A 53743-nucleotide genomic window follows, 5' to 3' on the forward strand; every position below is an offset into this window, starting at 1 on the left:
AAGTGACAACTCGACCACAGAACAGGCAAGAGTGGGCAGTCCTTGCAGGGATGCAAGAAAAAAAAAAAAAAAAAAAAAAGAAAGACGGTTACCCCCAAAATGGAAACACTGAGTGGGAAACCCGCTGGCTGGAGCTGTGCAGGACAGGCCCTGGCCACGCAGAGGCAGGCGGCGGCACGCGGAGCAGCGGAAGCAGAAACCCACTGAGGTGGCGGCACCCGCCTCCGCCACCCCGGGCGGGTACGCAGTGCCCAAAAGCGGGTGCTCATCAGCCACAGGGGCACTAACAGAGGCACTTCAATCGCGCCCGATGCCGTGGGGCACTGCTCCCAGCCCTGTGGCAGCTGCGGCGGCCGCGCCAGGGCCCACCGCGCCTCGACGGGATGCGCGTCCCGCCGGCGGGGGCACAGGGAACAGCGCCCCCCGGCGGCCGGGCGGGGAGGTGCCCCGCTTAGCCTCCCCCTCCTCCCGCCACCCCCGCTGCCAATAAGAGGAGGGCGCCCTTGTGACTGACAGCCGCTATGCCCAGTGAGGAGGGGCGCGGCGGGGAGGCGGTGCCCTAGAAATGGCCGGCGGCTGCGGTAGGGAAGCGGGTGGGCATTGTGTTAGGGGCGGGGTCGGTTACGTGCGCCGGATACTGCATCCCGCCGCGGCCCCGCTGAGGAGGAGCCCTGGGAAGCGGTGCCGCCGCCGGCCGGTGCCGCCGCGGGCTCCAAGGGGCAGACGGGAGGCGACCGGAGCCATGTTGGGCAGCGGGGCCAAGGCGGCCAAGCCCTCCTTCGTGTCCTACATCAGCCCGGAGGTGCGGGGCGGGCGCGGCGGCGGCCCATGAGGGGGCCGCGGGAGGTGTGGGCTGTGGAGAGGCGGGCGGAGGGGCTGCCGGGCTGCCGCAGCCCCGTCCCGCAGGGTGGCGGGGAGCCCTCCGCGGGCCCGGCCGGGGGGTCTCGTCAGGGCGGCGGGAGCCGCCGTGCGTGGCCGACCCGGGCGGCGGAGCGGGGGCGGGGAGTGGGGCGGGCTCCTCCCGTGCCGCCGTCCCCCTCGGCCCTCTCTCGGGTTTCGCAGCGGGAGCTCTCCGCGGGGAGCTGTGGGGAGCTTCCCGGTGGGACGGGGATCGGGGCTGGTGCGGGTGCAGTGCGGCGCGCCGCGCCGGGGGTTGCGTGTCTGGTGCCGCGAAGGTGCTTCCCCGAGAACGAGGGGGAAGCTTCTTGCTAGCTGCTTCTCGAGAAAATGCTTCAAAAAATGCAATCGGCTGGTCAGTTTTAAGCTGGTTATTTTTCTGGTGGTTTCCCTTGAATTGTTTTTGTAAGCAGTGAGCAGATGTCAGGCTGTCGTTGTGACTCCTCAGCTTGTGAGGTGGGACTTTCCGAACCTGTTTTTCTTAACGTTCCTTAACGTTCCTTAACATCCCTCCCAATGTGTCCCTGTCTCTGCAAGCTCCTTGTTTTCAGTTCTGTCGCTGTGAAGCCCTGGGTCTCTCCCTTTCCTTAACAGCTCAATGTCGGCTCTTGGCTGTGCGTATCTTTCGTATTGTTCTTCCTGTTGTCCTTTCACTTATTTATTGAAACTTATTTTGGCAGTTTGATTAAAGTGGCTTTAGACTCAATTTACTCAGGTCATGTTGTTAACAGATGGTATTAGATCAGTATTATTATTAAGTATTCCTTCATTCTTATTCCTGGTAAACAGCTGTTTTCTAGGAAGACCAGTCTTCATGAAAACTAGCCATTTGTGGGCTTGTTTTTTTTTTCTCCTCCATAGTTCTTTGTAATCTGTGTCAAACTGGTTCTTAATTGTTCAAGTCTCTTGAGAGCTTCTTAAGGAAGAAATTTTTGTCTGTCCTGTTTATTAGTACAGAGGCTGTCACTGATAGGACCTTGGAGAATCTGCTGGTTTTATTTTTCACTAAATCTGTAATAACAATGCAATTATTACGGCTTAACTCATCTGTGCTGTTTAACACTTATGTCCTTATTTTGTGGTAGCAACTTTGGGTTTATGTGTTGTTCAGCCCTGGTGACTTGTAGTTTCATCAGTTTACTTTAAAAGCTTTCCGTCTTCCATGTACTTCCCAGTGAAAATGGATGTAAATGATCGGTACAAATATTTCTGGAGTCAGCAAATATATCTCTGTGTGAAGTCAGTCTTTCACCTTAGGAAAGTATGTTGTACAAATACACAAAAAAGTGTGTGCTCAAGGAACTGAATTTTGCAAAGGTAAGAACTTCACTTGTTGGACATACTGGAAGACACCTCACTGTTTAAACAAGCGTGCTGGATGATCAGAGCTTGCGGGGGAAAAATGGCCAGTGGGAAGAAGTACAAGTCAAATAGATGTAGTGCAGTAAGATACCAAATAGTAGAGTATTTTAGCTTGATTATAACTACAGTAATGTAACTCTTCAAGTGTGATCCTGATGGCTTCAGGAAGAATAATGAAGGTATTTAATACTGGAAGATGAAGCTATTAACGAAATATCCTGATGCACTTGAGCTTGCAGACATTCACTTTATTTATTCGTGCTGCTTTTAACTATCTCCTTGATGCACTTAAGTTTAAGAATTTTGTGGGCTCTTGCAGCAGAAGCTTTGAAATACAGGCCTGACTTCTGCCATAGAATTGGTGTCTCTTTCACAGCTTCAAAAGCTCAGTGAAACTGAGGTCAAGATTCCAGTAGCAAGTAAAGCAAGTTTTAACTCTTTGCTCTGTTGGGTATTGCTCTCTTTTCGACAGCCTGTGATTGCCCTAATGGGATGGTTACATAGGAAGCTGAAGACTTCAGTGGTTTTTATGAGGATTAAAAATAAAACTTTAGGTATGTGATGAAACCTGTGAGGCTAATTGGGGATCTGGAAAAAAACATGTTGATTAGATATCCTAAAATAAACAGAAGTGAGCATGTCTCAAGGAACTGTATTCTGTATGTACGTAGGAAAAGTAACTTTTGGAACACAGATTTCCTGTACCTCTTAACTTTCATGTAGCTGAGTTTTAAAATTGGGGCTAGACTGATAGAACAGTGGAAATACTTCAATCTCTCTTATGTGGAAAATAGTTTGGTCAACTGGGAACTTTCCTTTCATCAAGATAGCATAAGTGCCATACAAGGGCAGACTAATAGCCTGTCTCTTTCAGTAGCAGATGCTTGGGGAATAGTATAGGCAACAGGTATGTTTAGTATCAAGCTTCCTCTGGTAGAACCTATCAAAAGATTGGAAAGAGCAGTTCAGGGACTTCATGAGCTTCACGTTGCATCTAGATAGCATTTGAGTTAATGATGATGGACCTGTCTCTGAACTTATGGAGCCTTGCCTTGAATCTCTTTACTTCTGACTTGCAACAGGAGTTTTCTGTCAACCATTACGCAATACAGAGCAATATAGTAGTGTTATGCTGTAGTCCTCTTTGCTTGCAGTCTCCAGACTCAATGGGCTTGTCCTTGTTCGCTTGCAAAGTTGTTTGAGACCTAAAGCTGCTGCTTCTAGGCTAGGGGAGCCCTGCAGTAAGAAAATGCAACAGGCAGAGCGGAGATTTGTTCCAGCTGCAGGTTGCTTAATCCACCCTCAAATACCTGAAGGACACGGTAGGTAATTTCAGAAAAATAAAATGAAGCTGGCTTTAAACTGCTTTGGGGGTTTGTTTGGTTATGAAAAGAAACAGGAACTCTATTCATGTTAATATATAGCAAGATAGAAGTAAGGAGTGAACAGAAAATGCTGTTTATTAAAGGAACAGAAGTTATTTCCGCTGTGAAACCTCAGAATGTCTGGAAAAGTGGTGTTTTTGACATATGACTAAATATAACCTAGTTATGCTCTGCTGTATGGAGCCACGGATCAATCAATGGTCTGTTGACAGTGAGACCGTAGGATGTTGATATTAGTGACACACTTCCCCTCAGGACAGACTTGGCTACCCTGCAGGAAGTGGGGTGAATACTAGGGTATAAAGTCAATGTTTTGACATGTCTGATCATAGACTAGGAATAATTTGTCTGTGGAGACATAGAAACAAGAACCAGTGAATTAATTCATGATTTTTAATTCTAATATTTCAAAACGGAAAGCATTTACAAGACTAACAAGCTGGATCATATTTTCCTTAAAAATCTTAATTTGAACAAAAAAGTAGATATTAAACTTGATTTGAAGCTTAATGTTACTTTTTGTGCATGTATTCTTAAAAGTTAAATCATGTATGTTAATGCTTGTAGGATATTCTTCTGTTAGCCCTTAAACTTTAAAAGTGTTTGTTCTGCTTCATCCTACTTGTCCCTGAAATCTGGAGTACACCTCAGGCTGCTGAGCTATGAGAGTAACTTTCATATCTGTTGCACATCTGTTGTATCTTGTCTCTCAAATCATGCATAGCTGTTAGCTCATAACCACTATGAATACTTGTTGCTTGTAAATCTTGGTACAATGTTGTGTGCTCTGTAGTGGTTGCTTTTAAAATAGTATGGCGCTGCTTCTAAATTGGAGGGATGGAATTGAAAGGTGGCATAAGGAATATCAGTTACCAAAGCGGACAGCTGGGCTCTGCGCTGACGTGGGGGAAGCTGGGTGTTGAAGTCAGAGGAGATGGATGGGACAATGTAAGGAAAGAGGAAAGGATAAAAGATGAAAAGGACGTGGAAAACATGCGCTATGATCTAATGGGTTATTGGATAATGGAGCTGTGAAAGGAAGGAAAACAAGCATTTAGAGATTATTTTCAGCACTATTATTAAAGTGTAGCAAGAATCTCCTGGATTGTATGGCATACAACACAGGATTAGGTTTGTTGGACCAAGAAATAGTCTTTCAGAAAATACCAAGTGTGTATTGTGGTTCATTTCTGAATACAAAGTATGTATATGCCAAGCATGTGCACAGATGTTTCATTGAATGAAATACCAGTTGGGACTGTTAGACATAAGTTTGATTTACTTTATTTAGGTATACTGTATTCACTTGTTGGAGCACTGCAACTAACTTGCAAATATTTCAGTATACAGTTTGACTTTTACAACTAATAAAGATAATTGTATAGTTCAGAAATCTGTCTCAGCCCTCCGTTAGTGTTTAAGTGAAGTATAAATAAGTAAGAAAAAATGGATTTTCACAGCTAGCCTCACCATGATGTAGAGCTTTCTTGTGGAGAGCTTTCTTGTGGAAAACTAGATAATAGCATTAGAATATCCTGTGTTCTCACAGCACTACTATTTGCTATCAGCCTTGAAAGAATGTATGTTTCAGCCAGTGCTTTTGAAACCCTAGAAGTGAAAACTTCATTCCTTGAATCTAATAAACAATGTTTTTCCTGGTATGTTTACTAAAAATATTGTTTTCCATTGTTGGAATTAACCTCTTGCACAAATATTTGGCCATGGATAAATAGAAACATCACTGTGGGGTAAGGTAGGTTCAGAGCTTACAGCATATAATTTGCAGCAGCAGACTGTATGCACAGTCTCCACTGAGAGCAGTAAGCAACATCCAATGTCAGTAGGCCTGTATACATATTTTGCTATACTGATTAAAACAAAGTAATCTTTTTTTTTTTTTTTTTTTTTGACAAGATCAGAGTAATCTGGATGCTAGCATACGGGAAGTGGTTTTCACTTTTTACTCATTTTCAGTCGTTTACCTCCCTGTGGAGTGGGAGGTGAGGAATTGCTCTCAGTTGTGGTGAGTTTCTAGGACAAAGAACAGGAATCATTTCGGATCCCTCTCCTGCCCTAACTGTTAGGACCCTGTTAATACAGCATAATTGCTACTTGATCTTACTGCCTTTGCTTGATGTTGCCTCACACGTGGTGGCTCTTTTATGCTTCAGCACTTGGGAAAGAGGTATCTTTCCAGGCAGACTTGGGGAATATATTTTTAGCCCCTTTACCTTTTTTTAGGGTAGAGAGATGAATGTAGTCCCTGGGTATTGCAAACTGTGCGTTTGTTCCCTATATTTCTTTAAAATCCAAGAAGAAGGGGTGAGCCTTTCTTTAAGAAAAACAGGTTCTCTATTGTGTTGTCTCCCCCCTATTGAAGCAGAGAATCTTCAAAGAGCATGGTGTCTCCACTCCCTGGCACTACATGGTTTCATAGAGCTGTCAGCTGAAGTCAGTTTGAACTAACAAGAGAATATGTTTTAATTTAGTACAGTGTGACATGTCGGCCTGCAGTTTTGATATGGTTTGGTACTCTCTACTGTTATAATTGATGATTTTGGGGTGTTGCTGTATTGCCTACCACTGATAACCTGGAAAAAGGAATGTAGCACAAGGTAAGATGGGAAACATCTCTGAGTAAGAAGTGTCTAAAACTTTGTTTCTGTCATTTCTGAGGCAATCCAAAGTGAATTTTCTTTATTTGCGTGGTGTCCTATGGGTATCTGCCCTTAGCTGTTGCTGGTAGTAGGGTTTCCTGTTTTGGATCTTGAGTAAGAAGTGCCAAGATGCTGCTTGGGGCATTCTGAACGGGGAAGGTACAGATGAAATATCTATCTACAGATGAATATCTATCTAGAGGTGTGTGTGGCTTTCAGCGGTGTTATATGGAAATTGCTTGCATGCTTAACTTCCACAAATGGTGAGAGGGTGAAGTTTCCTGAGGTCTGTGTGGATGTAGTAGCTTGTGGAAAGGGAGAGACTTGCTTCAGCTGCTTCCCTTTCTTTTGTTTCTGTGCTCATCTGACCTGTTGATGAGCCAGTTCTCCTAACAATAGGCAGTAACAACAAAACCAAATGTAGCACAAGTACAGACCTTCCAGCTGATCTTATGAACTCACTGTGTAGTCAGACAAACCCAGAGATAAAAGGAGTGGGTGGGTGAGTATGAACTGTATGACTGATTAAAGGGGTGTTGAGAAGCATGCATTTTAGTGTCAGCAGGCTCTCAAGTTAGTCCTAAGATCTGTGTTGCCCCAAAACTGAAATCCATTAGAAAAATAAAGTTGAAACAGAGTGGAGATATTAGTTAAATTATGCATTCCTACACAATTTGCACTGACTCATGGTGAATTAACAACTTTTCTTCATAGGGATCTTTGTCTTCTCTCTTAAAAGAGCAAATATAAAATCTGACATTAGCAGAATTTAATGTATTTTAATATCCACCCTTGGCAAATGAGTGCAACAGCTTGGATTCTTCAGCAATGTTCATGGCTTGCATTCTAGCTATCCCCAGTGCATATATATGAAAACTGTCTTTAAAGTATTTGTAATTTTATTACGTGAATATAAATGTTGACTTTCAAATAGAACTCTCTTGGAGGCTCAGCTCTTGGAAGCTGTTGTATGTTATAGGAATTCTGCCTATAGTAAGCACTTCAATGTTTGTGGGTTTTTGTCAATGAAGAGTGAAAATGGATTTCACAAGCCGATCTCAGTGTCTGACTGAGGTCTCTATTCTGCTGTGTTGCCATTTAATTAAAATTCTAATTCCTTTCAGAAGTTAACCGGTTTAACTTGTAACCAAAACCCAAACCACTTCTCCAAAATTGTTTGCCTCTATGATGCCTGTTATAAAAGATTCATTGCATTTTAACAAATGGATATAAGTTCAAAGAACTTCTTTGGTTTCAAATATTTTTACATTTTTTTTATTTTTGCTCAGGTCTTATCTGCCAACATTAGCATAAACTGGTACTCAAAGCAATAAGTATGCATGTTCAAGCAGTGTGTATACATCAACAGTAGGTATTACGTGCCTTCTGATATCTCCCCAAGTAAAAGGTACTGGGAAAACACCTAGTGAGTATAGTACTTTACTGTTCTGGAGCAGTGATTGTTGGCATATAATTTGTGAGTAAACAGTGTTGCATTTAGTTGCACCCATATTGTGATAGTAGAAGGCATAGCTGTAAAGGCACTAGTAAACCCAAAGTTTAGCTTAGGGCTACCAGTGGTGAAGAGACAACACTGGGAAAACATGTATGTATTTCTTCTCTGAATGCAGCAGTGTTCAGTTTGAGCCGTGTTTGCATAGTAATTTATTTAGCTGACAAGCATGAACTTTGATTAAATTTACTTGTACAGCATCCAGACTTCGGCGTCAAAGGTGGCAAATTGTGTTTTGTTTTCTGCATTAGCTGCCAGCTGTAGTTACAGATTTCTTTCTTCACACCATAACCACTTCATTTTATAACCTCTCTTCAACCTGTTTTGAATATCTCTGCTGTTCTCATGACATGGTTTCCTGGTCAATTTAGTTTTTGCTGTGCGGCCTTCAAGCTTTGTTTTGGGTCTTCTGAGTGTTGAGAGCAAGTGTTTATATGAGTGGCAAAGGGGGATTATTTTTATGCTCTCAGGGCCTTTTGTTTCTCTGTATTTAATCCGGAAAAACTGTTACTGCTTATGTCTCCTTTTGATTGCTTGCCTTGATTTGCAATATCTGACTTTGGATACTGGTGGCAAACTAAAATTAGCTTGCTTACTGCTGTAGCCCCAGGGAGGTTTCCAGTTAACTAATAGTTTTCCAGAAAGACTCCAATGCATTCGAAGTGACTTGGAGAGGAAGTTCTGAACTGGCTGAGCAGGAAGGGTGTAGCATGTCCTCTAGTTTAATAGTCTTTCGGCTGGAGATTTTAGCCCAACTATCAGTGCCTCAAGGCTAGAATAAATGATACCGAGAGTTTAATAGGTTTGTTTTCTGCTATTTGGGTCCAAACTAAAGGATATCCTGTGACTGGTTTTACCTCTTGGCTCTGAGATTCTGAAACCCCTTTCCCTACAATCTTGGTAGTACTGTTTAAGTAATTTCTGTACTTTGATTGCAATAATACATGTAAGAAAATAAAAAACAGATAATGAAGGATGAGGCTTGAAAATTTGTGAAGGGTACATTAGAAACAAATAGTAAGTCGTACATGGAAAAACTTATGAATGAACTTTGGGAGATGGTGTTGTAATACTAAGGTTATGCTTATTCATTTGCATGTGCTAACAACTTAAAATGTATTGGTAATGCTTTATTTCTGTCTGTTACTTATATAAATAATGCGTTTCCTGTTGTGTTCACAATTGCATGTAACACACTGGGTGTCAAACTACTCACTTAATTACTTAGCTAGTAAACTACTGACCTTTAGAGGAAGGAGCACATTGCAAACTCATTCTCCTTAATTTAAGAGGTTTTTGTCTTAATTTTAATTTGCTTATTCACTAAAATGTGAGGAATTTAAGAGGAAGAGTGCTGTTTTTTACAGTATGCGTTCAAGATACGATCTTTGCAAAGTAATAATTACTCTTTCTTTCTTTAGGAAATACACATAAAGGAACCCATAGAAAAGGAAATAAACCCTCGCTTATTGCCAGGTAACTGTTGTATATGGTATTATTAGAATTGAATAATAAAAAATTAATAATGTAAACAGTCTTTAAATATTCCCATGTCTGTGCAGCAACACTTATGACATCAGTGTCCCAAGTAGTAAAACAGAGGTTTTGGTGTAACAACCCACAGAGGTTGAAATGTTCTAAATATCTGTACTATCTGCAATATCTGTACTATCTACTATTTTTATAAATTACAATATCTTCAGGTAAGGTGCCAGTGGAGAACTGTCTATACTTTGGTTTGCCCTGCTGCTTAAAAGATAAAGTTAGGTGTTTTTTTGTTTGTTTGGGAACTGAAGACCAAGAACTAGTGGAAACTTACTTTCTAGTTGCTTTGCTTCTGCTATGAGTTACTTAGGCCTGTTGATGCCTCATTCACTGTTAAGATTTTTTTTTTTAATTTGCAACTTTCTTTTTTAAAAATACTCTCCAAGATCAGAAGATGACACTACTAAGATAAAATACAAGTAAAAGCTTAAAATAAACTGGTATTGTTCTGTTGGGTTTTCTGCACTTTATAGGAAAGACCAAGAGTCTGGCTGATTATACCTATTAAAACCTGGTTTTACTTTCTTAAACTTGACATTCAGTTCCTGCTAATTTTGAGATTAGAACTTCATTGACCATTATTTATGCAAATTTGTGTTTGAGAACTTGAAAATAGCCCTGGAACCTGTAAAACAAGCAAACTTCTCCAGTCAAAGCAATGAAAGATGAGCTAAGATGAACTTGTAATAATCAACTCAAACATTTCAGCGTCCTTAGAGTTTAGCAATAAGGAAAATTGAAACTGTTTTAAACTTGTTTATTGACTTTAACCACTCTGCTGTGGGCTTTGGTGGGATTTTTTTTTTTAGTACACGCTTGTGTGGTTGCTCTCTGCAACTCCAGGCATTGTTGTCATGTAGGCCATGATACAGTTCTGTACTTCTGGTTACAGAACTCCTAAATGTGTGCAGCTGAACAGTGTTCAGTCCATCTTCAGTAACATTAGTAACCTGAAAGTCTTGCAATGTACTGATTACAGGAGCTGTCTCTTAGTCTTTTTGTATAACAGTGATGAAGTGTCTTCAGGCGTACAGTTACGAGAAACTGTCATGAAGTTAATGCTAAGTTTAAGATAACAGTTAAAATAAGTCAATTATAAAGGTCAGCTATGTTGCAAGTCAGTGTTTCTTTTATACAGGTGAACTGCTGCTTTGTGAGGCAAGCACGGTATACAAATATGTACAAGAAGATGGGTCAAATCGTGGCACCTACGGGAAACTCGTATGCACCAACTTCAAGATTGCTTTCCTTGACGATGATTCTGCTTCAGATGATAATGTAGGAAGACAAGTCTTCTAATTATGACCAAACAGGCTCTGAAGACATATACTGTATTTGACTAAATAATTGTATCTTTCCCTTAAATAAGGATACAGAAAAAAATGTGTATATATAAAATGTTTTAATGGCTGCAGACTAATTTTAATCAGTCTGTATTTGCATGATCTTTGTAGATCCTTCTTCAAGCTCTAATAACTATGTAAAAATGGTGCAAGCCTGTATGTGCACACTTACATTAGACATAGTTTATAACTCTTTATATCTTGTGAGTTAGTAATTTTGTGAAGCTTAAGTTAAAAGAATGAATTGTTTTGAAAATTAAATCAACAGTGTATTTAAACCTGATTTCTGGCTGCTTATCTAGTAGCAATTGCAAGAGTGCGAATGTCAAACATACTTCTAATGTTGTATAACATCTGTCTGATTTTGGGCTACATCTGCAGAACCACTTCAGGGCTGCAGAAGACTGAGTAAGCTGATATTCAGTGGAAATGATCTAGATAATTGTTTGTGTTTCTCAGTAAAGCTCTGAATTATTCCATTCAGAGTCAAGTGTTGACTGTAAAGATTTAAAAACCTGGTACCATTGAGTTTGCAACATTAAAAAAGCTAAGAAGTCCCCAAATCTTAGAAAGTAGTTGAATCGTGTTTCCTCTGTTTTAGATGCTCAAATTGAGCTGTCAAAGGGGAATGGTAATGCCACGCCTTTTTTGATATGCTAAGCATCTGAAGCAGTGTGGTCCATTTAGGTGATTAAAGTGAAGTAGGGCCTGGTATATCACTATCGAGTGCAAGGTGAACTTGACAGTGAAGAAGAATGAGAATATGATTTGACACATGTTGATTGTACTTGGATGCTTCTTGAGGTAAAATTTCAGGGAGTTTAAATGTTAAACTAAGGCTTCTGCAGCCAAATATGGATTTTTTGGACCTTCTGGAATTAATTTGGGCAAAGCTGCAGAGCCCTTTCCACAGATCACATAAGATTTATGCTAAAGTTGGTAGTGACCATGCTAATTTTTTGTTCTGTCACTAACTTAAAATCTTGGGTTTATAGCGTGCCAAGTCAATTATATTTCTTTTAACAAAAGGTCAGTATTATCCACCTGATTTCATAGTAGTGCAGACCTGAAAATAACTTGGCTGAGGTTAACTATTCACAGCTGTTTTATTGTAAAATGTAATTTGCTGATGTAGTGTACATCAGCCTTCTGGTAATAATATTTAACATAACAATGTTTAATTGAGACATCACTGATATGTCATTTTTAACTCTGAACTTGATGAAGTGATTTGGCGCTCCCTTCACATTTATCATTCAAATTTGGCAAAAGAGTAGATAAGAGAATTGAGTGGTGTGTGTCTTCATTTTACCTAGTGATAAATCTGGCTGTTGTTAGAATATTCTTGGGATACTTGTTCTTTTAAGACTTTTTATTTCCTGCCAGGTTCCCATAGCAAGGAAACATGTCATAAAAGGGCTTGAATTACATCAAGTTACTGTATTTCCTGTTTACTACAATGATTCTAGTTAGAAAAGTGACTCAATAGAAATGCATGCTTTGAAGCTATTTGAAAAGTAAAAACTCTTATCTACAGTTCAAGCATGGCTGAGACTTAAACTGGATCTGCAGTTTATGAACTATGCCTCTGTAACCTGCGTCTATATTTTAATAACCGTGCTTCAGTGTTCTGCCTTACACAGCTTATAAGAATAAGAAGTAATGCTGATATTAAAATATGTACTGAATATATCTTTTACTTGTGAGAACGTGCTACTGCTTGGTAGTATGAGATTTCTAAGAATTTTTTTCACATTTTAGGAGCTGCAACTTAAGAATAAGATTGTAGGAGAAAATGACATAACCCTGCAGTGTGTAGATCAAATCTATGGAGGTAGGTCAGCTTTCTCCTCTTCATTTAACATGCCTCACACTTTTAAGTTTCGTATAGTGCTGGTGCTTTTCATTTGTGCACGTACCTCCTTTTTAGAAAACTGATAGAGTTGGAAAATAGGACTGGGTAGTCTGGAAAAAACAGCTGCAGTTATATTTAATGATGAAATGGCAGATAAGAGATCTGTCAGGATCCAGTCTTATCCCTCAGGCTTATCAAAGCTACATTTTGATTAATTATCTTGCTGGGACAGACAAAACAATTCCTTCAAAATGCCATGATTCAAAGCAAAGAAGAGTGTACTGTGAAAAGTCTGTGGTTAAGATTGGTGCACAAGGACCTTCCAATTATCAACTATTTCTGTAAATATGGAGGTATTCACTTCATTTGAGCAATAGTACTGCAGAGCAGTACAGGTACCAAATTCCCAAACTATACATTTTGTTTGTGTAAGGGAACTTTGTTTTATGATATTTGATGCCTTCAGAGTATCAAAGGAGATGGAAAACAGGGTTTTAATCTACAAGTAAATCGGTGAATGTTTTGCAGTAGGGCTTACAGGTATGCCTGTATTGCTAAAAAAAGGTAAACAAGAATGGGGCTAGTAATTTCTAAGTAGGGGGGAAGGCTTTATTGAGAAGCCTGACTTTGGACTAGTGTTAGAGTATTCAGAGTATTTATGAATGGTGGTTTGGGTTTGTGAAGGAGTGGACTAGGGGGAGACTGGGGGAAGCTGTGTATAAGACACTTAGTTTTACATACAATGGCCTAGCTGGCAGCACTTGAAGTTGTGGAGTGATACATCCTCAAACAGAAGTGAACAAAGGCCTCTCTTGGGGATTTTATGCTGGTTAAAAAAAAATTATATTTTTTTAGGAACTTAAAATTATCTCAGTTGTTTGGGGACTTTCCTTTGGGCAAAACTACTAAATTATTTTCTTTATGCATCTCAGGACTTTGAACTTGCTATGCAGTCAGAATGTGAACAGAAATAATCGCTGAGCAGCTGACTTGCTGCAAGTTTGGTTTCTACCTTGCAGGAAGTAGTTTGAGTGGGTTTAAAAAATAATTTTAGTGTATTAGCACAAGAGCTTGCCAGTCTGTGTCATAGGATGCTTGTTTTGACTTGCTAAAACTTGGGCTTGAATTAGTTTCTTGAATTTCAAAAAGTCAAGCAGGGATAGCTTTATCAACTGATGGCAAAGTTCTTTCTGATATTTACTTAGACTTTTTAATTTTGCAGTTTATGATGAGAAAAAGAAACTTCTAACTGGACAACTGAGAAAATACCCAGAGAAGCTAATTATCTACTGTAAAGACCTTAGAGTATTTCATTTCTGCCTGAGATACACGAAAGAAGAGGAAGTGAAAAGGGTAAGTATAGTAACTTAGTTTGTTTTTCTGTTTTAACCTTAGTATTGGGTGTTCAGCTGTGGGGATGAGGGAAGGATGACATTCACCCTGAGAGATCCCTTAAACTTGAAGTGTTTTCTGATCTTTCCCAATTGAGAGAGAAGGTAAAAGAGTTTGATTTCTAGCTAACTTTACTCATTAAACATCGTTATGTGTAAGAGTTAAAAAGATCAGATGCACTGATGTTTTGAAGAAAACTGGAGATTGAGAGTACTACATTAAATGAGCTTCAGCTCAGGCAAATTTGTAAAGCTTCTTTATTTGTGATATTACGTTCTAGAAATCAGCCTTTTTCATACAAAAGCAGTTACTTTCATAGAATTGTAGAATAGTTAGAGTTGGAAGAGACCTTAAAGATTATCTAGTTCCAACTCCCCTGCTATGGGCAGGGACACTTCCCACTAGACCAGGTTGCTCAAAGCCCCATCCATCCTGGCCTTGAACACCTCCAGGGATGGCTTATCTGCAGCTTCTCTGGGCAATCTGTTCCAGTGTCTCACCACCCTCAGTGTAAAGAACTTCTTCCTAATATCTAATCTGAATCTAAACTGAAAGAGGGTAGAACTGTTAACCCCTTGTCCTGTCACTACATGCCCTGATGAAGTGTCCCTTCTCATCTTTCTTGTAGGCCCCCTTTAAGTACTGGAAGGCTGCTATAAGTTCTCCCCAGAGCCTTATCTTTTCCAGGGTGTGCAACCCCAGCAGTCTCAACCTGTCCTCATAGCAGAGGTGCTCCAACCTTCTGGTCATCTTTGGCCCTCATCTAGACCTGCTCCAACAGGTTCATGTCTTTCCTGTGCTGAGTACTGCAGAGCTGGATGCAGTACTCCAGGTGGGGTCTCACCAGAGCATAGTAGAGAGGAAGAATCACCTCCCTTGACCTGCTGGCCACGCTGCTTTTGATGCAGCCCAGGATGCGGTTGGTTTTCTGGGCTGTGAGTGCACATTGCTGGCTCACATTGAGTTTCTCATCTACCAACACCCCCAAGACCTTCTCCCCAGGGCTGCTCTCAACCCATTCTCCACCCAGCCTGTATTTTTGCTTGGGGTTGCCCCAACCCACATGCAGGACCTTGCACTTAGCCTTGTGAACTTCATGAGGTGTGGACGGGCCCACCTATGCAGCCCGTCCAGGTCTTGCTGGATAGCATTCCTTCCCTCCAGCATGTCAACTGCCACACAGCTTGGTGTCATCACTCAGCAAACTTGCTGAGGGTGCACTCAATCCCACTGTCCATGTTGCCAACAAAGATATTAAACAGCACCGGTCCCAGTACTGAGCCCTGAGGAACACCACTTGTCTCCACTTGGACATGAAGCTGTTGACGGCAACTCTTTGAGTGCAGCCATCCAGCCAGTTCCTTATCCACCGAGTGGCCCATGTGTCAAATATATGTCCCTCCAATGTAAAGACAAGGATATCGTGTGGGACAGTGTCAAATGCTCTGCACAAGTCCAGGTAGATGGTATCAGCTGCTCTTCCCTTATTCACCAACGCTGTAAGTCCATTGTAGGAGGCCGCCAAATTTGTCAGACACAATTTGCCCTTAGTGAAGTCATGTTGGCTGTCACCAATCACCTCCTTATTTTCCATGTGTCTTAGCAGAGTTTCCAAGATGATCTGCTCCATGATCTTGCTAGGCACACAGGTGAGACTGACTGGCCTGTAGTTCCCCGAGTCTTCCTTTTTGTTCCCCTTTTTAAAAATGGGGGTTATGTTTCCCCTTTCCCAGTCAGTAGGAACTTCACTGGACTGCCACGACTCTTTAAATATGATGGATAGTGGCTTAGCAACTTCATCTGCCAGTTCTTGCAGGACCTGCAGATTAATCTCATCAGGTCCCATGGACTTGTGCACCTTCAGGTTTCTTAGATGGTCTCGAACCTGGTCTTCTCCTATGGTGGGCAGTTTTTCATTCTCCTGGTCCCTGCCTTTGCCTTCTGCAACTTGGGTGATGTGGCTAAAGCACTTGCCAGTGAAGACCAAGGCGAAAAAGTCTGAGCATCTCAGCCTTTTCCATGTCCCAGCTGACCAGGTGTCCTGTTTTCTTCCAAAGAGGGCCCACATTTTCCCCAGTCTTCCTCTTGTCACCGACATAGCTATTGAAGCTTTTCTTGTTGCCCTTGCTGTCCCTTGCCAGATTTAACTCTACCTGGGTTTTAGCTCTCCTAACCTGATCCCTGTCTGCTTGGACAATTTCTCTGTATTCTTCCCAGGCTATGTGTCCTTGCTTCCACCCTCTGTAGGCTTCCTTTTTCTGTTTGAGTTTCTTTAGGAGTTCCTTGTTCATCCATGCAGGCCGCCTGGCGTTTTTGCCTGACTTCCTCCTTGTTGTCTATCCCTGCCCTCCCTTTAATCCTGACCCATAAGCTCTCAGTTGGTTCCTCATCCATCCCCAGGTGGAGCTCCATGCACTCCAGCTGGTCATTGACATAGAGGGTGACGCCCCCTCTTTGTCTCCCCTGCCTGTCCTTACTGAAGAGGCTGTATCCTTCCATTCCAACACTCATGTCACAGGAGCCATCCCATCACATCTCCATGATGCCAATAAGATCATAGCTCTGCAGGCATGTGTGCATTTCAAACTCCTTTTGTTTATTCCCTGGGGCTATGTGCATTTGCATAGAGGCATTTAAGTTGCCCCCCCAATAGCGTTCTGATAACCTGAGCTCTTTTGTGTCATGATTTAACCCCAGCTGGCAGCTAGAACCACTCAGCTGCTTGCTCACTCCCCCCAGTTGTGATGGGGGAGAGAATCGGAAGAGTAAAAGTGAGGAAAAACTCGTGGGTTGAGATAAAGATAGTTTAGTATGTAGAGCAAAAGCAGTGCACACAAGCAAAGCAAAACAAGAAATTAATTCACTGCTTCCCATCAGCGGGCAGGTGTTCAGCCATCCCCAGGAAAGCAGGGCTTCATCACCCATAACAGTTGCTTGGGAAGACAAAAGCCATCACTCTGAATGTGTCCCCCTTCCTTCTTTCCCCAGCTTTATATATTGAGCGTGATGTCATATGGCATGGAATATTCTTTTGGTCAGTTTGGGTCAGCTGTCCTAGCTGTGTACCCTCCCAGCTTCTTGTGCACTCCCAGCCTGCTCACTGGTGGGGTGGTGTGAGGAGCAGAAAAGGCCACAACTGTCTAGCAACAACCAAAACCACCAGTGCGCTGTCAAAAGTTTCTCATCCTAAATCCAAAACATAGCACTATACCAGCTGTTAGTAAGAGAGTTAATTCTATCCCAGCTGAAGCCACGACATTTTCACAGGTTAATCTGAACTCAGAACTAGGAGTCTACTACATTTATTTTAATAATAAGAGTCATTCTTGAAGTTGAACATGTATAGTACTTCTCATTAAGTCAAGTAGGTGTAGGATCTTGCAGACAATGGAGAAAGCTTTATAAAAGTCAGTTTTCAGTTGTTGGGGATAGAACCTGTTGAACAGTTTTGTTTAAAAGATGGGAGGGAGTGGTGAAAAATCATCTTTTTTTTACACTGAAGGTCTTCGTCTGTGTTTGGGTGTTAACTTTTTGGTCCTTTCCTAGATCGTCAGTGGTATAGTTCATCATAGCCAGACTCCTAAGCTGCTTAAACGCTTGTTTCTGTTCTCTTATGCATCAGCTGCCCCAAACAATACAGGTAAATGTTTTTCTATTTTTAGTTTGTATTTGTTGCGTACTGTTAGTTCCTTAAGCAGTCTGGGACACTTAGTGGCTGAGTTTGTGCTCAGCTTATAACCCTGCCCTGTTGGCAGATAGCCTGAGAAAATTCATTATTCTGTTGTTACATGTTGTTAGACTGGTTGCTAAAAATCCCTTAATTGTCTACTATTGGTTTCTGTGTCCTTCAATGTAGTTGCACAGAAATTTTCCAAGCAAAAGTACCATCACTGGATTGAAAACTTACTCTGATCACAGTATGTGGAAATGTTTTTCATGTGCTTCTGACCAGAGTGCTCTCATCTAGAAAATATTTTGCGTATTTTGTCAATGCGTTTTTTCTGTACTATTGCAGTGAACCAAACTTCCTGCTCTTAATTATTAAATTATTACATTTTCAGTGGCATCTGACAGAAAGCATTTCCCTTTTTGCTCTTATTTGCAAGCGATCTGCTTCTCCTAGGCAACTGCAAAAAAAAAAAAAGCATAGGTTTGCATAGAAAGATTCCAGTAGACATCTGACTTCCTCTTATAGCTAACTTACTACATAATCTTCCCACTTGATCAAACTTGGCTGAATAATGCAGTAAGCTGCAAAATTCAAGATAAAATGTTGTCAGTGCACTTTCTGCCATTTCACAGTTTAGACTTCAGCTGCGGTAATAGCACTGTTTTGAATTAGGAACCTGATTCTTGGTGCACCAGGAATGCCCATTTGTTTCACAGAGGAAAGTTTTGATGTACCCAAGGTATTAATTGGACACTTATCAAAATACGTCAAGGAATTACAGAATCATTGAGGTTAGAAGAAAGGTCTGGTGATCATCCAGTCATGTTCCTGTCCATCTTTCCCCCTTCAGAGTAGGGTTAACTACAAAAGCTTACCAGAGTCATGTTCAATTGGGTTTTAAATATCTCCAAGGATTGAGACTCCACAACCTCTCTGGACATGCTGTTTCATTATTTGGCTGTCCTCATAGTGAAAAAGTTTATTATGTTTAAATGGGATTTGCTGTAGTTCAGCTTGTGCGCGCTGCGTTTTGTCATGTCACTGGATACTACTGAGTCTATATCCATCATCTTTACTCACCTCCCCTGCTGCTGCCACCAGTCAGGTGTTTATACACACTGGAAAGATTTCTTGCCCCTCTGAACCCCTGCCAAGCCTTCTCCTTCTCTAGGTTGAACTATCCCACCTCTCAGTCTCTCCTCATATCAGGTGCTTCAAGCCCTTTTATGATGTTAATGGGCCTTCACTGGACTTGGTCCAGCAGGCCCTTGCCTCTCTTGTACTGGGGAGCCCAGTACTGGATGCTGCACTCCAGGCACGCCCTCACCAGTGCTGAGCTGAGTACAACAATCAGCTCATTCAACCTGTAGGCAATGGTTTTCCTAACGCAGCCCAAGAATACGTCAGCTGCCTTTGCTGAAAAGGCACGTTGCTCACTCAGGTAGTTTCTGCACACTTCGTCTGTAACTGGTGTTCAGTTTGAACTACGAACATCAGAAAGACTGTGAGCTTTTCCAGGTAGAGGCTAAGCAAATGTGGGAGAAGTAACTTTATAGCAACTTTGAAGTGTTGTGCCAGAATTGTTTCGTATTTTAATAACTATCTTCAACAATAGATGCCTAGGTCTCATTCTTTATGAAGTTGTTACAGGACAAACCAAGTAGACTTTAGAAATTGGCATTTATGCCACTTATGGTCTGATACTTAAAATCTTAACTCATCCCTTAGAGCTCATGAATAATGTTCTGTTTCCAGCTGTAAATTTTATCTAACTTATCTTCTTACAGTGGAGAATTTCAATTTGCTATTGTATCTTTGGTGGTAATTCTAGCTCTGTTCAGTATTTCAGTGTTAGCTGATGTTGCAGGAGACTTAATACTGTTGCTGAGGTGGCTTAATAGAAATACAGGAAACGTTCTCGGTTGAAATGATCAAGACTGAACTGCTGTAATCAATATTCTGCTTTTATCAAGTACTTGAAATGTCCTATTCATTGCAAAACACCTATCCATGGTGAAAGAAAAACTTCAAATGAAACGCAATATCTGAATTGCGGAAAGGCTTTTGATATGACTGTGAATTCTACATTTAGGTCTTTATTATTAGATGCCAGTCAGCTGCATTAATATACAGTGGTGTTTGCTGCATAGCATCTTGGGTTTGAGGCTGGACGTGAGGACAGCATCAACTATGAAGACGTTCTGTAAGAACTGATTAGTTTCTGTAAGAGAAACTACTCCTGAAGTTATTAGTTAAAGCAGTATTTGACAGAAGATGTATTTTTAAAGGTCAGACAGAAGCGGTGTTGTACGAAGACATTTCATCTTTGACTCTAGGCGTTCTGTACACAAGAGGTTTTGCTTGCTTACCTTAATGAAAACTAACTACTTGATTTAGAAATGCCTTCATGTTAGAATTCCTGATACTCTGCAGAGTTAACATAATTGATGTCTGACAGATGGAAGAAACCAAACTGTGATGTTTGATACTCTTGAGGACTGGCGTGATGAGTTGGAGAGGACCAAAGGGAATGTGAAATACAAAGCAGTGGCTGTAAATGAAGGCTACAGAGTCTCTGAAAAGTAAGCTTGCCCTCGTTAATAGTGAACTTTGGATATATATCTCATGAAGATTTGCAAAAAACAGTGCTACCTTTGCTGAGCGTTATACAGTTGTTTAGGGTTTTCCTAGGATCTGGTTTCTATTTTGGTTTATGGGATAGTTTGATTTGGGATTGCAGGGAGTTGTCTTACATGATCCCTGCTCAAGCAGGGCTAACTTCAACATTAAATCAGGCTACTCAGGACCATGGTCAGTTAAGCTTTGAATGTCTCTAGGGGTGGAGAATACCACCTTAAAATGGAATAGAAAATTGGTAGCTCTGGTACGTATGCTTTTGTCATACTTAGTAATTAGGAAGACATTTTCTCAGTTCTGTAACTCTACTCTGGTGAAATTTCAAGTTACATGCAGTTGAGATTTTCTGTTTTAGTTGGGGGGCTGTGTGAGGAAAGAGTAACTGGTTTAAACTGGAAGTTAAGTTGCATTGCCTTTATTGGAAAGTTAGAGATGTACACTTCTACCAGTTTAGCTAAGTAGTATCTATTGACGAACCCTTTAGAATGTGCGCAAGGCTTTGTGTACTACTGTTGTTTAATAGTCAAATCCTGGAAGGTTTCACAGACCTTGGAAACAAATATCAATTTTTTAAACAAGTCTTAACTACTTATTCTAGAACTCTGTCTTGAGAGACCCAGACTGAGCTTAAGTACTTATCTTTGTTGCTTCTGTGGGTCTTGAACATAAATAGTATTGGCTTATACTGGAAATTCGTGATGTATTAAGTGATATTCTTGAATTGTGATGTGAACTGCTTACAGGGCATAGAAATAGAACTAGTTATCTAATAGTACAAGGGTATATTTTGAAACAACGGAAAGTGGGAGAACCAAGATGGTCTTAACGATCGATCTTAGATATTACAATTAAATGTAGGACTTAACTGAAGCCTTGGAAAGGTAGGGGTATGTTGCAGTGAAAATAAGGAGCATCTCAAGATTGGAACAAAATACCTTATCCAGCTGAAAATAAAGGGAGGGTGTTGAGGACAATATAATCATCTAGTAGGAAAGATTATTGTAGCTGCAAGAGTGAAAATGTAATTAGTTTGTGGGCTAGAACACTCACCATCATTACAAGGAGCTTGGAGATTGTTCTTTGTTCAGTTTTTAAGTGCAAGAAACTCTTTTTCTGTTATCTTAGGCTGCCTTTGTATTTTGTTGTTCCCATATGCATTTCTGAAGAGAATATCTTGAAGTATGAAGGCAGAGGCATTCCTGTAAGTATATATGCATGGTTGAGGGTAAGACATCTTATTGAGAAGGCATAATTTCAATGAGCACTTCAGATGTTACTGCATATGATTTTTAGGACTTGTTTTCAATAGCTTACACTTACACCGAGTGATCTATAGAAGGGGAAATAGATGCTGGAAGGAGAGGTGCTCAAAGTATTTTGTATTCCCTTTAAACAGTGTAAAGCAAAATGGGAGGTCACAGCCCCTATTTATTTATATCAGATGTCTAATGTCCTGTAGTCTTTGTATAATAGTAGTCTGTTTATCCAACAGCCTGTTTTTCATGAGACTGAGTACTGACATATCTAGCTGGGCAGGATGTAGGGCTTGAAATGCTATTTGGGTATTGAAGCGAAGACCATGAATGTGCAGATATAGTTGAATACCTTCAGTTGCCTAGCTTGGTTACTGTGTAAGTAGTATGGCTGTGATGATGCAGCATTTCTACAAAGCTAAGTAGCCGTGCTGAAAAACTAGTTCTACCAGTCTCAACAGACAACAAAGTTAAATATACTGTTTTGCGCCCTGTAGCAAGCTGGATTTGGCTTCCTACCTCATACCTGAGTTTAAGAACCAGTAACATAGAGTAGGTGAAAACAGGGAGTGAAGTAACCTCATTTATGAGGCCTTAGCTTAGTTGCTGCATATCTATCAGGTTTGCCAAGGAAAACCATGTTTACTTCATGCTCTTAAATTAATCAGTCTATGGAGAAGATAGTGCTGTACTGTCCAGCCCAAATTGTCCTTTCAGATAGTGAAGTTCAAAATAGTTTGGTTCACTTTTTCTCAGATAGTCAACCAGACAAATTACAGTGGCTGTTACACAGAAACAGAAGTGATTTGGGTTTAATTATTTTTTTTAAAAATTGCATCTTGCATTGTTCAGAGGCCTTGTAGAACTCTTATAATTATTTCCAAATCCTTTTTGGGAAGCTACTGTCGTAATAGCTTGACTATATTAAACCAGTTTGAGATGGCAGTGAAAGGGCAATATAGTCACTTTTTCCACTCTTGTGAGGTTTCTGCATGCTCCTGAAGTTCACCTCTTGGCTACTGTAAATTGGTAGCAGAACTTTAGCTTCCTGATTTGACTGTGTAATATTACTGATGAAAATGATTCTGACTTCCAGTTTCAAAGTGAATTTAAAGATCAGCTTGAAAGCTTCAAGCAGTAGGTGTAAGTCAAGAAATTATGCTTAAAGGAAAGTAAGGGGCTTTGAGGACTGACTTGCTACAAGGAATACCTGTTAACTATGGAATCTGATGTAGTTGTGGAGTTCTTGTTTAATAACTCATTTCATGTGCCTAGATGATCCTTTATGCATAGGTCACATGGAAAGGCATGGCAGTGTATCTATTGTGAGTTATCTTAAGGCTGAAATGTAAGAAGACACTACTGTATCTGTGTGGAGAAACAGATGGCTAATATATATGTTACAAGAGCCATCTTGCTGTGGCATATCTTCCAGTGTAATTTGGCCATAGACACTTTGATCATTTTTTTTACCTATAAGCATAGTTGAGAAAGTAATGTTCTGATATATGCCTTTATAAAGCTTAACTTAAAATTTGCAAGTGATAACACAGTGTACTGAGGCATGTAGTTTTGGTGCAGATGTAGAAGTTTGCTTCTACTGATGGGTTCGTTGAATACACCAAGAATTTAATAAAGCACAGCATAGAGAAATTTCTTGTAATCACTCAGTCACTTAAGCAAATACTTCATATAGGACAGCTTACCAATTTTTATTACCTGGTAAATGTCTTTCTGCAGATTTGGTGTTGGTCTTGCCATAACGGTGCTGCTCTTCTCAAAATGTCTGCATTTCCCAAAGAACAAGATGACAGCACTTCACAAACGCAAAAAGCCTTCTTGGATGGGTCAGTAATAGCTATTCTGTCCACAACACTTTGCTTGGTATGGACCTTGCTTCTCTTTTTCCATATATGCTATATCTTTAAGCTTGCACGCATCAGGAAACAAGTTCTAGACTTAAAAGTAGTTTTCTGTAGTGGAATGGGTTTAAGCCTTTGGCCGAACAGCACTGGTCAGTTGTACAGGACTGTAACATCACTGAAGGCTTATTTGTGGACGTACATGTGTTTATATATATTTCTTAGATGAATCTCTGCACACAAACTGTCGCTTGTTATTAGATAAAGCAGCACCAAAGCCTGTAGGTCTTAAGTACAGTTAAAGTATCATTAGCTGATGGGCTTGATTGTGTTTGCAAGAAAGAGAAGTCTAGACTCCATCTCTAAACATGAATTTGCAAGCTGAGTTTTAAATCTCTCTGAACTTTGCTGTCTTATCTGAACTAGATTCATGTTTAAAGTAACTTTTTCTAAAGTGAACTTAAATGACTGAGACGATCTAGCAGTTTGCTACTGCTACTTTCAGGTGTGATGGCAGACAGCACTCTGTTTCGGCTGAGGTAGTGAGTTCAATTAGCTCAGCAGTCTGAAAAATGCCAGAGTTAACATAGCGGAAGAGCACAGCTGCCTGCTGAGAGTTACAGCAAGGACTTGTTGCGCTTTTTTTAACCTGCTGGGTGTCCTGGAACTTCTCTCTTAGCAACAAGCTATTCTATCAGGCTAGTATATACAACTGTACTGCTTCACCACAAGCTCCTTTTCTCCTCGTAGACAGAGAATCTGTTGATCATACAGAACTAACAGAAAATAGCTTGATTAGTCTCTTAAAACCTCTTTAGTTATTAAAATTAATTATACTTGTATGGGAAAGGCTTTTGACCCTTCCTGCAGATTCTCTAACGTTTCTCTCCTGAAATGGGGAAGTTTACATGACTTACAGCTCTTTTTAATGCTATTTCATAATGTGAAAGTAAGTAAAACTAGCAGTAAGCTGTAACAAGGTATCAGCTTATATTTTGATCTCTTGTCTGGGGCCATCTGGACTTGGGGCAGTATTGGTGGTTTTCTTTGCTCTAGAGTGCTGGTGGTTAAGCACTAATATTTAAAAATACATCTACAAACTGTCCATAAGGGTGTGTTAACATGTAACATTGCAACAGTAGTCTGAACTCAAGCACACAGCAGATGTTTACAATTAACAGCTGCTTTTATTGAAAAAGCTGTTTAGTATTGTAACTGACAAATAATTGCTTTCCCACAGTTCTCTTATCTGATGCCTCTTCCAGTAGGTCTAGTAACCTGCATTTCTGATGTGGACTCCTGTAGTTCTGGCTTAAAGCAGGCTTCTGTGCTACGACTTACAGGAAACAATGTACTCTCTCCCATCTGGGCAAGTGCCTGCCTGCAAGGCTTCACTTCTGAAATACGAGCTAGAGCAGCTTTTCTCAAATCTTGACAATAAAAAGTCAGCATGACAACAGAGGTATTTACTAAGCTGATGTTCATCAGGGCTCTGGAGCCTGAATGAGAGAGGACGTCTAGGTCCAAACCAAACCTTCATCTGTCTTGGTATTTTTTCCTCTAGGGAAAAAAATTAGCAGATATGTAGGGAAGTACAAGGCAGGAATACTGTCTTGTTTGAGTCCAAATTGTTTCTTTTTCCACTTGTGTTTCATTAGCGGACCTGGCAGCTGGGTATCAGAATATAATTTGGTTGGTAAAAGACAAGAAAAACTGTCTGCTGGGAGGTTTGGGTATTTCTATCCGTCTCTTCTTTCTAGATTCACCTCTAAATAGTCTGCTAGTAAAGTAGTTTTGGTGTGCCTAGTCAATACTTAAAGAAGCAGTAGTAAGAATCAAGTAATGCTTGTAATATTCATAACTGCACAAATATGCACAGATATAATTTTAATGGTGTAACAATTAAGAGCAGCAAAACTTGTCATAAGCTTGTAGGCAAGTTTCTAGCCAGTACTTAAATGCATGGAGGCCACTAGCTTTCCAGGATGTATATCTTTTGGTCTTACAGCTGTTTCCCAAACCATGCCTATTAACTTTGCCTTCAGTGATAATAGTTGGTGCATTATTTGACTTGTGAAGCAGAAGGCTTTAATATCTTGATTTGATTTAGAATCTATAAGACAATTAGCAAAGCTCCCTATGAACTCCTGAAGACGGATGACTTGTCAAGCAGCCTTCCATCTCTGCAAGATATCCAGACTGCATACACAAGATTTAAACAGCTGTTTTTGATAGGTAAGTCAAACTTTAGTCTCTTGTCTTTGAAGTGACTGAGATGCTAAGCATAACAATGCTGGTTTGTGTCTCGTGAATGCAATCCGTATCTTGATTGGTGTCTTGCTTTTGACAGTGGTTAAAAGCAGACTTTTAAGTATGTAACTGGAGACTGTGCTTATGATTGGCATGTTAATGGAGACTTCTAGTTCTTAGACTTACTACCTCTTGCTAAGCAGTCGCAGTATCTGAAAATGATTAAAGAGAGTGACTATAGAGTTTAAATGCTAGTTGGAATACACTAGGGATTTTTCAGTCTTCTGTGGTCCATTGAAATGGAATGTTACATGTTAACCTCTTAAGCCTTTGTGCTACGTCCAGAGTTGAGGTTAAATGCGTATTAATTTTTGCCCTACCTTTTCTTACAAACTAATCATCTCAGAACATATGAAGTGTGAGCTTGCTTTAAAATGCTGTCTCTGGCTGTAGGTCTAAACATGACTACTGTAAATAGTAAGTCCACTTAAAGGAGTAAAAAGGGGAGCCATGTGAAAGTATAATCTAGGCTTTCATACTTTTTTCTGGGACTCCTTAACTATTTTGCTGTCATGAAGCAGTACTTTGACCTCACCTCTCCGCACAAAGAAGGCTCCACACCACTTTGCAACTGTGCAATGTGCCATTGGGCCATTTTGGATAGTGGATCTTCTGCAAGATAATGAGGGTAAAATGTTGCAATAACCTCTGTCTGGTGTGCTGAACGCTGGAGCTGTGGCTATTGATGTTGGACATAACTTATCATTGTTGAGGAATTGTATATTTGCAGCGTAGCCTACAAACAGTATCTAAGTCCTGTTGATATTATACATGGAATTTAGCTGGTAAATTGATACTGATTGCAAAATAGTATGAAAGGTTCCTGGTAAATACATAGTAAAAATATCAGTGACACTCTGAAGAGAAGTCCAAGACATACGAGGTATTTGCCAGAGTTTCACGTGGAGGATTTTATCTGGAACACACTAGAGCTAAAAATAACTGCCTATATTTTAGTGTAGTTTCTGGTAACTTACCTTCCTGTAGAAAAAAAAAAAAAGCCAAAGCTTGAATTTAAGTCATTTAACATCTCTCAGGAAATACTGTATATTTCAATAGTGTAATTGTATCACTGTCTTAGATTACTTGAAGTAAAAGTGAGTATGTTAAAACTGAATTCCAGTAAGTGTTTTTGTCTTACAGCTTTTTATATAAGCTTTGTTAGTAGACTATAGCTTGCTGGATATAGCAGTGTGTGCTAGCAGTCTGAGAAAACAATTCAGGTAACTTTTTGCAGAAGTATTAAGATCTTATAGGAATTGACTACATTACTACTACTTTTCAAAGTCTGAACACATTAACCATTATTTTTGTTCTATATGTGCCTAGTTAATTTGATTTAAGTAACTTCATTGAACTGAATTTTAGGAGAGCAAACTTCAAGCTGTTCAAGGAGTTAGTTAATAGGATCCCCTGGGAAACTGCCCTCAAGGACAAGGAAGCAGCACAAAGCTGGCAGATCTTTAAGGACACTTTCCATAGAGCACAAGAGCTCGTAAGAGTTTAATGACTTTGTGGTATTGCAACTTGCCTCACAGTTTCTTAGCTGTTCCCTTTTTGATGTATTTTAATGCCCCTTCAGTTGCAGTGAAAACTGTTTAAAACCTTTTTCAGGTAGTCTGATGTTACACAAATTTGTGTAACCTCCTAAAACCTCTTTGTTTTTCTGGCTGTAATGCTGGTGACTGTCAAAATCCAGCCTCCTTACGTTAAGCTTTATATAGATCATGCTTTAGAGTCAAGGCAACTGGAACTTGGAAAAACCTCTGATTAAACTTCTTTTCCTTTCCCATTTTTTCAACAGATTTATTTACTTCCTTTAGTTGCTGTGAACCTACATCATACATTTTCTAAAAGCCTATGGTCCTATAAAACTTAACTGGTGTTTGCAGGACTACTTCACTTTCTCATTTATTTATAGGGTGTTGACTTTAACAGTGATTAGAATTTACCATGTATTGGTATTCCTTAGTATTGGTTGTTTTATAACAGTTCATAACTGAAGAGTAATACAATGGATGGCTGTTAATTAGCATAGTGCATATGTGAGCAAACTAACTTTTGGTTTTGGTGTTTTTGCAGATAACAGTACTGACTTCTGGGCAACAGATGTGAAATGGTTTTCATTACTGGAGAGCACAAACTGGCTAGAGATAATCAGGTTTGTTATATCTGTAACTTTCTGGGTTTCAAATTGTTAAATACTTTTGTAGTGGGTTTTTTAGGTAGTTTCTTGAAATACGATGACATTCTTCACCTCCAGTAGGAAAGGAAATTGAGACAGACTTATGGTCCCATTTATATATCTTATTTCTACAACGTGAGGCAGTATTTTTACAGTGCAGGCTTGTAGAAGAATCCTATTTATTTCTTGCATGAAATCTGTTCCGTGTCTCTGACTAGCCTTGCCGTTCTTCTCTGTACTCTCTACTTCTGTAATATCCTTTAGGACGGGATGAACTGCAGTATTCAAGATGTTAGCCCACCAAAGATTTATAAAATGACAGTTGTTCTCAGTTTTGTCCCCTTCCTCTCCTGATTGTTCCTCAAGTTCTTTTTTCTTCTCTCAGCAGTCCACAGTGAGTAAGTGTTGGAATGGTGTTGGCTCACTTAAGGCTTGTTATAGTGGAATGTTGAGGGGTTTTATTTGTTTTCAGTGTTATTTTGTGCTAGCTCTATTGTCTGCCAGTTTATTCTGTGATCAGCTCGTTACTGTGAAGTGCTTCTTCAGTCTTCTGCATTCAGCTAGAGTTCTTTATAGTCCTAATAACAATCCATAAATATTGATAGTTATTAATTCCTTAATCCAGAATTTAAATGTATGTTGAAATGAGAAGTTCTAGTGAAGATCATATGTTGAGAAATGCACTGACATAACCAAGATCACAAGTAGCTTAAAGTAAATGCCAGCTCAAGCTCCTACCCTTATGTTGTTTTGAGTCTGGTCATGTCCATACTTCGATCCAGTTGCTTCCTGGGTCAGCCTGTTCTTGGCTCTTGCAGTTAGTAGGAATGCCTTCTCAGCTATTCTGGATTCTAAAACAAAGAATCTGACAACTCCACACTTATGAAATAAACTGTCAGCTTCTATTAGTGACCTAAGCAGTTGCAAGAATCCTAATTTGTGTGCATATTTTTGCTGAAAATAACCAACTTTATGAAGAGTTAGGTCTAGAAACCTATTACATTACAACTGGTTTAATGTGATCTTTAATTCCACTCAGTCTTCCTTGTGTAATGATAATATAAAAAATAAATTTGTCTACATGTTTACAAGATCTGATTGCTGATCCTTCCCTCTGCCTCTTAAAACCAGATTATGGGAGAAATGTAGTATGTAGTAGATTACAACATAAGTGGTGATTTTGACTCTTTCCAGGACAAAGATCTGGCTTTTCACAACTGTAATACTTTAGCGTGTGTGTGATGGCTGCTATTGATTCAGAATAAATCATGGTATTACAGTTGTCCAAAGATAACAACTGGAAATGCATGACCAATAGCCAAATAAAGATAGCTCTTGAAAGTTTGCTCTTGAGGCTAAACAGTTCTTCATTTACACAAGTTGAGCATGGTTTTTGTTGTTTTAAAGGATTAGTCAAGTTTCAGTAGTATGACAGTCTAACCTCTTTTAGGGGAAATTAATGTAAGAAACTTAATTGTGAAAATGCCATGAAAACGTTCACTTATCTTTTCCTGTACCACAACAGGCGAGTCTTGAAGAAAGCAATAGAAGTTGCTGAATGTCTGGAAAGACAGCACACAAATGTTCTCCTTATAGGTAAAAATTTAATGAGATTATCCTATATATTTTTTAAAATTTCTCTTGCATTTATGTAGATTTAGCTTAAGCGGCACATTTATAATTATGATAGAGGCTGCTGAATCTCATGCACCATTCAAAGTACGAGACATCTAAACCTCTCACACTCCTGGAAATGCTACCTGTAGTTAGAAGAACATGGTAAGCATAGTTCCAGACTAAAAGAAATGTTGTGAGTGAGAAAGCTGCTGATAAATTGTCAGGAAATTCATGCTAAGTCTTGTTTATGCATTCCTGTTTCCTAACTTAGTCTTTTTAAAGGTCTGCTAGACCTTTTGCTGTACTTCACGGGGGTGGAGGGACACACCTACACAAAGAACATGGAGCATGAAAACTTCCTAAAAGGATGGGTTTATGTTCTGGATACACACTCAATACTATGTAGTCTTTGTTAAAAATACATGAAAGAATACACTTATTGTACACATCTTGAGCAGTTTGTTATCCTAGGTCGAGTGAAGTAATCATATGGAAAACCAAATTCAGTGTTGACCACGAAGTTGGTTTTGGATTAGTAATTTAGTTGTTTTTTTCCCCTCACACACTGCCATTTGAGAAACCTAGCATGGGGAAGAGGTGTTTCAAGAAGGCACCTGTAGGGTGAACAGTGCATGTTGCATGAGGAGGCAGTTTCACACCTTGTGTAAAGATGCATGCAGCATAGGAAGGGTAAGGGCAGATAGCTGGCATGGTAGCATAGGGCAGGAGGGGCAGTATGTCCATTGTGGGAGACTGAAGAGCGTAGGCATCAAAGTTATAGTAGTAAAAGCTTGGGGTTTGTAGGTTTTGTCGGCAAAGTGTTATCCTTGTGTAAGTGTGCAAGAAACCTTAGAGTTTTGCAAAAGGAGGTATTGGAAACATGGATTAACTTCTCTCTGATGGTATAACACTTGCAAGAAATAGTGTGTTCTCTGATCTTGAAATACAATTTTGTTTATATGAAGCTAGCAATACTTTGCTTTCTTAACCAAGTTTTAGGAATGGCTTTGCGGACAATGTGGTTTCTGTTCTTTTCTGTAGAAGACAGTGCTACTGATCTGTGCTGTGTAATCTCTACTCTGGTTCAAGTGATGATGGATTCATACAGCAGAACAAAGACAGGGTTTCAGAGCCTTATTCAGAAGGAGTGGGTAACTGGAGGACATGGGTTTTTGGACCGTTGTAACCACTTACATAAAAGTGACAAGGAAGAGGTATGATTTTTTTAATTATTTCCCTTACTTACTATTTAAAAGTTTACTCAGAATAAGGAGGCATTTAGATGTCAGTCTAGAAGTTGCAATTACTCTGAAGATCTTTAATTTTGTTTTGTTTTATGGGTTGATGTTTTGTACAGTGTCACTATTTTTGCTGTTTAGTTATAAAGATTCTGCTGAACTCTAAAGAGAACAAATGTAAAATTTCCCATTCAATCTTGAAGTCTTTTGAAAGACATGTGCCTTATGTTCTTTTAGACTGTGCTAAATGGTAGTAGTGTCCATAGAAATAAATCAAGTGAATTGCCTGTTCTTGTCACATCTAGAGTTTAACTTTATGCTGTCTTGCTAAATGTCACATTCTCACTTCTCCATTTTTATTTATATTTTGGGAATAGATCAGATTGCTATACAGAATGGAAATCATAGGTATAAACTGACTGATCAAGAATTGGTATAAACTAGTTTTGCTTTTCCGACCTTAAAAGGCTGTGTAGCAGCAACTTTCATAGCAGGTTAATATGTGCAAATGCAGGTTAGAAAGCGTTCATCTATTTAGTCAACAATTGGCCAAAGGTAGCTCAGATGATACTTTTCAGAGTTCAGCCAAAGTTAGGTGCAGCAGTTCTGTAGTAAACCAGATTGCTTTCCTTAAGATTTGTATTTGGAGACACTAAATTCTATAAAATAAATAGTCTGCATGGTAGAACATATTTTTTTTCTGAAATGGGTGCAATATTTTCTTTTTTTTTTTTAGGCTCCTGTTTTTCTGCTCCTGCTAAACTGTGTTTGGCAGTTGGTACAACAGTATCCTCCAGCATTTGAGTTCACAGAAACTTACTTAACCGTCTTGTCAGACAGCCTCTATGTGCCTATTTTTAGCACTTTCTTCTTCAACTCACAACATCAGAAAGACACTAATACGGTAAGGGTTTCTTATTTTGTGGATGCAGTGTGTTGGAGAACAGGTTTGACCAACAAGCAGGTAAGACTCAGGGGAAAAAAATTCCCTAGCTGCACGTTTTTCCATACTTAATTTGAAGGGTGGTGCCTTGAAGGGTGAATGCAACTTGTGGTGTAAAGAGCCAAGTTTAGAACTTAAGAGTTTATGATGACAAAAATAAAGTAACTTGGGAATATATTACTTTTAATGTTAGGCTATAGGTTCATGTTTATTGCTCTTCAATGAAAATGGAGCTCCTTAACCTAAGAGGAATGTCATGCTGTCCTGCAGAATAAGTTATCAACAAAATTCTTGTACGCTATATTCTGTTGTATTCCAAAATCAGCACTTCCTGAATGTTGATGTACATTTGGTTCATGCTTTTCTTTAGCCTAAGAAGCCTGAAGCAAGGCTGCACAGAGTCTAAAAAAAAAAAAAGTGAAGATCCCTGTCTTGCATATAAATAAAGCATCGATCATTAAAGTTAAACTGGTAGCACTGCATAAATGCTGTTAACTCTTGAAGTTTGGAGAGGTTTGTTCCACAATCCCAACACGCCCCCGTGTTTGACAAATTCAAGTGTCTATCTGCTTAACAGTTTTCAAAACTTTTTTTTCTCAGATTAAATAATCTTATTTTCAACTGGGAAAGGTGTTCTTGGTGCTGTCTAATTGCACTGTTGAAATGAAATACCATCCAAACAGAGAATAATAAGTAGATAACCTTTGTGTCTGTACTCACTTGCATCTGATAATGTTGTTCAGCTATTGAATACATAGAAATCATGAGTGTTGTTGCAACTCTGGCCTCTCCTGTGAAAAGCCAGTTTCTAAATTTCACCTTGACTTGGTCAGAATTCCTTTCTAGCAGTATTAATTGTGACCTGTTTGTTTTGACAGAGTGGTGAAAGCCTCAAGACACAAAGCGGTCCTTTCAGATTTCCTACTGTGTGGGACTGGTCTGTGCAGTTTGACCCCAAAGCCCAGGCTTTCCTGAACAACCCTCTTTATGCAGAGAAGCCAAAACCAGATAAAAGTCAACGGAAAACTGCACGATTCAAAGTAAGATACGTGCTGCTTAACTATTTTTTTTTTTAAACGATAAAAATAATTTGCACAACTCATACTTCAAATGTGCTTACAGTGGAAGTACTGGTGCAAAGCTTTTACTTGAGAAAATACATGTATACCTCAGACTCACCTGGGTCTTAAGAATGCAATGTGCACCCACCTGTTATAAATCACTGTGTTACAGTTACTGTGCATAGCTGTGAACTTAGCTTTTTTTTCTTTGTACTTTTGTGGAAGTGTAGTGATATCTCATGGGACTTAACATCCAGGTGAGTTGCACTGACATGTTTGAAGTGAGTTTTTGTTGTTCCATAGAGTACCTAACTGAAATACATAGCGGGTTTGTAATTGCCTCCCTAATTTTGTCTGTGTAATTGGAGCGTGCACTTGGAGGGGGTGGAAGGGTGACCAATAGCAACAAAAACTGTTTAGGGTATGGAGGATTGAGTGGACCACCTCATTACTGTAAAGTAGTGCAAATTCAGTAAGAAAAGTTTGTTTGGATTAGCCTTTTCAATTGTAATATCCCTGTTGGTTAAATTCTGTTCTGTACAAAGCATTCTCAGGTGAGCGACTGTCAGTATAATCTACAGCATTAATCAGGGAACTCTTATGCCGTGGGGTGCAATGAAGAACCACTATATAAAAACTTCTAAATTAAGTGCTCTTCCATTTGTGTGGCTAGCTTAAACTAAACATGGAAGTTTGTAATACTTGAATGTATGCAAAGAATTGCCCTTTTTCAAATAAAAATGCTTTATTCAGTGTTACTTCATTGCTATAATTACAATGCAGGGAAGGTATCTGGGAATACTAAGTATGCTGTGTGGAGTATTCGGTGTACTAGCCATTGAAGAGTAACAGTTTTAGACTATATAGCAAAGCAGTGGCTGTGTTTAAGTGACTTAACTTGTATTCAGAAAATACTTACAAGCAATGTTTTTATTCCTCTTAAGATATTTTCTAATGTCTCATCAATATTTATCTCGGTATATTTTTCTTTTCTTTCCTCTTAAAGCATCAAAGGCAACTTTCTTTGCCATTGACGCAAACAAAATCTTCCACAAAGAGAGGATTTTTCAGGGAGGAAACAGATCATTTCATTAAAAACATTCTGGGCAAAAGAATTGGCAAGTTCATAAACTCTTCAGATGAACCTCCTAATAGCTTCAGGGAATTTTATGATAGCTGGCATAGTAAACCTGTTGACTATCACGGTCTCCTGTTACCTCGCATCGATGGCCCTGAAATCAAAGTCTGGGCACAACGGTATTTACGATGGATTCCTGAAGCCCAGCTTCATGGTGGTGGTGCAATAGCCACAGCTGCCAAGATTTTGGACCTGATGGAGGAAGTGCAAAGCTTGCAGGTGAAAATGGATGAAGAACACAGTCAAGCTGTTTCTGGAGATGTACATTCTGTTACACTGCTGAGAAATTCTGCCCGTTTGTCATCCTTGTTTCCATTTGCTTTACTTCAGAGACAGTCTATCAAACCAGCTTTACCCACTAGCACCTGGAAAGACTTGGAAGATGAAGATGACTTGGTCAAGAGGGATGATGAATTTGTTGATCTAAGTGGTGATATGCCATAAAGTGTATATAAATTCAAGTATGAATTGTATATGGCTAAGCTCTGAGTTTTAAATGTTGTACTGTATCCTCATATAAGGAACTCACTCAAGCATCTGCAGCCTATTTAATGAGTTTGTGGGGTTAAAAAAAAGAATTTGAAAAGAACTAGTTGCCATGATTAACTGAGCATATTTTGAACTTCCATTTCACTCTAACGGTATTTATTGCAGAAACACATTTTTAGCATAGGTGTAATGAAAACAGAAGTCTAGGTTGGAGTTAGCCATATGGCCACTTGGTTTAAAAAAGAAAAACAACGCAATATTTTCTCATGTAAAGGTAGAATACTAAATACGTACAGCGACAATTACTCTTCTAACATAAAAACACTTTCCCTTATGCTAAGAGTATTAGAATTGGAAGTACTGTGACTAGGAACTTCATACATCTGCATTTCCCGTCATGTAAAATAAACAGGGAAAGGTGCGACTAAATGTGTATTCTCAAATAACCTTTTTGCAGCTGAGGAATAAACTTGTGGTCACCAAGGGTCTTCTGTCTACTGTGGCATCAACTGAAGTCATGTGCTTGTCAACCTCATCTTTTCTGACAGTGTTCATCTTTGGCTTGCAGCACTTCACCTTGTGTGGTATTATAATGGCAGCTTGGCTGCTCAAAGCCTGTGCATGCACTTAGCTTAAGGATCAGGTGCAAAAGCTTAACTACACATTTCGAGTCTTATTATGTGACTGCTGTGCTATATGCCCTCGCTGCCTTGGAATATTAAGTTCCAAATGTTTGCTGTTAATTTTAAGAAATGGCCTGACTGCGAGATTCTAATTTGCCATGAGTATTTTTTCTCCTTTTAATAGAGTGAGACTTTCATTTTTCCTTTCCCCATTTATGCCAGTTGCCCTTGAGGCTTTCTGTAGCTTGCACTGAGACCCTCCATGCAGAAGGGAAGACTCTCTCTTTCTGTAATCCTGCAGTGAAGCTGGATTTGCAGTCTGTTGCCACTTGTCATGAGTTGGTGGCACAGCTTATGAATGTGGCGTTCATACCATATGAACACTCGCATCCTGTTGTTGGATGCTATAACAGTACCTCAGTGAAAAAAGCCATAAAGAAATGCCTGTTGACTTTGATCTACTGTGTGTATGTTTATATATAAAGTATTTTTACTGCAGATAATCGTCCTTTGTAAATCTGAATATTATTTAACTGTCAAATCTATTTTGAACTGTTAAATTCTAGAATACCCCAAGAATGGATGCAAGTCATAAAATCAGTTACACTGAGTAGGTAGACATTTAGTATTTTCTCTATTCTCATACCAATTTAGAAATCCATGCTGGAAAACTTAGCTGGTGGAAAGACTGCTGCTTAAATTAGATCAGCTCAGTGTAACTGGGGATATTAAACAGAGTTACTGATTAATCACACTGAGTTGTATTAATATGTATAGCAAAAATTCATCAGCGGTTTTCTATAAATAAATTTTAATATGTTAAAATAAATGTATTAATGGGGAAAGGGGGAGAGCTTAATGCAACTACGCCAAACTGAAGCTTCCCAACTCTTGATTGCCTTAAGTCTTAGTAGTGCGAGGACAATACTTGAGTTTGTAGTGTTTTATTTAAAAATACACTAGCACTTATGCTTTCTTCTGTGATACATATGATCTTACAGCTAGCACTTGCTAGAATGGGCTGTCCAGCACATGTCCTTCTGACTTTATTATTTTAGTTCACGTGACTCATGTATGCAGTAATATTTTGCATGTTGAATGAGCAATGCATTTTCATGGCGAAGAAACGTCTGTCATTCTAAGGTCATTGGGGTTCAAGGTTGTTGTGTTTTGTTTTGTTTTTTTTTAAGTAATGCCATTAGGGAAAATATTAAATGGATTTTTTCTATACTTTCGATCAAACTGTTGTATTGTTTCAGTCATGAAGATTACATATTTATATTAAAGAACAGATGCTGGACACTTATTTGTACATAAGTTATCAGAAGTTTATATACAAGAGAAACATATATGTGGAATTGAAGATGGGAACACTTATAATGTAGACTAAATACCATTGTTACTGGTTTTCTGCACTGTGGGATTGGAAATGTACTTAATATTTTTACTCCAGGCTTCTGTTTATACCTCCAAGTTTTTACACTGAATGCAAGCTAGAAGCTTTACAGTTTGTTGGTTTTTTTTTTTTTCTCTCTAGCTGGCTATTTGGAGAGTGTCAATAAAATATACTTTCATGTATTTGTCCTGAAATGAGTATGTGTGTTTAAGGTCATGTTTTTGCAAATGATGTTTTAAATCACAGCAAACTTGACAGTTTGCAGTGACAAGGCTTTTCTAGTAATGTGCTGGGGTTTTTGCAGACCGTTATGGGGAGGAAGCTGTGTGGTTTTGACCTGGTTATACTTATTGGAGAGGTGCTGCCAGCTCAGGGAGGAGGACAGTTCAGTACAGTGTACTAGGATGGCTATGGGAAGTCACTAAGGTGGTCCAGAAAGTGTTTGCTGAATGTCAGTATTTGGGGGTTTATTAAATACTGTTTGTTTCAGTCTTAGCAATGTACTTTTCTTGCCCCATTCCAAGGGGGAACATTGTTCTTACAGTGTTACACTAAGCAACTTGAAATCACTACAGCAGGATATTTCTCAAACCAAATGTGTATTGAGCATGGCTTGGGAGATGGTCACAGTGCTTGTAGAGTACAAATGAAAAACTCCAAATTTTTTCCAGAGATTACAAATTACTGGCTTCTGTACAAAACAGCGCTAGTGCAAATCACGCATTCAAAAATCATGCCACTTTGGGTATTTCCTAAAGAGAATGTCACAAATCTGCAACAGACTTCTTGAAGTCTGATACAGCAGTAGCTTTTGCAGCAGCTCTGAAGTGCCAGGTCGCATTATCAGACAAGGTGTGCCCCTGCCTCACCCACGTCTTCGAAAGATCAGTGAGTGTACTTTGACCACTTGGCTTTGATTTAAGACTGTGTTCAGTAGTGAAAAAGTTCAGCTATTGATGTTTGCATTCCACTATGATGTACATGTACTTTATAAAAGTACTTACTGCCAACTTGGCCTCTTGATCTATTCTAGTTAACACTTTTTTCCATTCGTGCTTAAAGCATGGAAGCATAACTTCTTCAGGAGGCAGCAGAATATTTTCTGCTCTAGATGTCTTATGATGGATTCATTCTGTTAGACCTTCATTCTAATCTTTAGCTGTCAACTTCATATGCATTATTTGCTGCCTGGTGCTCTCTTAAAGAGCTAGGTTTTGCATAAAACTCTATTAGAAATTATGTAGGATGGACTTCATTTTCTGGGACAAGCAGGAGATGGGTTAGGGAACTCTTGAGTCTAAAAAGAGCATTCTATATACAGAATTAATAATGTTCTTCCACAATGAATTTAGTGGTTGGGGGGGTGGGAGGGGCAAAACCCTTCTTCTCATGTTCTCAGGTCCTTAATCTTGGTTTATAGTAAAGTTAACTTGTGGCAAGTTAACTTTAAGTTTTCTGTTGGCGTTTTCAGGATGGCAGAACTCTGACCTGGTGGATAGTAGTTATTTTGGAAAGAAGCAAATGCGGAAGGTGAGGATAGCTGACGTTTAAGCTGGAGAAACAATTTTGTGGGAAGGGCATCTCCATGTTGTATACGAAGGGAGTAGAAATGGGGTTGTTGAGGTGGTGTTAGAATGTGGCAGGGACTGCAAACAGTTCTGAGTCCTGGAGAGGCTTTCTTGGGAGGTAAGTTTGACTTTAAAGAGTATCAGCTTTAAACTTGTGGAGGCTGAGAAGAGATTAATAGAGGACTGTTAACATCTTGGCAAGTGTTTGTATGGGCAAGGGCTGCTTGATGCTGCCACATTTTGGACTACTGTGAAGCCTTGTCCTGCTGTGGAAACCCTGTGGAACAGCAAACACTTGCTCAATTGTGTCATGTTACTCCACTGCCAGCGAGCATTTGGGTTCTTTCTTTTTTTTACACTTCAGCAATCCAGTAAAATGAAATAGGTACTTCCCTTAATGTTATGTGTATATGCTTAAAGCAGGCAGGCAGTATTTACTTAGGAAGTGCATTTGTTAATATATGTTGTGAACAGCAGAACTATGAAGATTGATTTCCCATGGTGTTGGCTTGTCTGGCCACAACACCATTCCTTCAACTTCGTCCTTTGTTCTGGCACTTCCTCCTCTTGCTCATACCATAGCACCTTCACTCTCCATCCCCTCTCTGTTCTGAAGTCGTGTGCTGTAGCAATGATAAACCTATTAACTACTTAAGCAAACTTGCTGGGGAAGCCAAATTCAGTACCTCGATTCCTGGGCAACCAAGTAAATGGACATGACTTGGTGTGGGCGAGCCATATAGCCTCCAGACTGCCTGCTGGAATCTAGTAACTCTGGAAATCTATTTCTGTTAAATATGATAAAAATTATCTACTGGTTTCCAAAGCTTTGGTGCAGATGGGTAAAGAGGAAACTGACTAGCTGCCCTGTGTGGTTACTAAGGAGATCTGCGTGGGAGAATGAAACTAAAACTCCTGTCCCTGATGCTGAGGCAATGATTCAAATCTGCAGTTTTCAGTCTAAAATCAATGCTACTCCCAAATAGGAAATCTGCTCATTTACAGTCAAATCAGGTATCCCAGTTCTCTCATAATGCAACTTTTTTTTTTTTTTTTGTAATCTTGGGTAATGACCATTTTTGTGTTATGAAATGAATTTTTCATTATACTGTAGGAGCCAAAATTCAGGCTAGGGAACTGTCAAGTTTCCTGGAAATCAAGTGACATTTGTATGACTTCTGAAAGGTCACTTACAATCCTTATTGTTATTCCTATCTGAAGAAAATTCCAATTAAGAGCAGCTAACGCAGCTAGAATTAATGTACAGTTTTGCTAATTATGAGTGTAAATCTTCAAGTATTTTACAAATACTAGTAAGCTTTTAAATGTCAGAGGTTTGTGGGCTTGCTAGCTAGTTCACTTTGCAGTCAGTGGGATTCACTTCCTTTTGTGTTTCTGCAGGCATTGACTTAAGTATATTTATGCATGAATGTGATGAGAAGCAAATTTTATGCGGTGGGCATAAGAATCACAGAATTATCAGAGTTGGAAGGGACCTCTAGAGATCATCTAGTCCAACTCCCCTGCCAAAGCAGGATTGCCCAGAGCACATTACTCAGGACTGCATCCAGGCGGGTCTTGAAAATCTCCAGGGAAGGGGACTCCACCACCTCCCTGGGCAGCCTGTGCCAGTGCTGTGGCACCTGAACCGTAAAGAAGTTTTTCCGTGTATTTGAACGGAACTTCCTGTGTTCTAACTTGTGCCCATTACCCCTCGTCCTGTCACTGGGAACCATTGAAAAGAGCCTGGCTCCATCCTCCTTCAACCCACCCTTTAGATACTTGTACGCCATAATAAGGTCTCCCCTCAGTCTTCTCCAGGCTAAAGAGTCCCAGCTCTCTCAGCCTTTCCTCATAAGGGAGATGCTCCAAGCCCTTAATCATCTTAGTTGCTCTTCGCTGGACTCGCTCCAGCAGTTCCCTGTCCCTCTTGAACTGGGGAGCCCAAAATTGGACACAGTATTCCAGTTGTGGCCTCACCAGTGCAGAGTAGAGGGGGAGAATGACCTCCCTCGACCTACTGGCCACACTCTTCCCTATGCAGCCCAGGATTCCATTGGCCTTTTTGGCAACAAGGGCACATTGCTGGCTCATGGATAATTTACTGTCTACTAGGACCCCCAGATCCTTCTCCTCAGAACTACTTCCCAGCAGGTCAGCCCCTAACCTGTACTGGTGCCTAGCATTCTTCCTCCCCAGGTGCAGGACCTTGCACTTGCTTTTGTTGAACCTCATTAGGTTCTTCTCTGCCCAGCTCTCCAGCCTGTCCAGGTCACGCTGGATGGCAGCACGGCCCTCTGGGGTGTCAGCCACCCCACCCAGTTTGGTATCATCAGCAAACTTGCTGAGGATACACTCTGTCCCCTCATCCAGGTCATTAATGAATATATTGAACAAAATTGGACCAAGTATTGACCCCTGGGGGACACCACTGGTTACAGGCCTCCAACTAGACTCTGTGCCCCTGATCACAGCCCTCTGAGTTCTGTCCCGCAGCCAACTCTCAATCCACCTCACTGTCACCTCATCTAGCCCATACTTCCTCAGCTTCCTAATGAGGATGTCATGGGAGACAGTGTCAAAAGCCTTGCTAAAGTCAAGGTAGATGACATCCACGAGTTTCCCCTCATCCAGCCAACCAGTTATAACATCATAGAAAGCTATCAGATTGGTCAAGCATGATTTACCCTTGGTAAATCCATGTTGACCACTTCCAATAACTTTCTGTTCCTCAACGTGTTTGGAGATGACATCCAGAATGAGTCGCTCCATTACCTTCCCAGGGACAGAGGTTAGACTAACCGGTCTGTAGTTCCCTGGGTCCTCCTTCTTGCCTTTTTTGAAGATTGGAGTGATGTCAGCCTTCCTCCAGTCCTCAGGCACCTCTCCTGTTCTCCATGACCATTCAAAGACGATGGAGAGTGGTCTAGCAATAACATCCACCAGCTCTCTCAGCACTCGCGGATGCATGCCATCAGGGCCCATGGACTTGTGAATGTCCAGCTTGGCCAAGTGGTCTCTGAATAAGTCTCTGATAAGTGCTCACTGCTTCATGTTTTGGTGATGATGCAAAAAGATACTTCAACTTTCACTGTGCCCCCAGTTCACAAATTGAAATGGGACGCTCCTTACCAAGATCCTTAATATGAACCCAGTTGGTTCCTGGGAACCACGCAGGTTCCTGCATTTTCCAGTTTCCCATCCTGGACTTTCCACTGTGGGTTCACTCTTAAAAAATCTTTCTTGACATGCTTTTCTGATGGCTATTCATTTAAGTTTGGAAAAGATTGGGTTTATACCTGCCATCTATGCTTTGTTTTTCCTGTTGTATTCTCCTGAGGTGGTGGGAATATCTGAAAGCCAGACAAGAAGTACTACAGATGATTTAACCTGTCTTTTCAAAGTACAAGGTCTCTTACTTCCCTGCCAATATGGAGCATGGCAGCTCTGAAAGTTTTCCTTTAATAATAATAATAATAGAAAAATAATTATTTAGAATAAGTAAAAATCCTTCTGCGCAGCATTTTTCACTAACAAAAACTGCATCAAAAAAAAAAGCAGGGTAATAATCCCAAATTGTTTTCTAATGCAGCATATCTCCTGTGGCTTTCAGTACTTTGCTGTACTGATGCCACTGCAGTGGAGAGTCACGAGCAACCAAAGAACGATGGTCTGTTCTAGCAGGGTTTGGGTTTGGGTTGGGGTTACACCCGAAGTAAGGCAACCACAGACAGCTGTCCTGCCGCACACTGCCCAGCGGTGGTGCGCTCCTACCACCTTTGCTATCAGCCTCATGCAGCTGCCAGCTGATTTTATGGAAATATTTGCTTTTGTGAGTTAGTTTTCTACCAGATCAGCTTGTTGATCTGAATCGCCCCATGGGGGTGCACTAGGAAGCAACAGGAGCAGCTTGTTTGAGGATGCCCTTTTCAACAGGCAACCCCCAGTTAGGGCAGGTGAGGTGAAAGGTGGAACCACAAGTGCACTAAATCTGTCTCTCAAACTGCCGTGTTGTTGAAAAAGAGATAAATCCTGGGAACCGCATCTAAAGTGCGGCTAGCTGAAATGTGGTGAATAACACATATAGCTAATTTCAGCTACTTAACACTTCTGAGGGGGGAAAAAACAACACAACAAGACAAAGAAGATAAAATCACAACCCAAACCAGCATTGGTTTAAGGTTGTCTATAGAAGCCATATAGGGTGATTTAAAAAATAGTTGCATTGGATTTGACCTGTTTGCTGTAGTAAGAAGGTAAAGTAAACAAAAACAGTTAGTTCAATCTATGGCCATCAAACAAATTTTGATGCTCTTCAGGCTTGTAGTTCCTAGGAGGTGCTTTGGTTTGGACTGGCAAAGGTTTTAAATACCATCATGCTGCTGGGGCTGTGATTAAGCAGTGATTGAGTGCAGTGCGGCTGTTGAAAAACAAAAATCATGTTCTGACTTGTAATCTGAAAACAACCATCACTCAGAAAGTGATTTAGGATTCCTGGTGCATTCCTGCTTTTCTCTTCTAATCTTCAGCCACTCATAACTAAGCTGATAGTTATTTCCCTGTGATCACCACCTTTTTTTAGCATGTTTTACTTATTTATTTCTTGTTTTTATTTAGATTTCATGCAGGTGATGTGCTTTTTCCATGCACAGCCCATTATCTGTCTCAGGTGTAGGATGGAGTGCTCTCCACTCTGATTGAGAGACTCCAGTTTTCCAGGGGTATCTATACACCCAGTGTCATTCCTAAGGCATTGGCCCTTTTTGTGATGCAAATTGCAGCAGAATAGCCATCTGTCAGAAATGATGATAAAAAGGGCTAGTTGCTGAAATGAAATACATTAATAGTGCCATCTGTCAGAAATGATGATAAAAAGGGCTAGTTGCTGAAATGAAATACATTAATAGTAAAACCATTATTTAATGTCTTGGTATTAAGTAGAGGCTGTATGAATATGCAAAGTCTCTGGAGTTCTGTGGGTATGGATGCTGGAAACAGCTGGATGCTGGAAACATGGAAGCTGGAAACAGCTGAAATACAATTACCAGGGTCCTAGGCTCGCTTAGGCAGCAGGAAATGACCAAACATAAATGTTTCTTCATAATCTTTGGATCTTATTAAACTAATAATAACTCTATTGGTGCTGGCTACTGACACTAATATGCTGTCTCGGCTGGTGGACATCCTTCCCCTTTTTGAATGTTTTCCCTCTCAGTTGTTAATACACAACGTGCTGCCTGCCAGCTCCACCCTCACAGGGCAAACATCTCCCCAGCTGCAGTGCACACTCAGAGCGAAAAGTTGACTTGCATCTTTGCATTTGTCAGAGGAGCATTGTATACGGCTGTACCCCCACCAGGACAATTTCTTCAGAAAAGTCATATTCAGTTAATTAAATAATATCTGAGTGTACCAAACTAGAGCTGAAAAAGTAAATTTAATCACAGGACTGAATAGGAATTCTTTATTACATCTGAACTCTTTTCAGTGGGGAAACAAGGTTTAGCCCCTCTTTCCATGGACATGTGAGGGAAAAGAAATGCTGTATTTGGTTTGGCAGGCTGTCCCCCTACAGGCCATGGAGTTTCACAGTGGGGCTGATATCCACCTGAGCCCATGGAGGACCCCACGCCAGAGCAGGTGGATGTGCTGCAAAGGAGCCTGTGACCCCGTGGGAAACCTGTGCTGGAGCAGTCTGTTCCTGAAGGACTGCCCCCCATGGAAGGGACCCACACTGGACCAGTTTGAGAAGAACTGCAGCCCAAGGGAAGGACCCAGGTTGGAGAAGTTTGTGGAGGACTGTCTCCCATGGGTGGGATGCCACGGTGGAGCAGGAGATGAGTGTGAGGAGGAAGGAACAGCAGAAACAGCATGTGATGAACTGGCCACAACCCCCATTCCCCATCCCCCTGTGCCGCTCAGTGGGAGAACAAAGAAATCTGGAGTGAGGTAGAGCCTGAGAAGAAGGGAGGGATGGGGGGAAAGTGTTTTTAGATTTGTTGTTATTTCTCATTATCCTACTCTGATGTTAACTGGCAATAAACTAAATTAATTTTCCCCAAGTCAAGTCTGTTTTGCCTGTGATAGTAATTGCTGAGTGATGTCCCTGTCCTTATCTCAACCCACAAGCCTTTCATCGTATTTTCTCCCCTTGCCCTGTTGAGGGGGGAGTGATAGAGCAGCTTGGTGGACACCTGGCAGCAGCCAAGGTCAACCCACCACAAACACTTAAGTAGTTGTACCCTTTAGGAGCATCTGTTTGGCTGTGTGAGTTTTGGAAAGCTTTTCTGGTTGGATTTTCAGTCCCTTTAGGTATGGCTGAGTTTTAAAGGTGTAGAAAATGTATTCCATGCACCTATGTTAGCTTTTGTTCAATTCATTTAACTATTGGTTTACCACCCAAACAGCTACACCTGCAGGAAGATCTCACCCAGTTAACATCACCCACTGATTCATAGTTCCCAGGTCTCCTGAACATCTCTAGACCTGCTGTGAGAAGGTACACGCTGCACTAATAAGCCAGTAATCTCATTTTGGCTGTTACCAAATCCTCACCACAGAGCTATGGAAGTCTAAGCAGTCTGTCCCACATTGGGGCAGGCAATAGCTGTGTGACAGCTCATCAGTAACTCCCATGTATCAATTAGATTTTGAGACATCCTCGATGGCGGTGAGGAGCATGCAATGTACTGCTCTATGCAGAACTGGTAGGAGAAGCGTCGCAGAAGGGCTCTTGGGTCAGGTGCCAGCTGAAAGAGCTGTGTTTAAAGAAATTGTCTCCAGTTGTTTGATTTATACTGTGCTCAAAGAAGCAGGGCTGTATATTTTTGTAAATAAACCAAACTGCATCAAAGATGCTTTATTCCCAACTGGAGTAGCCTACCGCACTCTGAGCTGGCCAACTGCCCAGATCAAGAAAGATCTCTTCCTGTGGAAGGGAAACTGGCAGACGGAGCAGAATTAGGAATTTTGATCATTTTTTGATTTTTGTCAGCTGTGCTGTGGTGACAGTAAAAAAGTCTACTTTGAAGTGGTCTTATCTATATATGTATTTTCAAATTTCAAAACTATTTATGTGCTACAGTACCTTTCCAGTATGTTCTTGCTAATGGAAAGTGCTAAAAATGTCATCTTCTTTCTTAAACAGTTTTGGTCCTCCTGTATATTTCATGCCATATTTCCTCATGCTAATGGCAAAATTAAGTCCCTGCTACTGTCAGCTTGGAGTGTGCCTTCATAAAAATTATTTGCTGAAATTTTTAGTTCAGTTGCAGTAGCATAGTTTAGAACAACATGGCCTTGTGAAGCATCAGAAATAGCTCCTGTTGGAAAACAGGATGTTAGAAACACTTAATACCTTGTATTAACCTTATATTAACAATGACTAGCAAACACGTATTCAAACATGACGTTCCTATCTGAGGCCAATTTACAATCCTGGGGTCGTGCAAATTTAAGTAACACTTTGGTTTTGGCTGCAGGATGTTTATGACTGATGGTGAAGTGCAAAGTTGGTTCTCCAGTTCCAGGCTGAGTTTGTAGCTAAGAAAACAGAGCCCATTTCATTTAAAGAAGAGGGAAAGTCCTAAATTTGTTTTTTTTACAGAGCTGTGTTTCAGAGTGGGACCATGCTTCCAGGACAGGGAGTGCTTTCTTTGCTTTGGCGTAGTGCCTGGCCCTGCTCTCCTACTGTAAGCAGTGAGAGATCACCTCGCTGGAGTTCAGCCACAGGTGTGTTTTGACGCTTAAGGCCAGTAAAAGCTTAAGTGTCTTCTACTTGTGTGCAGAAACACAAGAGTTGCATTTGCTACTCCGTAACTTAGGCTGTGAACAATGAGACTTGTTTTAGTTTGGGGTGGGTGGGTGGGTTAAAGATTATGTTTTATTTTCTCTCTAAAGGACTTAACTGTGTAGTAAATAGCTGTTAAGTAAAATCATTGTTTTATCCTTTGGCAAAGAGAATTAAGATGGAGCCTTGGTAAATATCAGGGAAAACATTTAGTGAGAAGAGACCATACATACCAAAGTAGGGCACCTTTGATAGAGATGGCTGACTCATCCGTGGGACATATTCTGTGCTAAATATGGAAACTTCAGATGTCATTTGTTGTATCTCAGCAAGAGCAGAAAGAGATTTATTTTTTCTTCCAAAGATGACTTATAAATCAGACACAGAGATCTAGACTAGCTGTCTACGCAGGTGAAAATACTGATAGGCTGTGCAGCTTCTCCCATTCCCTGCTGCAGCCAAGGGCCTCCCGTGCAGATGGGTCAGTGTTGTTTGGAGGTTCCTGGACCCCCTCAGGGCCACCTTCTTAGGCTGTGGGATGTATTTCTATTACCAGTCATCACCTGGGTTTCTCCACCAGGTTTTTGTTTCTAACTTCTGTCTTATTTTGCAACGTGTAACAATTTAGCTGCTCATGCTTTTTTCTCTCTCCTCCCTGGGGAAGTCACAGGAGTCCTGAAGGTCTAATCCTGGCTTCAGTGACATAGCTTATTGCTCTGAGCATCAGACTGCCTCCCCTAGCTGTGGGAGGCAGATTTTTGGGAGGCCCAAAAGGTAGATTATGTTTTGTAGCTACTCTTGCATCATCATGGGAAAGCAATCTGATGTCACTTGCCACACACTGCTGTTACTCTAATCGTGAGGCTTTGAGGCAGACAGGTATCAGTGCCCTGGCTTGAAGATACAGTTTAATGGTAGATGGATTCAAGGGAAAAGGAAAGGTGCTTCTGCCCTGTTCAAAGTTAACGTTTTCAACAACTTAGTACCTTTTAAAAAAAAACAAAACAAACAACAAAATATGATAATGCAAAAGTAAGTGGCCATCAGCAAAACGGCAGTTCATATAACTGAACAAGAGATGCAAGCGTTTTTTTAACACTTTCTTTCCTTTTGTTCCCAAGTATAGAAAAGTATTTTGGGGAACTTCTCTCATGACAAGTTTTTTGACGTTACTTTTGTCAGGCTCACTGGCTCTCTCCTAGTGCTGCTGCATGCCCGGGCATGCAGAGGAATGTACTCAGCTGCCAGTTCACTCTGGAGTCAGTGAGGCATTTGTCTAGTGAGTCCCCTTTCCCCATTCCAGGATCCCTAGAAAAAAAATCATATAACCTTTCCAGCTATATTGTGTATTTCTGGTGCTGTTTTAACTCTTTTTGGCTTCAACAGTGAAACCCCAAGCCCCTTCTCCAGTCTAGTTTTCAGGGAGAAAAAATCCACTAAAAGGCAGAAACATGAGCATGCTACAGGTGTACAAGGCTGATTGTAAACCTACTGTTTTATCATGAGTTTTCTGACAGTTCCTGATTACAAATCGGGTTTCTGCTCTATTTGAATCCACTTTGATTGCTACAAATACCGCTTTTAAAAAACTCTAGAATCCCACCCCTCTGTGTCTCGTGGTTACTTATTGTGCATCATCTTTACTCAATCAGGTGCAGGTAGTCTCATGTTTGGTGCTACACAACTACATAGCAGGAGTTCCTATATATTTATAGATCATTAATGAACTTCTAAATGCAATCAGTACTTATGAAAATGTACTTATTCAACTGGACAGCAACAAGTTTTTAAATAACTGGCTAACCTCAGAGACAATGTTGTGTTTAATGCTCAAATGCTTGTCAGTCTATACTATGCAGGTAACATCCTAAGTGGCCTTTGTCTGAGCCATTCAAATGATTAATTTGAACTATGAATGTGGTCTGCAGTATAGATTTGAATCAAAAATTCCTTGCATATGCCCTATGAAGAGATTTCTGTTTCAATAACAGCTCTTTTGCATCAAATGTATTAATAAATGTTTGCATGGATACTAAAGTTTTAGCCAGTGAAATCTCTTTGAAAGTCATTACATAGAAATGATCTAACGATAGTATCATTTTATAATACTGAAGACAGACGTTGCACAGATAAAATCCAGTGCAGAACTAACCCAAAGAAAATCAATCCACATTTGGCTTGTTTTAACCCTATGGGAAAACATTCACAGGACAATATTCTCAAGCTTTCTGCCTTGCAACCAACGGAGGCACCTAGAATACCGGTCAAAACAGAAAAATGGCAGTGCCGGTGGAGTGCTCTGCTGCTGAATGAGCAGCCTCCTTCTGAACTCCCCCAGTTAAGAGCAAGTGTATCCCCTCCAAAAAAGGTCTTTTTGAATTTTCTACCTCTGTCATAATCAAATCCATGTTTGGTGCCTAGCAGGTTGTGATGGCAACAACTGGGCAAAGAAGTTCACAGCAAGATAGTGAGACACAGTGCTCTCTAAGACTTGACTCGCACAAGATTTTATTCTTCCATGTTTTCTGAGCCAACTTTAAATGTAACAAACTGATTAGACTTGCTTGCATCCTGGTTTGACTATGGAATGAATTGGGGAGAAGCGTAACCCAGAGATTTCTGCATGTTTAATCTACAAATGTAAATCAATGGTTTTTTGTTCCCTGGACAGAAGATATTATGGAAGGTATTATCATATGTGCCAAACTTTAAAACTTTCTGGCGTTCACTGTGATCTCAGCTTTCTGGCTGCCACAGGAAGTACAAACCCTCCAGCACAAGCAGGGTATGCAACCTCTGCCAGGAGCAGATCAGACATTGCAATGCACTTGGCTAATTTCTCAGGAACAAGGTAATTCAAAAATGCAGCTTTGTGTCCTTTACAGCAGTCTTTTTAGAGGCTCAGAGATGGCTGGTGCCAAATATTTCTAGATTTTTCTTCCATTTTGCCTGTCCCAGTTGCTCACACACCTTTGCTGAGTTGATACGACCACTAATTTCTAGAATCCTTATTTTTCTCCCTTGCTGACCCCATGGCTCTGTTTGCCTCACATTTACTGTTCTAAAATTACCACTCATTATTTGATTCTCTTTGTGTGGGTCTTAGGTCATAACAAGAGGGTGTAAATGTACCAAAAGTAATCAACATTTATTCTACACACACTTCTGAATGAACACAAGTACTCTCTAATTAGATAACAAGAATACTGTTCTAATCACTATTTATCTTGTGAATTACAACCCCATGGAAACATTTTCTTTGCGCCATCTGGCTTTATGTATTTTTTTAATGAGTTGATGAGTATTTATATACTTTACATGGAACAGACAGTAAAGCACTTGTTACATTAGGAAGGGAAATAAAGATTTTTCAAAACTGAATTTGTCTAAATTCACTGCATTAAACATTTTACAGTTTGCCAAAATACCAATGACAGTTTTGGTGGGGGCTTCATGGGACTCCTTTTACTCAATGAATATCTGTTAAGAAAGCTGCACATTATTCCTAGTGATGCTGGTTGAACTGGACCCCTGTGTAGAAAGGAAAGCACATCTTTATTACAAGCAGCACCCTGACTGATATTTTTGTCCTTATGATTTCTGTATTATAATTGTAGTATTAAAATAACCAGTACAGATTCTTGCTACTGAAGAATATCACTCAGATACAAAGAGGAAGATGCTATTACAATACAAAGATTTCAGGAACTAGCAATCATTTGAACTCCGCAGGACATGAGAAAATGAGAGGATCTGGAAATACTTGAAATAAAGAAAACCTTTTTGAAATGAGCAAATGTGAATAACACCTTTGCATGTTTGCTTTTGATCTTGCTAAAATGCCTGTCACTCTGTCTCTAAAAACCCAAAATTTATTGGGTTTGTATATACAAAAATTAAAAGCAGCACTAAATATTTTATCTCAGAGTTAAATCTTATTACTAACTTAGTGGCTGCACCTGATTGTATGTGAGCTAGGTGTTAACAGCTGGCGCTATGCCACTGAAAGTAGTAATTCTTCGTATTTTTGAGAAGCCTAAAACATCATCCTTAAATCATCCCGAGGGAGAAGTTTAAAAAGAGTCTTATTGGAAAAAGAATATTGGCAAATTTTGATTTTGTAAACTGATAATTTAAACGTCTAACCATTGGGCATTAAATCTGTCAAAGTAAGGGTTTGTTGTATGGACTGGAAGAGCCATATCAGTAAGTGCTTTTTACTCAGAAAAAAATTGATGCTAGTGTTGGAAAGTTCATTCCTAAAACCAACAAGAAAATCCCAGCTGGTCTGCACTGGCTAGTGAAGGATTTACTTAGTAACCAGAACAACAGTATGAGTAAACCAGGTGCAGCTGAAACTGAAAGAGAGAAAATACGCAACCACTGTGTACTAGATACAATTTCTACAGTCAGTTGATCACTGATTCTAGTTTCATCCCACTTACAGTATCTCATATTAGTCCGCTTAGTTCTCTTACCCCATATCTCTGAGTTCCTCCTTCTCTCATCACTCTGTACCTTTCAGCACCTGGAGTCTTACTGGAAGCAAAAATCCTGTTCTTGTAGGTCATGCTGATAATATTGGATAGGACAAATCTCAAGACAGCTTGTTTCTTCCAGTTGCTTTCTGGCACTAATGTCTACTCTAGCATTCAAGCAGCATGTTTGTAATAAGCATGGTTTTAAAGACGGTTTGGCCTTAAGAAATTCCTGTCTCCTTTTGCTCCTGGCCATTGGGTTTCTGCATTTTGTACTCCAGCTCAGTGCTCCTTCAGTAATGACATGGTGCCTATTTGTGAGGCTGTCCTGTCAATAGGTCCCTAAAATGATACGGGTAAACATGACCTTTTTTTTGACTCTTGTTTTTAAGTCAGATCCTTACAGTGATTCAGGCCACAGCTCCACCTGCCACTTGTTTTTAGTGCCATAATTGGGAGTGGCAAACTTTCACTGGGAAGGAATGGAAGACACAGGCAGGAATTTAAACAAGCTTGACTGGTGAAACCACTGGATGCTGAAGCTGTACCAGAGTCTGCAGCCTTCTTCTAGAAAACAACTCCTGTATTCTTGCTATCAACATCAAAACATGCACATGCTATTAATCTAATCCTTCATGAGAAAAATCTGCCCAGCGGTATCTTGTGAAGATGTTGTGACAGTAGCACTAGGATTCATCCACTACATCTTAAGTTTCACAGCCTGGCACATCTGTTAGGTTGAGAATTCTACAACTTCTTGCTTTAACCAGCTGTATGGTTAAGTGTACTTATGTCATACTGGTGATGTTCAAGTTACAATACATTTGTTGGTAGTTAATAGCATGTGGCCTCCTGCTTCAGGTGTTAAATAAAGTTACTCTTTGCTCGACCTGTGGTCCCAACAGATGTTTGCGCTCGGTTTGTGAATCGCTTTTCCTGCTGACATCACTGAGGTAAGCCCTACTCTCATGGTTAAGTAAATCATCGCAACTGCAACCAGCACAACACAAAATAAGTGCCTTTGCTATTTTCCCTTTTATTTCAACTTCCCAGTGGGCTAGCTGCAGTTCAAAATACCTAGCTACTTTTGAAGTCTACTGCATTTAGTAAAGGTAACTTGGACTCATCAGCACCTGTTAACAGAGATACAACCAGATATGGGCTTAACAATACAAGGATGTGTTACGAGGTCAATTTACTGCAAGCCAAACAGCATTATTTACAGACTACAGCCCATGCTTTTGCATTGTTACTTCTTAACAGAATATTTCAAAAATCTAGGGCCTCAGGTCTCAGGCTGGATGCCACTGGCATTGGGATTGGGGGAGGAAGAGGAGTTTGTACCCCGTGAGATGCCTGGTGACAACCCAAATGACATGAACCACACATTGCACCAGCCAGTGCCAAACACAGTGCTGGGGGTTACAGCCTTCTGAACTCCTGTTAAATCCACGTATGACTCAGAAATATTTTTCAAATACAGCTTGGTACTGTAAAACAAACTGCAGGTAAGAAGTTCAAGACAGGGTACATTAGGACCTCCTAGGTGAAAATCCAACAAGACAAGCAGTCCCTGCAAACATACCAGCTCTCAGTTGTGTAGAAGGGCTCAACACCAACAAAAGCATGTGCTGAAATGTGTCTTGTTTGCTATCCTTTTCATTCAAATTTTGGTTTTGCCTATCAGCATTGCACTGGTGTTTAAAAAAAAACAAGCTCAAAATTCAATTATATGCATTCTTAATTTGATTCACACTGAGCTTATTAGTTTAAGTTCATTAGATAAAGAATCAGAACTGAAATTAGTAATGAAAAAATATATTTGTTTAAAATTATACCATTCAATTTGTGCAAACACCCCAGTTTCTAAGTCAGAAAAGTGATTGTCAAATATAAAAAAATTTTAAAATTCTTATTAACCTACAAGTGATCCTAATTTTATCACTTTTGTCACAAAAAAACAGAAGTGAGAAAATCAACAATATAATTAGCTACTACTTTTAAAAAGTGATTTTCAAAAAACTGAAAATAACCATGAGTTCTTTGAGGCCCTTGAAGAAAGGACCCAAACCAAGAAAATATAAATCAGGAGTTGCTAATGAACATTCAATCAGTTAACCCTTAAAATGGAATCAGGGCAAAACCCAAAGATAGTAAAATGGGTAGTAAAGATGGGAAAATGAAAATAATTGCACCAGCCCAAACAGTGCATTCCATTGATATGAAAGGAAAAGATAATATTGCTTTGTTAATTAAATGTAGGAATTAAAGAAAATGTAAGTGATGTTGAGAAATTTTTGCCAACAGAAAGAAACAGGGAATTGAATTAGGTGCAAGGTGAACTCTAACAGTGATATTGCTGAAGAGAAATGCAAGAATTGTTAACGGAGCTTTAAAAAATGTGTTCAATAAATAGCTTTGTATTCTGAGAAACAGATAAATATTATCATACAGGACAAAGATTAAATACTTTCCACTAACAGTGTAGTTTAAGAAAAATTTGAACAGCAGTAGTAAAGCTATGTAATTTGTACCAGTAAGCCAGGATAACTTGCATACAGGCTTTTAAAAGAGCTTTTGGGAACCTCTTTTTGATCTCTAATTATCATAGAATCATAGAATTGTCTAGGTTGGAAGAGACCCTTGGGATCATCGAGTCCAACCATCTACCCTACTCTACAAAGTTCTCCCCTACACCATATCCCCCAACACCACATCTAAACGTCTCTTAAACACATCCAGGGATGGTGACTCAACCACCTCCCTGGACAGTCTATTCTAATGCCCGACCACTCTTTCTGTGAAAAATTCTTTCCTAATGTTCAGTCTAAACCTACCCTGTTGGAGCTTGAAGCCATTCCCTCTTGTTCTGTCATTAATTACCTGTGAGAAGAGACCAGCACCAACCTCTCTACAGTGTCCTTTCAAATAGTTGTAGACAGTCATGAGGTCTCCCCTCAGCCTCCTCCTCCTCAAACTAAACAGTCCCAGCTCCTTCAACCGCTCTTCATATGATTTGTCTGCTAGGCCCTTCACCAGCTTCGTTGCCCTCCTCTGCACTCACTCCAGCACTTGTATTGAGGTGCCCCAAACTGGACACAATACTCGAGGTGTGGCCTCACCAGTGCTGAGTACAGGGGTACAATCACCTCCCTACTTCTGCTGGCCACGCTATTTCTAATACAAGCCAGGATGCCGTTGGCTTTCTTGGCCACCTGGGCACACTGCCGGCTCATATTCAGCCGCTTGTCAATTGGAACCCCCAGGTCTCTTTCTGCCAGGCAGCTTTCCAGCCACATCTCCCCAAGCCTGTAGCGCTGCATGGGGTTATTGTGGCCCGAGTGCAGGACCTGGCACTTGCCTTGTTGAAACTCATACCATTGATGTTGGCCCAATGATCCAATCTATCCAAGTCTCTCCGTAGAGCTTCCCTATCCTCCTGGGAATCAACACTCCTGCTTAACTTGGTGTCATCTGCAAACTTGCTGATGATACACCCTATGTCCTTATCGAGATCATCAATAAAGACGTTGAACA

The 53743-nt window shown here is 40.2% G+C and overlaps 1 protein-coding gene across 1 annotated transcript; it reads left to right on the top strand.

The window, feature by feature from the left end:
- The first annotated feature begins 708 nt into the window (after positions 1-708).
- On the top strand, positions 709-36553 carry MTMR12 (myotubularin related protein 12). Its single transcript, XM_082497488.1, has 16 exons — positions 709-802; positions 9236-9290; positions 10498-10637; positions 12464-12536; positions 13780-13910; positions 17496-17589; positions 20078-20201; positions 21382-21457; positions 23250-23356; positions 25482-25606; positions 27764-27842; positions 29392-29462; positions 30525-30697; positions 31458-31625; positions 32543-32704; positions 33732-36553. Exons 1-16 carry the CDS (start codon positions 743-745, stop codon positions 34305-34307), a joined length of 2214 nt encoding a protein of 737 aa, XP_082353614.1. The 5' UTR covers positions 709-742; the 3' UTR covers positions 34308-36553.
- Positions 36554-53743: the final 17190 nt, after the last annotated feature.

The sequence above is a fragment of the Vanellus vanellus genome, assembly GCF_965231255.1.
Source record: "Vanellus vanellus genome assembly, chromosome: Z".
NCBI classification, from domain to species: domain Eukaryota; kingdom Metazoa; phylum Chordata; class Aves; order Charadriiformes; family Charadriidae; genus Vanellus; species Vanellus vanellus.

What these genes read in the sequence shown, in the direction of transcription:
- MTMR12 (XM_082497488.1), top strand. Translation starts at nt 743, where the DNA reads ATGTTGGGCAGCGGGGCCAAGGCGGCCAAGCCCTCCTTCGTGTCCTAC. An exon ending in AGCTGCCCCAAACAATACAG is followed by an intron (nt 17,590 to 20,077) that starts GTAAATGTTTTT and finishes GATGTCTGACAG; the next exon opens with ATGGAAGAAACCAAACTGTG. An exon ending in CAAAAAGCCTTCTTGGATGG is followed by an intron (nt 23,357 to 25,481) that starts GTCAGTAATAGC and finishes GATTTGATTTAG; the next exon opens with AATCTATAAGACAATTAGCA.